The sequence below is a fragment of the Schistocerca gregaria genome, chromosome 4 (genome assembly GCF_023897955.1).
Source record: "Schistocerca gregaria isolate iqSchGreg1 chromosome 4, iqSchGreg1.2, whole genome shotgun sequence".
NCBI lineage: Eukaryota > Metazoa > Arthropoda > Insecta > Orthoptera > Acrididae > Schistocerca > Schistocerca gregaria.
In genome coordinates this window covers 4,073,141-4,145,229 of record NC_064923.1, presented here as the reverse complement: position 1 = coordinate 4,145,229, position 72,089 = coordinate 4,073,141, and positions in this window count along the sequence as shown.

The window sequence follows — 72,089 nt, the reverse complement described above, 5'->3', positions numbered from 1 at the left end:
AAACTACTACTGGCCTTCCAGGGAACGATCAAAGCGTAGACTGTTTGAGACATTACTTTTATGGAGGAATGTGCTCATGGTGATTGTTGTATTCAATCCCGATGCAATTTCTATGTTTCATCAACACTCTGATAGTCCACAGATTACAGAATGCCTCCAAATGTGCATCGGAAACTACTACTGGTCTTCCAGGGAACGATCAAAGCGTAGACTGTTTGAGACATTACTCCCATGGAGGAAAGTGCGCATCGTGACTGTTGTATTCAATCCCGATGCAATTTGTGTCTTTCATCAACAGTCTGATAGTCCACAGATTACAGAATGCCTCCAGATGTTAATCGGAATCTACTACTGGTCTTCCCGGGAACGATCAAAGCGTAGACTGTTTCAGACATTACTCCCCTGGAGGAAAGTGCGGATGGTGACTGTTTTATTCAATCCCGATACAATTTCTGTGTTTCATCATCTCTCTAATACTCCACAGATTACAGAATGCCTCCAGATGTGCATTGGAAACTTCTACTGGTCTTCCAGGGAACGATCAAATTGTAGACTGTTTGAGACATTACTCCCATGGAGTAATGTGCGCATGGTGACTGTTGTATTCAATCCCGATGCAATTTCTGTGTTTTATCAACACTCTGATACTCCACAGATTACAGAATGCCTCCAAATGTGCATCGGAAAATACTACTGGTCTTCCAGGGAACGATCAAAGCGTAGACTGTTTGAGACATTACTCCCATGGAGGAAAGTGCGCATGGTGACTGTTGTATCCAATCCCGATGCATTTTCTGTGTTTCAACAACACTCTGATAGTCCACAGATTACAGAATGCCACGAGATGTGCATCGGAAACTACTACTGGTCTTCCATGTAACGATCAAAGCGTAAACTCTTTGAGACATTACTCCCATGGAGGAAAGTGCGCATGGTGACTGTTGCATTCAATCCCGATGCATTTTCTGTGTTTCATCAACACTCTGATAGTCCACAGATTACAGAATGCCACGAGATGTGCATCGGAAACTAATACTGGTCTTCGAGGGAACGATCAAAGCATAGATTGTTTGACACATTACTTTTATGTAAGAAACAGCGCATGGTGACTGTTGTATTCAATCCCGATGCAATTTCTGTGTTTCATCAACACTCTGATAGTCCACAGATTACAGAATGCCTCCAAATGTGCATCGGAAAATACTATTGGTCTTCCAGGGAACGATCAAAGCGTTGACTGTTAGAGACATTACTCCCATGGAGGAAAGTGCGCATGGTGACTGTTGTATTCAATCCCGATGCAATTTCTGTGTTTCATCAACACTCTGATAGTCCACAGATTACAGAAAGCCTCCAGATGTTCATCGGAAACTACTACTGGTCTTCCAGGGAACGATCAAAGCGTAGATTGTTTGAGACATTACTCCCGTGGAGGAAAGTGCGCATGGTGACTGTTGTATTCAATCCCGATGCATTTTCTGTGTTTCATCAACACTCTGATAGTCCACAGATTACAGAATGTCGCAAGATGTGCATCGGGAACTACTACTGGTCTTCCAGGGAACGATCAAAACGTTGACTGTTTTTGACATTACTCCCATGGAGGAAAGTGCGCATGGTGACTGTTGTATTCAATCCCGATGCAATTTCTGTGTTTCATCAACACTCTGATAGTCCACAGGTTACAGAAAGCCTCCAGATGTTAATCGGAAACTACTACTGGTCTTCCAGGGAAAGATCAAAGCGTAGACTGTTAGAGACATTACTCCCACGGAGGAAGGTGAGCATGGTGACTGTTATATTCAATCCCGATGCAATTAATGTGTTTCATCAACACTCTGATAGTCTACACATTACAGAATGCCACCAGAGGTGCATCGGAAACTACTACTGGTCTTCGAGGGAACGATCAAAGCATAGATTGTTTGACACATTACTTTTATGTAAGAAACAGCGCATGGTGACTGTTGTATTCAATCCCGATGCAATTTCTGTGTTTCATCAACACTCTGATAGTCCACAGATTACAGAATGCCTCCAAATGTGCATCGGAAACTACTACTGGTCTTCCAGGGAACAATGAAAGCGTAAACTCTTTGAGACATTACTCCCATGGTGGAAAGTGTGCATGGTGACTGTTGTATTCAATCCAGGTGCAATTTCTGTGTTTCATCAACACTCTGATAGTCCACAGATTACAGAATGCCACGAGATGTGCATCGGAAACTACTACTGGTCTTCCAGGGAACGATCAAAGCGTAGACTGTTTGAGACATTACTTTTATGGGGGAACGTGCGCATGGTGACTGTTATATTCAATCCCGATGCAATTTCTGTGTTTCATCAACACTCTAATAGTCCACAGATTACAGAATGCCTCCAGATGTGCATCGGAAACTACTACTGGTCTTCCAGGGAACAATGAAAGCGTAAACTCTTTGAGACATTACTCCCATGGTGGAAAGTGTGCATGGTGACTGTTGTATTCAATCCCGGTGCAATTTCTGTGTTTCATCAACACTCTGATAGTCCACAGATTACAGAAAGCCTCCAGATGTTCATCGGAAACTACTACTGGTCTTCCAGGGAACGATCAAAGCGTAGAGTGTTTGAGACATTACTCCCATGGAGGAAAGTGCGCATCGTGACTTTTGTAATCAATCCCGATGCAATTTGTGTCTTTCATCAACACTCTGATAGTCCACAGATTACAGAATGCCTCCAGATGTTAATCGGAAACTTCTACTGGTCTTCCAGGGAACGATCAAATTGTATACTCTTTGAGACTTTACTCCCATGGAGGAATGTGCGCATGGTGACTGTTGTATTCAATCCCGATGCAATTTCTGTGTTTTAGCAACACTCTGATACTCCACAGATTACAGAATGCCTCCAAATGTGCATCGGAAAATACTACTGGTCTTCAAGGGAACGATCAAAGCGTAGACTGTTTGAGACATTACTCCCATGGAGGAAAGTGCGCATGGTGACTGTTGTATCCAATCCCGATGCATTTTCTGTGTTTCATCAACACTCTGATAGTCCACAGATTACAGAATGCCACGAGATGTGCATCGGAAACTACTACTGGTCTTCCAAGTAACGATCAAAGCGTAAACTCTTTGAGACATTACTCCCATGGAGGAAAGTGCGCATGGTGACTGTTGCATTCAATCCCGATGCATTTTCTGTGTTTCATCAACACTCTGATAGTCCACAGATTACAGAATGCCACGAGATGTGCATCGGAAACTACTACTGGTCTTCCCGGGAACGATCGAAGCGTAGACCGTTTGAGACATTACTCCCATGGAGGAAAGTGCGTATGGTGACTGTTGTATTCAATCCCGATGCAATTTCTGTGTTTCATCAACACTCTGATAGTCCACACATTACGGAAAGCCTCCACATGTGCGTCGGAAACTACTACTGGTCTTCCAGGGAACGATCAAAGCGTAGACTGTTAGAGACATTACTCCCATGGAGGAAAGTGCGCATGGTGACTGTTGTATTCAATCCCGATGCAATTTCTGTGTTTCATCAGCACTCTGATAGTCCACAGATTACAGAAAGCCTCCAGATGTTCATCGGAAACTACTACTGGTCTTCCAGGGAACGATCAAAGCGTAGATTGTTTGAGACATTACTCCCGTGGAGGAAAGTGCGCATGGTGACTGTTGTATTCAATCCCGATGCATTTTCTGTGTTTCATCAACACTCTGATAGTCCACAGATTACAGAATGTCGCAAGATGTGCATCGGGAACTACTACTGGTCTTCCAGGGAACGATCAAAGCGTAGACTGTTTGAGACATTACTTTTATGGAGGAATGTGCTCATGGTGATTGTTGTATTCAATCCCGATGCAATTTCTATGTTTCATCAACACTCTGATAGTACACAGATTACAGAATGCCTCCAAATGTGCATCGGAAACTACTACTGGTCTTCCAGGGAACGATCAAAGCGTAGACTGTTTGAGACATTACTCCCATGGAGAAAGTGCGCATCGTGACTGTTGTATTCAATCCCGATGCAATTTGTGTCTTTCATCAACAGTCTGATAGTCCACAGATTACAGAATGCCTCCAGATGTTAATCGGAAACTACTACTGGTCTTCCCGGGAACGATCAAAGCGTAGACTGTTTCAGACATTACTCCCCTGGAGGAAAGTGCGGATGGTGACTGTTTTATTCAATCCCGATACAATTTCTGTGTTTCATCATCTCTCTAATACTCCACAGATTACAGAATGCCTCGATATGTGCATTGGAAACTTCTACTGGTCTTCCAGGGAACGATCAAATTGTAGACTGTTTGCGACATTACTCCCATGGAGGAATGTGCGCATGGTGTCTGTTGTATCCAATCCCGATGCATTTTCTGTGTTTCATCAACACTCTGATAGTCCACAGATTACAGAATGCCACGAGATGTGCATCGGAAACTACTACTGGTCTTCCATGTAACGATCAAAGCGTAAACTCTTTGAGACATTACTCCCATGGAGGAAAGTGCGCATGGTGACTGTTGCATTCAATCCCGATGCATTTTCTGTGTTTCATCAACACTCTGATAGTCCACAGATTACAGAATGCCACGAGATGTGCATCGGAAACTACTACTGGTCTTCCCGGGAACGATCGAAGCGTAGACTGCTTGAGACATTACTCCCATGGAGGAAAGTGCGCATGGTGACTGTTGTATTCAATCCCGATGCCGTTTCTGTGTTTCATTAACACTCTGATAGTCCACAGATTACGGAAAGCCTCCAGATGTGCATCGGAAACTACTACTGGTCTTCCAGGGAACGATAAAAGCGTTGACTGTTAGATACATTACTCCCATGGAGGAAAGTGCGCATGGTGACTGTTGTATTCAATCCCGATGCAATTTCTGTGTTTCATCAACACTCTGATAGTCCACAGATTACAGAAAGCCTGCAGATGTTAATCGGAAACTACTACTGGTCTTCCAGGGAAAGATCAAAGCGTAGACTGTTAGAGACATTACTCCCACGGAGGAAGGTGAGCATGGTGACCGTTATATTCAATCCCGATGCAATTAATGTGTTTCATCAACACTCTGATAGTCTACACATTACAGAATGCCACCAGAGGTGCATCGGAAACTACTACTGGTCTTCGAGGGAACGATCAAAGCATAGATTGTTTGACACATTACTTTTATGTAAGAAACAGCGCATGGTGACTATTGTATTCAACACCGATGCATTTTCTGTGTTTCATCAACACTCTGATAGTCCACAGATTACAGAATGCCACGAGATGTGCATCGGAAACTACTACTGGTCTTCCAGGGAACGATCAAAGCGTAGACTGTTTGAGACATTACTTTTATGGAGGAATGTGCGCATGGTGACTGTTGTATTCAATCCCGATGCAATTTCTGTGTTTCATCAACACTCTAATAGTCCACAGATTACAGAATGCCTCCAGATGTGCATCGGAAACTACTACTGGTCTTCCAGGGAACAATGAAAGGGTAAACTCTTTGAGACATTACTCCCATGGAGGAAAGTGTGCATGGTGACTGTTGTATTCAATCCCGATGCATTTTCTGTGTTTCATCAACACTCTGATAGTCCACAGATTACAGAATGCCACGAGATGTGCATCGGAAACCACTACTGGTCTTGCCGGGAACGATCAAAGCGTAGACTGTTTGTGACATTACTCCCATGGAGGAAAGTGCGCATGGTGACTGTTGTATTCAATCCCGATGCAATTTCTGTGTTTCATCAACACTCTGATACTCCACAGATTACAGAATGCCTCCAAATTTGCATCGTAAACAACTACTGGTCTTCCAGGGAACGATCAAAGCGTAGACTGTTTGAGACATTACTCCCATGGAGGAAACTGCGCATGGAGAATGTTGTATTCAATCCCGATCCAATTTCTGTGCTTCATCAACACTCTGATAGTCTACACATTACAGAATGCCACCAGAGGTGCATCGGAAACTACTACTGGTCTTCCAGGGAGCGATCAAAGCGTAGATTGTTTGTGACAATACTCCCGTGGAGGAAAGTGCGCATGGTGACTGTTGTATTCAATCCCGATGCATTTTCTGTGTTTCATCAACACTCTGATAGTCCACAGATTACAGAATGCCTGCAGATGGGCATCGGAAACTACTACAGGTCTTCCAGGGAACGATCAAAGCGTAGACTGTTTGAGACATTACTCACATGGAGGAAAGTGCGCATGGTGACTGTTGTATTCAATACCGATGCAATTTCTGTGTTTCATCAACACTCTGATACTCCACAGATTACAGAATGCCTCCAAATGTGCATCGGAAAATACTATTGGTCTTCCAGGGAACGATCAAAGCGTTGACTGTTAGAGACATTACTCCCATGGAGGAAAGTGCGCATGGTGACTGTTGTATTCAATCCCGATGCAATTTCTGTGTTTCATCAACACTTTGATAGTCCACAGATTACAGAAAGCCTCCAGATGTTCATCGGAAACTACTACTGGTCTTCCAGGGAACGATCAAAGCGTAGATTGTTTGAGACATTACTCCCGTGGAGGAAAGTGCGCATGGTGACTGTTGTATTCAATCCCGATGCATTTTCTGTGTTTCATCAACACTCTGATAGTCCACAGATTACAGAATGTCGCAAGATGTGCATCGGGAACTACTACTGGTCTTCCAGGGAACGATCAAAACGTTGACTGTTTTTGACATTACTCCCATGGAGGAAAGTGCGCATGGTGACTGTTGTATTCAATCCCGATGCAATTTCTGTGTTTCATCAACACTCTGATAGTCCACAGGTTACAGAAAGCCTCCAGATGTTAATCGGAAACTACTACTGGTCTTCCAGGGAAAGATCAAAGCGTAGACTGTTAGAGACATTACTCCCACGGAGGAAGGTGAGCATGGTGACTGTTATATTCAATCCCGATGCAATTAATGTGTTTCATCAACACTCTGATAGTCTACACATTACAGAATGCCCCCAGAGGTGCATCGGAAACTACTACTGGTCTTCGAGGGAACGATCAAAGCATAGATTGTTTGACACATTACTTTTATGTAAGAAACAGCGCATGGTGACTGTTGTATTCAATCCCGATGCAATTTCTGTGTTTCATCAACACTCTGATAGTCCACAGATTACAGAATGCCTCCAAATGTGCATCGGAAAATACTATTGGTCTTCCAGGGAACGATCAAAGCGTAAACTCTTTGAGACATTACTGCCATGGAGGAAAGTGCGCATGGTGACTATTGTATTCAATACCGATGCATTTTCTGTGTTTCATCAACACTCTGATAGTCCACAGATTACAGAATGCCACGAGATGTGCATCGGAAACTACTACTGGTCTTCCAGGGAACGATCAAAGCGTAGACTGTTTGAGACATTACTTTTATGGAGGAATGTGCGCATGGTGACTGTTGTATTCAATCCCGATGCAATTTCTGTGTTTCATCAACACTCTAATAGTCCACAGATTACAGAATGCCTCCAGATGTGCATCGGAAACTACTACTGGTCTTCCAGGGAACAATGAAAGCGTAAACTCTTTGAGACATTACTCCCATGGAGGAAAGTGTGCATGGTGACTGTTGTATTCAATCCCGGTGCAATTTCTGTGTTTCATCAACACTCTGATAGTCCACAGATTACAGAAAGCCTCCAGATGTTCATCGGAAACTACTACTGGTCTTCCAGGGAACGATCAAAGCGTAGAGTGTTTGAGACATTACTCCCATGGAGGAAAGTGCGCATCGTGACTGTTGTAATCAATCCCGATGCAATTTGTGTCTTTCATCAACACTCTGATAGTCCACAGATTACAGAATGCCTCCAGATGTTAATCGGAAACTTTTACTGGTCTTCCAGGGAACGATCAAATTGTAGACTCTTTGAGACTTTACTCCCATGGAGGAATGTGCGCATGGTGACTGTTGTATTCAATCCCGATGCAATTTCTGTGTTTTAGCAACACTCTGATACTCCACAGATTACAGAATGCCTCCAAATGTGCATCGGAAAATACTACTGGTCTTAAAGGGAACGATCAAAGCGTAGACTGTTTGAGACATTACTCCCATGGAGGAAAGTGCGCATGGTGACTGTTGTATCCAATCCCGATGCATTTTCTGTGTTTCATCAACACTCTGATGGTCCACAGATTACAGAATGCCACGAGATGTGCATCGGAAACTACTACTGGTCTTCCAAGTAACGATCAAAGCGTAAACTCTTTGAGACATTACTCCCATGGAGGAAAGTGCGCATGGTGACTGTTGCATTCAATCCCGATGCATTTTCTGTGTTTCATCAACACTCTGATAGTCCACAGATTACAGAATGCCACGAGATGTGCATCGGAAACTACTACTGGTCTTCCCGGGAACGATCGAAGCGTAGACTGTTTGAGACATTACTCCCATGGAGGAAAGTGCGCATGGTGACTGTTGTATTCAATCCCGATGTAATTTCTGTGTTTCATCAACACTCTAATAGCCCACACATTACGGAAAGCCTCCACATGTGCGTCGGAAACTACTACTGGTCTTCCAGGGAACGATCAAAGCGTAGACTGTTTGAGACATTACTCCCATGGAGGAAAGTGCGCATGGTGACTGTTGTATTCAATCCCGATGCAATTTCTGTGTTTCATCAACACTCTGATAGTCCACAGATTACAGAAAGCCTCCAGATGTTTATCGGAAACTACTACTGGTCTTCCAGGGAACGATCAAAGCGTAGATTGTTTGAGACATTACTCCCGTGGAGGAAAGTGCGCATGGTGACTGTTGTATTCAATCCCGATGCATTTTCTGTGTTTCATCAACACTCTGATAGTCCACAGATTACAGAATGTCGCAAGATGTGCATCGGGAACTACTACTGGTCTTCCAGGGAACGATCAAAACGTTGACTGTTTTTGACATTACTCCCATGGAGGAAAGTGCGCATGGTGACTGTTGTATTCAATCCCGACGCAATATCTGTGTTTCATCAACACTCTGATACTCCACAGATTACAGAATGCCTCCAGATTTGCATCGGAAACTACTACTGGTCTTCCAGGGAACGATCAAAGCGTAGACTGTTTGAGACATTACTTTTATGGAGGAATGTGCTCATGGTGATTGTTGTATTCAATCCCGATGCAATTTCTATGTTTCATCAACACTCTGATAGTACACAGATTACAGAATGCCTCCAAATGTGCATCGGAAACTACTACTGGTCTTCCAGGGAACGATCAAAGCGTAGACTGTTTGAGACATTACTCCCATGGAGGAAAGTGCGCATCGTGACTGTTGTATTCAATCCCGATGCAATTTGTGTCTTTCATCAACAGTCTGATAGTCCACAGATTACAGAATGCCTCCAGATGTTAATCGGATACTACTACTGGTCTTCCCGGGAACGATCAAAGCGTAGACTGTTTCAGACATTACTCCCCTGGAGGAAAGTGCGGATGGTGACTGTTTTATTCAATCCCGATACAATTTCTGTGTTTCATCATCTCTCTAATACTCCACAGATTACAGAATGCCTCCATATGTGCATTGGAAACTTCTACTGGTCTTCCAGGGAACGATCAAATTGTAGACTGTTTGCGACATTACTCCCATGGAGGAATGTGCGCATGGAGTCTGTTGTATCCAATCCCGATGCATTTTCTGTGTTTCATCAACACTCTGATAGTCCACAGATTACAGAATGCCACGAGATGTGCATCGGAAACTACTACTGGTCTTCCATGTAACGATCAAAGCGTAAACTCTTTGAGACATTACTCCCATGGAGGAAAGTGCGCATGGTGACTGTTGCATTCAATCCCGATGCATTTTCTGTGTTTCATCAACACTCTGATAGTCCACAGATTACAGAATGCCACGAGATGTGCATCGGAAACTACTACTGGTCTTCCCGGGAACGATCGAAGCGTAGACTGCTTGAGACATTACTCCCATGGAGGAAAGTGCGCATGGTGACTGTTGTATTCAATCCCGATGCCGTTTCTGTGTTTCATTAACACTCTGATAGTCCACAGATTACGGAAAGCCTCCAGATGTGCATCGGAAACTACTACTGGTCTTCCAGGGAACGATCAAAGCGTTGACTGTTAGAGACATTACTCCCATGGAGGAAAGTGCGCATGGTGACTGTTGTATTCAATCCCGATGCAATTTCTGTGTTTCATCAACACTCTGATAGTCCACAGATTACAGAAAGCCTGCAGATGTTAATCGGAAACTACTACTGGTCTTCCAGGGAAAGATCAAAGCGTAGACTGTTAGAGACATTACTCCCACGGAGGAAGGTGAGCATGGTGACCGTTATATTCAATCCCGATGCAATTAATGTGTTTCATCAACACTCTGATAGTCTACACATTACAGAATGCCACCAGAGGTGCATCGGAAACTACTACTGGTCTTCGAGGGAACGATCAAAGCATAGATTGTTTGACACATTACTTTTATGTAAGAAACAGCGCATGGTGACTATTGTATTCAACACCGATGCATTTTCTGTGTTTCATCAACACTCTGATAGTCCACAGATTACAGAATGCCACGAGATGTGCATCGGAAACCACTACTGGTCTTGCCGGGAACGATCAAAGCGTAGACTGTTTGTGACATTACTCCCATGGAGGAAAGTGCGCATGGTGACTGTTGTATTCAATCCCGATGCAATTTCTGTGTTTCATCAACACTCTGATACTCCACAGATTACAGAATGCCTCCAAATTTGCATCGTAAACAACTACTGGTCTTCCAGGGAACGATCAAAGCGTAGACTGTTTGAGACATTACTCCCATGGAGGAAACTGCGCATGGAGAATGTTGTATTCAATCCCGATCCAATTTCTGTGTTTCATCATCTCTCTAATACTCCACAGATTACAGAATGCCTCCATATGTGCATTGGAAACTTCTACTGGTCTTCCAGGGAACGATCAAATTGTAGACTGTTTGCGACATTACTCCCATGGAGGAATGTGCGCATGGTGTCTGTTGTATCCAATCCCGATGCATTTTCTGTGTTTCATCAACACTCTGATAGTCCACAGATTACAGAATGCCACGAGATGTGCATCGGAAACTACTACTGGTCTTCCATGTAACGATCAAAGCGTAAACTCTTTGAGACATTACTCCCATGGAGGAAAGTGCGCATGGTGACTGTTGCATTCAATCCCGATGCATTTTCTGTGTTTCATCAACACTCTGATAGTCCACAGATTACAGAATGCCACGAGATGTGCATCGGAAACTACTACTGGTCTTCCCGGGAACGATCGAAGCGTAGACTGCTTGAGACATTACTCCCATGGAGGAAAGTGCGCATGGTGACTGTTGTATTCAATCCCGATGCAATTTCTGTGTTTCATCAACACTCTGATAGTCCACAGATTACAGAAAGCCTGCAGATGTTAATCGGAAACTACTACTGGTCTTCCAGGGAAAGATCAAAGCGTAGACTGTTAGAGACATTACTCCCACGGAGGAAGGTGAGCATGGTGACCGTTATATTCAATCCCGATGCAATTAATGTGTTTCATCAACACTCTGATAGTCTACACATTACAGAATGCCACCAGAGGTGCATCGGAAACTACTACTGGTCTTCGAGGGAACGATCAAAGCATAGATTGTTTGACACATTACTTTTATGTAAGAAACAGCGCATGGTGACTATTGTATTCAACACCGATGCATTTTCTGTGTTTCATCAACACTCTGATAGTCCACAGATTACAGAATGCCACGAGATGTGCATCGGAAACTACTACTGGTCTTCCAGGGAACGATCAAAGCGTAGACTGTTTGAGACATTACTTTTATGGAGGAATGTGCGCATGGTGACTGTTGTATTCAATCCCGATGCTATTTCTGTGTTTCATCAACACTCTAATAGTCCACAGATTACAGAATGCCTCCAGATGTGCATCGGAAACTACTACTGGTCTTCCAGGGAACAATGAAAGGGTAAACTCTTTGAGACATTACCCCCATGGAGGAAAGTGTGCATGGTGACTGTTGTATTCAATCCCGATGCATTTTCTGTGTTTCATCAACACTCTGATAGTCCACAGATTACAGAATGCCACGAGATGTGCATCGGAAACCACTACTGGTCTTGCCGGGAACGATCAAAGCGTAGACTGTTTGTGACATTACTCCCATGGAGGAAAGTGCGCATGGTGACTGTTGTATTCAATCCCGATGCAATTTCTGTGTTTCATCAACACTCTGATAGTCCACAGATTACAGAATGCCTGAAGATGGGCATCGGAAACTACTACAGGTCTTCCAGGGAACGATCAAAGCGTAGACTGTTTGAGACATTACTCACATGGAGGAAAGTGCGCATGGTGACTGTTGTATTCAATACCGATGCAATTTCTGTGTTTCATCAACACTCTGATACTCCACAGATTACAGAATGCCTCCAGATGTGCATCGGGAACTTCTACTGGTCTTCCAGGGAACAATCAAAGCGTAAACTCTTTGAGACATTACTCCCATTTAGGAAAGTGCGCATGGTGACTGTTGTATTCAATCCCGATGCATTTACTGTGTTTAATCAACACTCTGATAGACCACAGATTACAGAATGCCACGAGATGTGCATCGGAAACTACTACTGGTCTTCCAGGGAACGATGAAAGCGTAGACTGTTTGAGACATTACTTTTATGTAAGAAACAGCGCATGGTGACTGTTGTATTCAATCCCGATGCAATTTCTGTGTGTCATCAACACTCTGATAGTCCACAGATTACAGAATGCCTCCAGATGTTAATCGGAAACTACTACTGGTCTTCCAGGGAACGATCAAAGCGTTGACTGTTTGGGACATTACTCCCATGGAGGAAAGTGCGCATGGTGACTCTTGTATTCAATCTCGATGCAATTTCTGAGTTTCATCAACACTCTGATAGTCCACAGATTACAGAATGCCACGAGATATGCATCGGAAGCTACTACTGGTATTCCCGGGAACGATCGAAGCGTAGACTGTTTGAGACATTATTCCCATGGAGGAAAGTGCGCATGGTGACTGTTGTATTCAATCCCGATACAATTTCTGTCTTTCATCAACACTCTGATACTCCACAGATTATAGAATGCCTCCAGATGTGCATCGGGAACTACTACTGCTCTTCCAGGGAACGAGCAAAACGTAGACTGTTTTTGACATTACTCCCTTGGAGGAAAGTGCGCATGGTGACTGTTGTATTCAATCCCGATGCAATTTCTGTGTGTCATCAACACTCTGATAGTCCACAGATTACAGAATGCCTCCAGATGTTAATCGGAAACTACTACTGGTCTTCCTGGGAACGATCAAAGCGTAGACTGCTTGAGACATGACTCCCATGGAGGAAACTGCGCATGGAGAATGTTGTATTCAATCCCGATGCAATTTCTGTGTTTCATCAACACTCTGATAGTCCACAGTTTACAAAATGCCTCCAGATGTTAATCGGAAACTACTACTGGTCCTCCGGGGAACGATCAAAGCGTAGACTGTTTGGGACATTACTCCCATGAAGGAAAGTGCGCATGGTGACTGTTGTATTCAATCCCGATGCAATTTCTGTGTTTTATCAACACTCTGATACTCCACAAATTACAGAATGCCTCCAAATGTGCATCGGAAACTACTACTGGTCTTCCAGGGAACGATCAAAGCGTAAACTCTTTGAGACATTACTCCCATGGAGGAAAGTGCGCATGGTGTCTGTTGTATTCATTCCCGATGCATTTTCTGTGTTTCATCAACACTCTGATAGTCCACAGATTACAGAATGCCACGAGAAGTGCATCGGAAACTACTACTGGTCTTCCGGGGAATGATCAAAGCGTAGACTCTTTGAGACATTACACCCATGGAGGAAAGTGCTCATGGTGACTGTTGTATTCAATCCCGATGGAATTTCTGTGTTTCATCATCACTCTGATACTCAACAGATTACAGAATGCGTCCAGATGTGCAGTTGAAACTACTACTGGTCTTCCACTGAACGATCAAAGCGTAGACTGTTTGAGACATTACTCCCATGGAGGAAACTGCGCATGGAGAATGTTGTATTCAATCCCTATGCAATTGCTGTGTTTCAACAACAGTCTGATAGTCCACCGATTACAGAATGCCTCCAGATGTGCATCGGAAACTACTACTGGTCTTCCAGGAAACGATCAAAGCGTAGACTGTTTGAGACATTACTTTTATGGAGGAATGTGCGCATGGTGACTGTTGTATTCAATCCCGATGCAATTTCTGTGTTTCATCAACACTCTAATAGTCCACAGATTACAGAATGCCGCCAGCTGTGCATCGGAAACGACTACTGGTCTTCCAGGGAACGATCAAAGCGTAGATTGTTTGTGACAATACTCCCGTGGAGGAAAGTGCGCATGGTGACTGTTGTATTCAATCCCGATGCATTTTCTGTGTTTCATCAACACTCTGATAGTCCACAGATTACTGAATGCCTGCAGATGTGCATCGGAAACTACTACTGGCCTTCCAGGGAACGATCAAAGCGTAGACTGTTAGAGACATTACTCCCACGGAGGAAAGTGAGCATGGTGACTGTTTTATTCAATCCCAATGCAATTACTGTGTTTCTGCAACACTCTGATAGTCTACACATTACAGAATGCCACCAGAGGTGCATCGGAAACTACTACTGGTCTTCGAGGGAACGAACAAAGCGTAGATTGTTTGACACATTACTTTTATGTAAGAAACAGCGCATGGTGACTCTTGTATTCAATCCCGATGCAATTCCTGTGTTTCATCAACACTCTGATACTCCACAGATTACAGAATGCCTCCAAATTTGCATCGGAAACTACTACTGGTCTTCCAGGGAACGATCAAAGCGTAGACTGTTTGAGACATTATTCCCATGGAGGAAACTGCGCATGGAGAATGTTGTATTCAATCCCGATCCAATTTCTGTGTTTCATCAACACTCTGATGGTCTACACATTACAGAATGCCACCAGAGGTGCATCGGAAACTACTACTGGTCTTCCAGGGAACGATCAAAGCGTAGATTGGTTGTGACAATACTCCCGTGGAGGAAAGTGCGCATGGTGACTGTTGTATTCAATACCGATGCATTTTCTGTGTTTCATCAACACCCTAATAGTCCACAGATTACAGAATGCCTCCAGATATGCATCGGAAACTACTACTGGTCTTCCAGGCAACAATCAAAGCGTAAACTCTTTGAGACATTACTCAGATGGAGGAAAGTGCGCATGGTGACTGTTGTATTCAATCCCGATGCATTTACTGTGTTTCATCAACACTCTGATAGACCACAGATTACAGAATGCCACGAGATATGCATCGAAAACTACTACTGGTCTTCCCGGGAACGATGAAAGCGTAGACTGTTTGAGACATTACTTTTATGTAAGAAACAGCGCATGGTGACTGTTGTATTCAATCCCGATGCAATTTCTGTGTTTCATCAACACTCTGAGAGTCCACAGATCACAGAATGCCTCCACATGTGAATCGGAAACTACTACTGGACTTCCAGAAACGATCAAAGCGTAGACTGTTTGAGACATTACTTTTATGGAGGAACGTACGCATGGTGACTGTTGTATTCAATCCCGATGCAATTTCTGTGTTTCATCAACACTCTGATAGTCCACATATTACAGAATGCCTCCAGATGTTAATCTGAAACTTCTACTGGTCTTCCAGGTAACGATCAAAGCGTAGACAGTTTGGGACATTACTCCCATGGAGGAAAGTGCGCATGGTGATTGTTGTATTCGATCCCGATGCAATTTCTGAGTTTCATCAACACTCTGATACTCCACAGATTACAGAATGTCTCCAAATGTGCATCGGAAACTTCTACTGGACTTCCAGGGAACGATCAAAGCGTAAACTCTTTGAGGCATTACTCCCATGGAGGAAAGTGCGCATGGTGACTGTTGTATTCAATCCCGATGCATTTTCTGTGTTTCATCAACACTCGGATAGTCCACAGATTACAGAATGCCACGAGATGTGCATCGGAAACTACAACTGGTTTTCCCGGGAACGACCAAACGTAGACTCTTTGACACATTACTCCCATGGAGGAAAGTGCGCATGGTGACTGTTGTATTCAATCCCGATGCATTTTCAGTGTTTCATCAACACTCTGATAGACCACAGATTACAGAATGCCACGAGATGTGCATCGGAAACTACTGCTGGTCTCCAGGGAACGATGAAAGCGTAGACTGTTTGAGACATTACTTTTATGTAAGAAACAGCGCATGGTGACTGTTGTATTGAATCCCGATGCAATTTCTGTGTTTCATCAACACTCTGATAGTCCACAGATTACAGAATGCCTCCACATGTGAATCGGAAACTACTACTGGTCTTCCAGGAAACCATCAAAGCGTAGACTGTTTGAGACATTACTTTTATGGAGGTATGTGCGCATGGTGACTGTTGTATTCAATCGCGATGCAATTTCTGTGTTTCATCAACAATCCGATAGTCCACAGATTACAGAATGCCTCCAGATGTTAATCGGAAACTACTACTGGTCTTCCAGGGAACGATAAAAGCGTAGACTGTTTGAGACATTACTCCCATGGAGGAAACTGCGCATGGAGATTGTTGTAATCAATCCCGATGCAATTTCTGTGTTTCACAACACTCTGATAGTCGACAGTTTACAAAATGCCTCCAGATGTTAATCGGAAACTACTACTGGTCCTCCAGGGAACGATCAAAGCGTAGACTGTTTGGGACATTACTCCCATGGAGGAAAGTGCGCATGGTGACTGTTGTATCCATTCCCGATGCATTTTCTGTGTTTCATCAACACTCTGATAGTCCACAGACTACATTATGCCTCCACATGTGAATCGGAAACTACTACTGGTCTTCCAGGGAACGATCAAAGCGTAGACTGTTTGAGACATTACTTTTATGCAGGAATGTACGCATGGTGACTGTTGTATTCAATCCCATTGCAATTTCTGTGTTTCACCAACACTCTGATAATCCACAGATTACAGAATGCCTCCAGATGTTAATCGGAAACTACTACTGGTCTTCCAGGGAACGATCAAAGCGTAGACTGCTTGAGACATTACTCCTATGGAGGAAACTGCGCATGGAGAATGTTGTATTCAATCCCGATGCAATTTCTGTGTTTCATCAACACTCTGATAGTCCACAGTTTACAAAATGCCTCCAGATGTTAATCGGAAACTACTACTGGTCCTCTAGGGAACGATCAAAGCGTAGACTGTTTCGTACATTACACCCATGAAGGAAAGTGCGCATGGTGACTGTTGTATTCAATCCCGATGCAATTTCTGTGTTTTATCAACACTCTGATACTCCACAGATTACAGAATGCCTCCAAATGTGCATCGGAAACTACTACTGGTCTTCCAGGGAACGATCAAAGCGTAAACTCTTTGAGACATTACTCCCATGGAGGAAAGTGCGCATGGTGACTGTTGTATTCAATCCCGATGCATTTTCTGTGTTTCATCAACACTCTGATAGTCCACAGATTACAGAATGCCACGAGAAGTGCATCGGAAACTACTACTGGTCTTCCCGGGAACGAACAAAGCGTAGACTCTTTGAGACATTACTCCCATGGAGGAAAGTGCGCATGGTGACTGTTGTATTCAATCCCGATGGAATTTCTGTGTTTCATCAACACTCTGATACTCAACAGATTAGAGAATGCCTCCAGATATGCAGTTGAAACATCTAGTGGCCTTCCACTGAACGATCAAAGCGTTGACTGTTTGAGACATTACTCCTATGGAGGGAACTGCGCATGGAGAATGTTGTATTCAATTTCGATGCAATTTCTGTGATTCATCAACACTCTGATAGTCCACAGATTACAGAATGCCTCCAGATGTTAATCGGAAGCTACTACTAGTCTTCCAGTTAACGATCAAAGCGTAGGCTGTTTGTTACATTACTCCCATGGAGGAAAGGGCGCATGGTGACAGTTGTATTCAATCCCGATGCATTTACAGTGTTTCATCAACACTCTGATAGACCACAGATTACAGAGTGCCACGAGATGTGCATCGGAAACTACTACTGGTCTCCAGGGAACGATGAAAGCGTAGACAGTTTGAGACATTACTTTTATGTAAGAAACAGCGCATGGTGACTGTTGTATTGAATCCCGATGAATTTCTGTGTTTCATCAACACTCTGATAGTCCACAGATTACAGAATGCCTCCACATGTGAATCGGAAACTACTACTGGTCTTCCAGGAAACCATCAAAGCGTAGACTGTTTGAGACATTACTTTTATGGAGGAATGTACGCATGGTGACTGTTGTATTCAATCCCGATGCAATTTCTGTGTTTCATCAACAATCTGATAGTCCACAGATTACAGTATGCCCACAGATGTTAATCGGAAACTACTACTGGTCTTCCAGGGAGCGAGCAAAGCGTAGACTGTTTGAGACATTACTCCCATGGAGGAAACTGCGCATGGAGATTGTTGTATTCAATCCCGATGCAATTTCTGTGTTTCATCAACACTCTGATAGTCCACATTACAGAAAGCCTCCAGAAGTTCATCGGAAACTACTACTGGTCTTCCAGGGAACGATCAAAGCGTAGACTGTTAGAGACTTTACTCCCATGGAGGAAAGTGAGCATGGTGAGTGTTTTATTCAATCCGGATGCAATTACTGTGTTTCATCAACACTCTGATAGTCTACAGATTACAGAATGCCACCAGAGGAGCATCGGAAACTACTACTGGTATTCCAGGGAACGATCAAAGTGTAGATTGTTTGAGACATTACTCCCGTGGAGGAAAGTGCGCATGGTGACTGTTGTATTCAATCCCGATGCATTTTCTGTGTTTCATCAACACTCTGATAGTCCACAGATTACAGAATGCCTCCAGATGTTAATCGGAAACTACTACTGGTCTTCCAGTTAACGATCAAAGCGTAGGCTGTCTGTTACATTACTCCCATGGAGGAAAGGGCGCATGGTGACAGTTGTATTCAATCCCGATGCATTTTCTGTGTTTCATCAACACTCTGATAGTCCACAGATTACAGAACGCCTCCACATGTGAATCGGAAACTACTACTGGTCTTCCAGGGAACGATCAAAGCGTAGACTGTTTGAGACATTATTCCCATGGAGGAAACTGCGCATGGAGAATGTTGTATTCAATCCCGATCCAATTTCTGTGTTTCATCAACACTCTGATGGTCTACACATTACAGAATGCCACCAGAGGTGCATCGGAAACTACTACTGGTCTTCCAGGGAACGATCAAAGCGTAGATTGGTTGTGACAATACTCCCGTGGAGGAAAGTGCGCATGGTGACTGTTGTATTCAATACCGATGCATTTTCTGTGTTTCATCAACACCCTAATAGTCCACAGATTACAGAATGCCTCCAGATGTGCATCGGAAACTACTACTGGTCTTCCAGGCACCAATCAAAGCGTAAACTCTTTGAGACATTACTCAGATGGAGGAAAGTGCGCATGGTGACTGTTGTATTCAATCCCGATGCATTTACTGTGTTTCATCAACACTCTGATAGACCACAGATTACAGAATGCCACGAGATATGCATCGGAAACTACTACTGGTCTTCCCGGGAACGATGAAAGCGTAGACTGTTTGAGACATTACTTTTATGTAAGAAACAGCGCATGGTGACTGTTGTATTCAATCCCGATGCAATTTCTGTGTTTCATCAACACTCTGAGAGTCCACAGATCACAGAATGCCTCCACATGTGAATCGGAAACTACTACTGGACTTCCAGAAACGATCAAAGCGTAGACTGTTTGAGACATTACTTTTATGGAGGAACGTACGCATGGTGACTGTTGTATTCAATCCCGATGCAATTTCTGTGTTTCATCAACCCTCTGATAGTCCACATATTACAGAATGCCTCCAGATGTTAATCTGAAACTTCTACTGGTCTTCCAGGTAACGATCAAAGCGTAGACAGTTTGGGACATTACTCCCACGGAGGAAAGTGCGCATGGTGATTGTTGTATTCGATCCCGATGCAATTTCTGAGTTTCATCAACACTCTGATACTCCACAGATTACAGAATGTCTCCAAATGTGCATCGGAAACTTCTACTGGACTTCCAGGGAACGATCAAAGCGTAAACTCTTTGAGGCATTACTCCCATGGAGGAAAGTGCGCATGGTGACTGTTGTATTCAATCCCGATGCATTTTCTGTGTTTCATGAACACTCGGATAGTCCACAGATTACAGAATGCCACGAGATGTGCATCGGAAACTACAACTGGTTTTCCCGGGAACGACCAAACGTAGACACTTTGACACATTACTCCCATGGAGGAAAGTGCGCATGGTGACTGTTGTATTCAATCCCGATGCATTTTCAGTGTTTCATCAACACTCTGATAGACCACAGATTACAGAATGCCACGAGATGTGCATCGGAAACTACTGCTGGTCTCCAGGGAACGATGAAAGCGTAGACTGTTTGAGACATTACTTTTATGTAAGAAACAGCGCATGGTGACTGTTGTATTGAATCCCGATGCAATTTCTGTGTTTCATCAACACTCTGATAGTCCACAGATTACAGAATGCCTCCACATGTGAATCGGAAACTACTACTGGTCTTCCAGGAAACCATCAAAGCGTAGACTGTTTGAGACATTACTTTTATGGAGGTATGTGCGCATGGTGACTGTTGTATTCAATCGCGATGCAATTTCTGTGTTTCATCAACAATCCGATAGTCCACAGATTACAGAATGCCTCCAGATGTTAATCGGAAACTACTACTGGTCTTCCAGGGAACGATCAAAGCGTAGACTGTTTGAGACATTACTCCCATGGAGGAAACTGCGCATGGAGATTGTTGTAATCAATCCCGATGCAATTTCTGTGTTTCACAACACTCTGATAGTCGACAGTTTACAAAATGCCTCCAGATGTTAATCGGAAACTACTACTGGTCCTCCAGGGAACGATCAAAGCGTAGACTGTTTGGGACATTACTCCCATGGAGGAAAGTGCGCATGGTGACTGTTGTATCCATTCCCGATGCATTTTCTGTGTTTCATCAACACTCTGATAGTCCACAGACTACATAATGCCTCCACATGTGAATCGGAAACTACTACTGGTCTTCCAGGGAACGATCAAAGCGTAGACTGTTAGAGACTTTACTCCCATGGAGGAAAGTGAGCATGGTGAGTGTTTTATTCAATCCGGATGCAATTACTGTGTTTCATTAACACTCTGATAGTCTACAGATTACAGAATGCCACCAGAGGTGCATCGGAAACTACTACTGGTCTTCCAGGGAACGATCAAAGCGTAGATTGTTTGAGACATTACTCCCGTGGAGGAAAGTGCGCATGGTGACTGTTGTATTCAATCCCGATGCATTTTCTGTGTTTCATCAACACTCTGATAGTCCACAGATTACATAATGCCTCCACATGTGAATCGGAAACTACTACTGGTCTTCCAGGAAACCATCAAAGCGTAGACTGTTTGAGACATTACTTTTATGCAGGAATGTACGCATGGTGACTGTTGTATTCAATCCCATTGCAATTTCTGTGTTTCACCAACACTCTGATAATCCACAGATTACAGAATGCCTCCAGATGTTAATCGGAAACTACTACTGGTCTTCCAGGGAACGATCAAAGCGTAGACTGCTTGAGACATTACTCCTATGGAGGAAACTGCGCATGGAGAATGTTGTATTCAATCCCGATGCAATTTCTGTGTTTCATCAACACTCTGATAGTCCACAGTTTACAAAATGCCTCCAGATGTTAATCGGAAACTACTACTGGTCCTCTAGGGAACGATCAAAGCGTAGACTGTTTCGTACATTACACCCATGAAGGAAAGTGCGCATGGTGACTGTTGTATTCAATCCCGATGCAATTTCTGTGTTTTATCAACACTCTGATACTCCACAGATTACAGAATGCCTCCAAATGTGCATCGGAAACTACTACTGGTCTTCCAGGGAACGATCAAAGCGTAAACTCTTTGAGACATTACTCCCATGGAGGAAAGTGCGCATGGTGACTGTTGTATTCAATCCCGATGCATTTTCTGTGTTTCATCAACACTCTGATAGTCCACAGATTACAGAATGCCACGAGAAGTGCATCGGAAACTACTACTGGTCTTCCCGGGAACGAACAAAGCGTAGACTCTTTGAGACATTACTCCCATGGAGGAAAGTGCGCATGGAGATTGTTGTATTCAATCCCGATGCAATTTCTGTGTTTCATCAACACTCTGATAGTCCACATTACAGAAAGCCTCCAGAAGTTCATCGGAAACTACTACTGGTCTTCCAGGGAACGATCAAAGCGTAGACTGTTAGAGACTTTACTCCCATGGAGGAAAGTGAGCATGGTGAGTGTTTTATTCAATCCGGATGCAATTACTGTGTTTCATCAACACTCTGATAGTCTACAGATTACAGAATGCCACCAGAGGAGCATCGGAAACTACTACTGGTATTCCAGGGAACGATCAAAGTGTAGATTGTTTGAGACATTACTCCCGTGGAGGAAAGTGCGCATGGTGACTGTTGTATTCAATCCCGATGCATTTTCTGTGTTTCATCAACACTCTGATAGTCCACAGATTACAGAATGCCTCCAGATGTTAATCGGAAACTACTACTGGTCTTCCAGTTAACGATCAAAGCGTAGGCTGTCTGTTACATTACTCCCATGGAGGAAAGGGCGCATGGTGACAGTTGTATTCAATCCCGATGCATTTTCTGTGTTTCATCAACACTCTGATAGTCCACAGATTACAGAACGCCTCCACATGTGAATCGGAAACTACTACTGGTCTTCCAGGAAACCATCAAAGCGTAGACTGTTTGAGACATTACTTTTATGGAGGAATGTACGCATGGTGACTGTTGTATTCAATCCCGATGCAATTTCTGTGTTTAACCAACACTCTGATAGTCCACAGATTACAGAATGCCTCCAGATGTTAATCGGAAACTACTACTGGTCTTCCAGGGAACGATCAAAGCGTAGACTGCTTGAGACATTACTCCCATGGAGGAAACTGCGCATGGAGAATGTTGTATTCAATCCCGATGCAATTTCTGTGTTTCATCAACACTCTGATAGTCCACAGTTTAAAAAATGCCTCCAGATGTTAATCGGAAACTACTACTGGTCCTCCAGGGAACGATCAAAGCGTAGACTGTTTGGGACATTACTCCCATGAAGGAAAGTGCTCATGGTGACTGATGTATTCAATCCCGATGCATTTACAGTGTTTCATCAACACTCTGATAGACCACAGATTACAGAATGCCACGAGATGTGCATCGGAAACTACTACTGGTCTCCAGGGAACGATGAAAGCGTAGACAGTTTGAGACATTACTTTTATGTAAGAAACAGCGCATGGTGACTGTTGTATTGAATCCCGATGAATTTCTGTGTTTCATCAACACTCTGATAGTCCACAGATTACAGAATGCCTCCACATGTGAATCGGAAACTACTACTGGTCTTCCAGGAAACCATCAAAGCGTAGACTGTTTGAGACATTACTTTTATGGAGGAATGTACGCATGGTGACTGTTGTATTCAATCCCGATGCAATTTCTGTGTTTCATCAACAATCTGATAGTCCACAGATTACAGTATGCCCACAGATGTTAATCGGAAACTACTACTGGTCTTCCAGGGAGCGATCAAAGCGTAGACTGTTTGAGACATTACTCCCATGGAGGAAACTGCGCATGGAGATTGTTGTATTCAATCCCGATGCAATTTCTGTGTTTCATCAACACTCTGATAGTCCACATTACAGAAAGCCTCCAGAAGCTCATCGGAAACTACTACTGGTCTTCCAGGGAACGATCAAAGCGTAGACTGTTAGAGACTTTACTCCCATGGAGGAAAGTGAGCATGGTGAGTGTTTTATTCAATCCGGATGCAATTACTGTGTTTCATCAACACTCTGATAGTCTACAGATTACAGAATGCCACCAGAGGAGCATCGGAAACTACTACTGGTATTCCAGGGAACGATCAAAGTGTAGATTGTTTGAGACATTACTCCCGTGGAGGAAAGTGCGCATGGTGACTGTTGTATTCAATCCCGATGCATTTTCTGTGTTTCATCAACACTCTGATAGTCCACAGATTACAGAATGCCTCCAGATGTTAATCGGAAACTACTACTGGTCTTCCAGTTAACGATCAAAGCGTAGGCTGTCTGTTACATTACTCCCATGGAGGAAAGGGCGCATGGTGACAGTTGTATTCAATCCCGATGCATTTTCTGTGTTTCATCAACACTCTGATAGTCCACAGATTACAGAACGCCTCCACATGTGAATCGGAAACTACTACTGGTCTTCCAGGAAACCATCAAAGCGTAGACTGTTTGAGACATTACTTTTATGGAGGAATGTACGCATGGTGACTGTTGTATTCAATCCCGATGCAATTTCTGTGTTTCACCAACACTCTGATAGTCCACAGATTACAGAATGCCTCCAGATGTTAATCGGAAACTACTACTGGTCTTCCAGGGAACGATCAAAGCGTAGACTGCTTGAGACATTACTCCCATGGAGGAAACTGCGCATGGAGAATGTTGTATTCAATCCCGATGCAATTTCTGTGTTTCATCAACACTCTGATAGTCCACAGTTTAAAAAATGCCTCCAGATGTTAATCGGAAACTACTACTGGTCCTCCAGGGAACGATCAAAGCGTAGACTGTTTGGGACATTACTCCCATGAAGGAAAGTGCTCATGGTGACTGATGTATTCAATCCCGATGCAATTTCTGTGTTTTATCAACACTCTGATACTCCACAGATTACAGAATGCCTCCAAACGTGCATCGGAAACTACTACTGGTCTTCCAGGGAACGATCAAAGCGTAAACTCTTTGAGTCATTACTCCCATGGAGGAAAGTGCGCATGGTGACTGTTGTATTCAATCCCGAAGCATTTTCTGTGTTCCATCAACACTCTGATAGTCCACAGATTACAGAATGCCACGAGAAGTGCATCGGAAACTACTACTGGTCTTCCTGGGAACGATCAAAGCGTTGACTCTTTGAGACATTACTCCCATGGAGGAAAGTGCGCATGGTGACTGTTGTATTCAATCCCGATGGAATATCTGTGTTTCATCAACACTCTGATACTCAACAGATTACAGAATGCCTCCAGATGTGCAGTTGAATCTACTACTGGCCTTCCACTGAACGATCAAAGCGTAGACTGTTTGAGACATTACTCCTATGGAGGGAACTGCGCATGGAGAATGTTGTATTCAATCCCGATGCAATTTCTGTGTTTCATCAACACTCTGATATACCACAGATTACAGAATGCCACGAGATGTGCATCGGAAACTACTACTGGTCTCCAGGGAACGATCAAAGCGTAGACTGTTTGAGACATTACTCCCATGGAGGAAAGTGCGCATGGTGACTGTCGTACTCAATCCCGATTCAATTTCTGTGATTCATCAACACTTTGATAGTCCACAGATTACAGAAAGCCTTCAGAAGTTCATCGGAAACTACTACTGGTCTTCCAGGGAACGATCAAAGCGTAGACTGTTAGAGACTTTACTCCCATGGAGGAAAGTGAGCATGGTGAGTGATTTATTCAATCCGGATGCAATTACTGTGTTTCATCAACACTCTGATAGTCTACGGAATACAGATTGCCACCAGAGGTGCATCGGAAACTACTACTGGTCTTCCAGGGTACGATCAAAGTGTAGATTGTTTGAGACATTACTCCCGTGGAGGAAAGTGCGCATGGTGACTGTTGTATTCAATCCCGATGCATCTTCTGTGTTTCATCTACACTCTGATAGTCCACAGTTTACAAAATGCCTCCAGATGTTAATCGGAAACTACTACTGGTCTTCCAGGAAACCATCAAAGCGTAGACTGTTTGAGACATTACATTTATGGAGGAATGTAGGCATGGTGACTGCTGTATTCAATCCCGATGCAATTTCTGTGTTTCACCAACACTCTGATAGTCCACAGATTACAGAATGCCTCCAGATGTTAATCGGAAATTACTATTGGTCTTCCAGGGAACGATCAAAGCGTACACTGCTTCAGACATTACTCCCATGGAGGAAACTGCGCATGGAGAATGTTGTATTCAATCCCGATGCAATTTCTGTGTTTCATCAACACTCTGATAGTCCACAGTTTACAAAATGCCTCCAGATGTTAATCGGAAACTACTGCTGGTCCTCCAGGGAACGATCAAAGCGTAGACTGTTTGGGACATTACTCCCATGAAGGAAAGTGCGCATGCTGACTGTTGTATTCAATCCCAGTGCAATTTCTGTGTTTTATCAACACTCTGATACTCCACAGATTACAGAATGCCTCCAAATGTGCATCGGAAACTACGACTGGTCTTCCAGGGAACGATCGAAGCGTAAACTCTTTGAGACATTACTCCCATGGAGGAAAGTGCGCATGGTGACTGTTGTATTCAATCCCGATGCATTTTCTGTGTTTCATCAACACTCTGATAGTCCACAGATTACAGAACGCCTCCACATGTGAATCGGAAACTACTACTGGTCTTCCAGGAAACCATCAAAGCGTAGACTGTTTGAGACATTACTTTTATGGAGGAATGTACGCATGGTGACTGTTGTATTCAATCCCGATGCAATTTCTGTGTTTCACCAACACTCTGATAGTCCACAGATTACAGAATGCCTCCAGATGTTAATCGGAAACTACTACTGGTCTTCCAGGGAACGATAAAAGCGTAGACTGCTTGAGACATTACTCCCATGGAGGACACTGCGCATGGAGAATGTTGTATTCAATCCCGATGCAATTTCTGTGTTTCATCAACACTCTGATGGTCCACAGTTTACAAAATGCCTCCAGATGTTAATCGGAAACTACTACTGGTCCTCCAGGGAACGATCAAAGCGTAGACTGTTTGGGACATTACTCCCATGAAGGAAAGTGCTCATGGTGACTGTTGTATTCAATCCCGATGCAATTTCTGTGTTTTATCAACACTCTGATACTCCACAGATCACAGAATGCCTCCAAATGTGCATCGGAAACTACTACTGGTCTTCCAGGGAACAATCAAAGCGTTGACTCTTTGAGACATTACTCCCATGGAGGAAAGTGCGCATGGTGACTGTTGTATTCAATCCCGATGGAATATCTGTGTTTCATCAACACTCTGATACTCAACAGATTACAGAATGCCTCCAGATGTGCAGTTGGATCTACTACTGGCCTTCCACTGAACGATCAAAGCGTAGACTGTTTGAGACATTACTCCTATGGAGGGAACTGCGCATTGGGAATGTTGTATTCAATCCCGATGCAATTTCTGTGTTTCATCAACACTCTGATAGTCCACAGATTACAGAATGCCTCCAGATGTTAATCGGAAACTACTACTGGTCTTCCAGGGAACGATCAAAGCGTAGACTGTTTGAGACATTACTCCCATGGGGGAAACTGCGCATGGAGAATGTTGCATTCGATCCCGATGCAATTTCTGTGTTTCATCAACACTCTGATAGTACACAGATTACAAAATGCCTCCAGATGTTAATCGGAAACTACTACTGGTCCTCCAGGGAACGATCAAAGCGTAGACTGTTTGGGACATTACTCCCATGAAGGAAAGTGCGCATGGTGACTGTTGTATTCAATCCCGATGCAATTTTTGTGTTTCATCAACACTCTGATACTCCACAGATCACAGAATGCCTCCAAATGTGCATCGGAAACTACTACTGGTCTTCCAGGGAACGATCAAAGCGTAGATTGTTTGAGACATTACTCCCGTGGAGGAAAGTGCGCATGGTGACTGTTGTATTCAATGCCGATGTATTTTCTGTGTTACATCAACACTCTGATAGTCCGCAGATTACACAATGCCTCCAGATGTGCATCGGAAACTACTAGTGCTCTTCCAGGGAACGATCAAAGCGTAGACTTTTTGAGACATTACTCCCATGGAGGAATGTGCGCATAGTGTCTGTTGTATTCAATCCCGATGCAATTTCTATGTTTTATCAACACTCTAATACTCCACAGATTACAGAATGCCTCCAAATGTGCATCGGAAACTACTACTGGTCTTCCAGGGAACGATCAAAGCGTAAACTCTTAGAGACATTACTCCCATGGAGGAAAGTGCGCATGGTGACTGTTGTATTCAATCCCGATGCATTTTCTGTGTTTCATCAACACTCTGATAGTCCACAGATTACAGAATGCCACGAGAAGTGCATCGGAAACTACTACTGGTCCTCCCGGGAACGATCAAAGCGTAGACTCTTTGAGACATTACTCCCATGGAGGAAAGTGCGCATGGTGACTGTTGTATTCAATCCCGATGCAATTTCTGTGTTTCATCAACACTCTGATACTCAACAGATTACAGAATGCCTCCAGATGTGCAGTTGAATCTACTACTGGCCTTCCACTGAACGATCAAAGCGTAGACTGTTTGAGACATTACTCCTATGGAGGGAACTGCGCATGGAGAATGTTGTATTCAATCCCGATGCAATTTCTGTGTTTCATCAACACTCTGATAGACCACAGACTACAGAATGCCACGAGATGTGCATCGGAAACTACTACTGGTCTCCAGGGAACGATCAAAGCGTAGACTGTTTGAGACATTACTCCCATGGAGGAAGGTGCGCATGGTGACTGTCGTACTCAATCCTGATTCAATTTCTGTGATTCATCAACACTTTGATAGTCCACAGATTACAGAAAGCCTTCAGAAGTTCATCGGAAACTACTACTGGTCTTCCAGGGAACGATCAAAGCGTAGACTGTTAGAGACTTTACTCCCATGGAGGAAAGTGAGCATGGTGAGTGATTTATTCAATCCGGATGCAATTACTGTGTTTCATCAACACTCTGATAGTCTACGGAATACAGATTGCCACCAGAGGTGCATCGGAAACTACTACTGGTCTTCCAGGGTACGATCAAAGTGTAGATTGTTTGAGACATTACTCCCGTGGAGGAAAGTGCGCATGGTGACTGTTGTATTCAATCCCGATGCATCTTCTGTGTTTCATCTACACTCTGATAGTCCACAGTTTACAAAATGCCTCCAGATGTTAATCGGAAACTACTACTGGTCTTCCAGGAAACCATCAAAGCGTAGACTGTTTGAGACATTACATTTATGGAGGAATGTACGCATGGTGACTGCTGTATTCAATCCCGATGCAATTTCTGTGTTTCACCAACACTCTGATAGTCCACAGATTACAGAATGCCTCCAGATGTTAATCGGAAACTACTATTGGTCTTCCAGGGAACGATCAAAGCGTACACTGCTTGAGACATTACTCCCATGGAGGAAACTGCGCATGGAGAATGTTGTATTCAATCCCGATGCAATTTCTGTGTTTCATCAACACTCTGATAGTCCACAGTTTACAAAATGCCTCCAGATGTTAATCGGAAACTACTGCTGGTCCTCCAGGGAACGATCAAAGCGTAGACTGTTTGGGACATTACTCCCATGAATGAAAGTGCGCATGCTGACTGTTGTATTCAATCCCAGTGCAATTTCTGTGTTTTATCAACACTCTGATACTCCACAAATTACAGAATGCCTCCAAATGTGCATCGGAAACTACTACTGGTCTTCCAGGGAACGATCGAAGCGTAAACTCTTTGAGACATTACTCCCATGGAGGAAAGTGCGCATGGTGACTGTTGTATTCAATCCCGATGCATTTTCTGTGTTTCATCAACACTCTGATAGTCCACAGATTACAGAACGCCTCCACATGTGAATCGGAAACTACTACTGGTCTTCCAGGAAACCATCAAAGCGTAGACTGTTTGAGACATTACTTTTATGGAGGAATGTACGCATGGTGACTGTTGTATTCAATCCCGATGCAATTTCTGTGTTTCACCAACACTCTGATAGTCCACAGATTACAGAATGCCTCCAGATGTTAATCGGAAACTACTACTGGTCTTCCAGGGGACGATAAAAGCGTAGACTGCTTGAGACATTACTCCCATGGAGGACACTGCGCATGGAGAATGTTGTATTCAATCCCGATGCAATTTCTGTGTTTCATCAACACTCTGATAGTCCACAGTTTACAAAATGCCTCCAGATGTTAATCGGAAACTACTACTGGTCCTCCAGGGAACGATCAAAGCGTAGACTGTTTGGGACATTACTCCCATGAAGGAAAGTGCTCATGGTGACTGTTGTATTCAATCCCGATGCAATTTCTGTGTTTTATCAACACTCTGATACTCCATGGATTACAGAATGCTTCCAAACGTGCATCGGAAACTACTACTGGTCTTCCAGGGAACGATCAAAGCGTAAACTCTTTGAGTCATTACTCCCATGGAGGAAAGTGCGCATGGTGACTGTTGTATTCAATCCCGAAGCATTTTCTGTGTTTCATCAACACTCTGATAGTCCACAGATTACAGAATGTCACGAGAAGTGCATCGGAAACTACTACTGGTCTTCCTGGGAACAACCAAAGCGTTGACTCTTTGAGACATTACTCCCATGGAGGAAAGTGCGCATGGTGACTGTTGTATTCAATCCCGATGGAATATCTGTGTTTCATCAACACTCTGATACTCAACAGATTACAGAATGCCTCCAGATGTGCAGTTGAATCTACTACTGGCCTTCCACTGAACGATCAAAGCGTAGACTGTTTGAGACATTATTCCTATGGAGGGTACTGCGCATGGGGAATGTTGTATTCAATCCCGATGCAATTTCTGTGTTTCATCAACACTCTGATAGTCCACAGATTACAGAATGCCTCCAGATGTTAATCGGAAACTACTACTGGTCTTCCAGGGAACGATCAAAGCGTTGACTCTTTGAGACATTACTCCCATGGGGGAAACTGCGCATGGAGAATGTTGCATTCAATCCCGATGCAATATCTGTGTTTCATCAACACTCTGATAGTACACAGATTACAAAATGCCTCCAGATGTTAATCGGAAACTACTACTGGTCCTCCAGGGAACGATCAAAGCGTAGACTGTTTGGGACATTACTCCCATGAAGGAAAGTGCGCATGGTGACTGTTGTATTCAATCCCGATGCAATTTTTGTGTTTCATCAACACTCTGATACTCCACAGATCACAGAATGCCTCCAAATGTGCATCGGAAACTACTACTGGTCTTCCAGGGAACGATCAAAGCGTAGATTGTTTGAGACATTACTCCCGTGGAGGAAAGTGCGCATGGTGACTGTTGTATTCAATGCCGATGTATTTTCTGTGTTACATCAACACTCTGATAGTCCGCAGATTACACAATGCCTCCAGATGTGCATCGGAAACTACTAGTGCTATTTCCAGGGAACGATGAAAGCGTAGACTTTTTGAGACATTACTCCCATGGAGGAATGTGCGCATAGTGTCTGTTGTATTCAATCCCGATGCAATTTCTATGTTTTATCAACACTCTAATACTCCACAGATTACAGAATGCCTCCAAATGTGCATCGGAAACTACTACTGGTCTTCCAGGGAACGATCAAAGCGTAAACTCTTAGAGACATTACTCCCATGGAGGAAAGTGCGCATGGTGACTGTTGTATTCAATCCCGATGCATTTTCTGTGTTTCATCACCACTCTGATAGTCCACAGATTACAGAATGCCACGAGAAGTGCATCGGAAACTACTACTGGTCCTCCCGGGAACGATCAAAGCGTAGACTCTTTGAGACATTACTCCCATGGAGGAAAGTGCGCATGGTGACTGTTGTATTCAATCCCGATGCAATTTCTGTGTTTCATCAACACTCTGATACTCAACAGATTACAGAATGCCTCCAGATGCGCAGTTGAAACTACTACTGGCCTTCCACTGAACGATCAAAGCGTAGACTGTTTGAGACATTACTCCTATGGAGGGTACTGCGCATGGAGAATGTTGTATTCAATCCCGATGCAATTTCTGTGTTTCATCAACACTCTGATAGTCCACAGATTACAGAATGCCTCCAGATGTTAATCGGAAACTACTACTGGTCTTCCAGGAAACCATCAAAGCGTAGACTGTTTGAGACATTACTTTTATGGAGGAATGTACGCATGGTGACTGTTGTATTCAATCCCGATGCAATTTCTGTGTTTCACCAACACTCTGATAGTCCACAGATTACAGGATGCCTCCAGATGTTAATCGGAAACTACTACTGGTCTTCCAGGGAACGATCAAAGCGTAGACTGCTTGAGACATTACTCCCATGGAGGAAAGTGCGCATGGTGAATGTTGTATTCAATCCCGATGCATTTACAGTGTTTCATCAACACTCTGATAGACCACAGATTACAGAATGCCACGAGATGTGCATCGGAAACTACTACTGGTCTCCAGGGAACGATCAAAGCGTAGACTGTTTGAGACATTACTCCCATGGAGGAAAGTGCGCATGGTGACTGTCGTATTCAATCCCGATTCAATTTCTGTGATTCATCAACACCTTGATAGTCCACAGATTACAGAGAGCCTTCAGAAGTTCATCGGAAACTACTACTGGTCTTCCAAGGAACGATCAAAGCGTAGACTGTTAGAGACTTTACTCCCATGGAGGAAAGTGAGCATGGTGAGTGTTTTATTCAATCCGGATGCAATTACTGTGTTTCATCAACACTCTGATAGTCTACGGATTACAGAATGCCACCAGAGGTGCATCGGAAACTACTACTGGTCTTCCAGGGTACGATCAAAGTGTAGATTGTTTGAGACATTACTCCCGTGGAGGAAAGTGCGCATGGTGACTGTTGTATTCAATCCCGATGCATCTTCTGTATTTCATCTACACTCTGATAGTCCACAGTTTACAAAATGCCTCCAGATGTTAATCGGAAACTACTACTGGTCTTCCAGGAAACCATCAAAGCGTAGACTGTTTGAGACATTACATTTATGGAGGAATGTACGCATGGTGACTGCTGTATTCAATCCCGATGCAATTTCTGTGTTTCACCAACACTCTGATAGTCCACAGATTACAGAATGCCTCCAGATGTTAATCGGAAACTACTATTGGTCTTCCAGGGAACGATCAAAGCGTAGACTGCTTGAGACATTACTCCCATGGAGGAAACTGCGCATGGAGAATGTTGTATTCAATCCCGATGCAATTTCTGTGTTTCATCAACACTCTGATAGTCCACAGTTTACAAAATGCCTCCAGATGTTAATCGGAAACTACTACTGGTCCTCCAGGGAACGATCAAAGCGTAGACTGATTGGGACATTACTCCCATGAAGGAAAGTGCGCATGGTGACTGTTGTATTCAATCCCAGTGCAATTTCTGTGTTTTATCAACACTCTGATACTCCACAAATTACAGAATGCCTCCAAATGTGCATCGGAAACTACTACTGGTCTTCCAGGGAACGATCGAAGCGTAAACTCTTTGAGACATTACTCCCATGGAGGAAAGTGCGCATGGTGACTGTTGTATTCAATCCCGATGCATTTTCTGTGTTTCATCAACACTCTGATAGTTTACAGATTACAGAACGCCTCCACATGTGAATCGGAAACTACTACTGGTCTTCCAGGAAACCATCAAAGCGTAGACTGTTTGAGACATTACTTTTATGGAGGAATGTACGCATGGTGACTGTTGTATTCAATCCCGATGCAATTTCTGTGTTTCACCAACACTCTGATAGTCCACAGATTACAGAATGCCTCCAGATGTTCATCGGAAACTACTACTGGTCTTCCAGGGAACGATCAAAGCGTAGACTGCTTGAGACATTACTCCCATGGATTACACTGCGCATGGAGAATGATGTATTCAATCCCGATGCAATTTCTGTGTTTCATCAACACTCTGATAGTCCACAGTTTACAAAATGCCTCCAGATGTTAATCGGAAACTACTACTGGTCCTCCAGGGAACGATCAAAGCGTAGACTGTTTGGGACATTACTCCCATGAAGGAAAGTGCTCATGGTGACTGTTGTATTCAATCCCGATGCAATTTCTGTGTTTTATCAACACTCTGATACTCCACAGATTACAGAATGCTTCCAAACGTGCATCGGAAACTACTACTGGTCTTCCAGGGAACGATCAAAGCGTAAACTCTTTGAGTCATTACTCCCATGGAGGAAAGTGCGCATGGTGACTGTTGTATTCATTCCCGAAGCATTTTCTGTGTTTCATCAACACTCTGATAGTCCACAGATTACAGAATGCCACGAGAAGTGCATCGGAAACTACTACTGGTCTTCCTGGGAACGATCAAAGCGTTGACTCTTTGAGACATTACTCCCATGGAGGAAAGTGCGCATGGTGACTGTTGTATTCAATCCCGATGGAATATCTGTGTTTCATCAACACTCTGATACTCAACAGATTACAGAATGCCTCCAGATGTGCAGTTGAATCTACTACTGGCCTTCCACTGAACGATCAAAGCGTAGACTGTTTGAGACATTACTCCTATGGAGGGAACTGCGCATGGAGAATGTTGTATTCAATCCCGATGCAATTTCTGTGTTTCATCAACACTCTGATAGTCCACAGATTACAGAATGCCTCCAGATGTTAATCGGAAACTACTACCGGTCTTCCAGTTAACGATCAAAGCGTAGGCTGTTTGTTACATTACTCGCATGGAGGAAAGGGCGCATGGTGACAGTTGTATTCAATCCCGATGCATTTACAGTGTTTCATCAACACTCTGATAGTCCACAGATTACAGAATGCCACGAGATGTGCATCGGAAACTACTACTGGTCTTCCCGGGAACGACCAAACGTAGACTCTTTGAGACATTACTCCCATGGAGGAAAGTGCGCATGGTGACTGTTGTATTCAATCCCGATGCATTTACAGTCTTTCATCAACACTCTGATAGACCTCAGATTACAGAATGCCACGAGATGTGCGTCGGAAACTACTACTGGTCTCCAGGGAACGATCAAAGCGTAGACTGTTTGAGACATTACTCCCATGGAGGAAAGTAAGCATGGTGACTGTCGTATTCAATCCCGATTCAATTTCTGTGTTTCATCAACTCTCTGATAGTCCACAGATTACAGAAAGCCTTCAGAAGTTCATCGGAAACTACTACTGGTCTTCCAGGGAACGATGAAAGCGTAGACTGTTAGAGACTTTACTCCCATGGAGGAAAGTGAGCATGGTGAGTGTTTTATTCAATCCGGATGCAATTACTGTGTTTCATCAACACTCTGATAGTCTACGGATTACAGAATGCCACCAGAGGTGCATCGGAAACTACTACTGGTCTTCCAGGGTACGATCAAAGTGTAGATTGTTTGAGACATTACTCCCGTGGAGGGAAGTGCGCATGGTGACTTTTGTATTCAATCCCGATGCAATTTCTGTGTTTCATCAACACTCTGATAGTCCACAGTTTACAAAATGCCTCCAGATGTTAATCGGAAACTACTACTCGTCCTCCAGGGAACGATCAAAGCGTAGACTGTTTGGGACATTACTCCCATGGTGGAAAGTGCGCATGGTGACTGTTGTATCCAATCCCGATGCATTTTCTGTGTTTCATCAACACTCTGATAGTCCACAGATTACAGAATGCCACGAGATGTCTATCGGAAACTACTACTGGTCTTCCCGGGAACGATCAAAGCGTAGACTGTTTGAGACATTACTCCCATTTAGGAAAGTCCGCATGGTGACTGTCGTATTCAATCCCGATGCAATTTCTGTGTTTCATCAACACTTTGATAGTCCACAGATTACAGAAAGCCTCCAGAAGTTCATCGGAAACTACTACTGGTCTTCCAGGGAACGATCAAAGTGTAGATTGTTTGAGACATTACTCCTGTGGAGGAAAGTGCGCATGGTGACTGTTGTATTCAATCCCGATGCATTTTCTTTGTTTCATCAACACTCTGATAGTCCACAGATTACAGAATGATTACACATGTGAATCGGAAACTACTACTGGTCTTCCAGGAAACCATCAAAGCGTAGACTGTTTGAGACATTACATTTATGGAGGAATGTACGCATGGTGACTGCTGTATTCAATCCCGATGCAATTTCTGTGTTTCACCAACACTCTGATAGTCCACAGATTACAGAATGCCTCCAGATGATAATGGGAAACTACTATTGGTCTTCCAGGGAACGATCAAAGCGTAGACTGCTTGAGACATTACTCCCATGGAGGAAACTGCGCATGGAGAATGTTGTATTCAATCCCGATGCAATTTCTGTGTTTCATCAACACTCTGATAGTCCACATTTTACAAAATGCCTCCAGATGTTAATCGGAAACTACTACTGGTCCTCCAGGGAACGATCAAAGCGTAGTCTGTTTGGGACATTACTCCCATGAAGGAAAGTGCGCATGGTGACTGTTGTATTCAATCCCAGTGCAATTTCTGTGTTTTATCAACACTCTGATACTCCACAAATTACAGAATGCCTCCAAATGTGCATCGGAAACTACTACTGGTCTTCCAGGGAACGATCGAAGCGTAAACTCTTTGAGACATTACTCCCATGGAGGAATGTGCGCATGGTGACTGTTGTATTCAATCCCGATGCATTTTCTGTGTTTCATCAACACTCTGATAGTCCACAGATTACAGAATGCCACGAGAAGTGCATCGGAAACTACTACTGGTCCTCCCGGGAACGATCAAAGCGTAGACTCTATGAGACATTACTCCCATGGAGGAAAGTGCGCATGGTGACTGTTGTATTCAATCCCGATGCAATTTCTGTGTTTCATCAACACTCTGATACTCAACAGATTACAGAATGCCTCCAGACGTGCAGTTGAAACTACTACTGGCCTTCCACTGAACGATCAAAGCGTAGACTGTTTGAGACATTACTCCTATGGAGGGTAGTGCGCATGGAGAATGTTGTATTCAATCCCGATGCAATTTCTGTGTTTCATCAACACTCTGATAGTCCACAGATTACAGAATGCCTCCAGATGTTAATCGGAAACTACTACTGGTCTTCCAAGGAACGATCAAAGCGTAGACTGTTTGAGACATTACTCCCATGGGGGAAACTGCGCATGGAGAATGTTGTATTCAATCCCGATGCAATTTCTGTGTTTCATCAACACTCTGATAGTCCACTGATTACAGAATGCCTCCAGATGTTAATCGGAAACTACTACTGGTCTTCCAGTTAACGATCAAAGCGTAGGCTGTTTGTTACATTACTCCAATGGAGGAAAGGGCGCATGGTGACAGTTGTATTCAATCCTGATGCATTTACAGTTTTTCCTCAACACTCTGATAGACCACAGATTACAGAATGCCACGAGATGTGCATCGGAAACTACTACTGCTCTCCAGGGAACGATGAAAGCGTTGACTGTTTGAGACATTACTTTTATGTAAGAAACAGCGCATGATGACTGTTGTATTGAATCCCGATGAAATTTCTGTGTTTCATCAACACTCTGATAGTCCACAGATTACAGAATGCCTCCACATGTGAATCGGAAACTACTACTGGTCTTCCAGGAAACCATCAAAGCGTAGACAGACATTACTTTTATGGAGGAATGTACGCATGGTGACTGTTGTATTCAATCCCGATGCAATTTCTGTGTTTCATCAACACTCTGATAGTCCACAGATTACAGAATGCCTCCAGATGTTAATCGGAAACTACTACTGGTCTTCCAGGGAACGATCAAAGCGTAGACTGTTTGAGACATTACTCCCATGGAGGAAACTGCGCATGGAGAATGTTGTATTCAATCCCGATGCAATTTCTGTGTTTCATCAACACTCTGATAGTCCACAGATTACAAAATGCCTCCAGATGTAAATCGGAAACTACTACTGGTCCTCCAGGGAACGATCAAAGCGTAGACTGTTTGGGACATTACTCCCATGAAGGAAAGTGCGCATGGTGACTGTTGTTTTCAATCCCGATGCAATTTCTGTGTTTCATCAACACTCTGATACTCCACAGATTACAGAATGCCTCCAAATGTGCATCGGAAACTACTACTGGTCTTCCAGGGAACGATCAAAGCGTAGATTGTTTGAGACATTACTCCCGTGGAGGAAAGTGCGCATGGTGACTGTTGTATTCAATCCCGATGCATTTTCTGTGTTTCATCAACACTCTGATAGTCCACAGATTACACAATGCCTCCAGATGTGCATCGGAAACTACTAGTGCTCTTCCAGGGAACGATCAAAGCGTTGACTGTTTGAGACATTACTCCCATGGAGGAATGTGCGCATAGTAACTGTTGTATTCAATCCCAATGCAATTTCTGTGTTTCATCAACACTCTGATACTCAACAGATTACAGAATGCCTCCAGATGTGCAGTTGAAACTACTACTGGCCTTCCACTGAACGATCAAGGCGTAGACTGTTTGAGACATTACTCCTATGGGGGGAACTGCGCATGGTGACAGTTGTATTCAATCCCGATGCATTTACAGTGTTTAATCAACACTCTGATAGACCACAGATTACAGAATGCCACGAGATGTGCATCGGAAACTACTACTGGTCTCCAGGGAACGATGAAAGCGTAGACTGTTTGAGACATTACTTTTATGTAAGAAACAGCGCATGGTGACTGTTGTATTGAATCCCGATGCAATTTCTGTGTTTCATCAACACTCTGATAGTCCACAGATTACAGAATGCCTCCACATGTGAATCGGAAACTACTACTGGTCTTCCAGGAAACCATCAAAGCGTAGACTGTTTAAGTCATTACTTTTATGGAGGAATGTACGCATAGTGTCTGTTGTATTCAATCCCGATGCAATTTCTGTGTTTCATCAACTCTCTGATAGTCCACGGATTACAGAATGCCTCCAGATGTTAATCGGAAACTACTACTGGTCCCAAAGGGAACGATCAAATCGTAGACTGTTTGGGACATTACTCCCATGAAGGAAAGTGAGCATGGTGACTGTTGTATTCAATCCTGATGCAATTTCTGTGTTTCATCAACACTCTGATACTCCACAGATTACAGAATGCCTCCAAATGTGCATCGGAAACTACTACTAGTCTTCCAGGGAACGATCAAAGCGTAGACTGTTTGAGACATTACTCCCATTGAGGAAAGTGTGCATGGTGACTGTTGTATCCAATCCCGATGCATTTTCTGTGTTTCATCAACACTCTGATAGTCCACAGATTACAGAATGCCACAAGATGTGCATCGGAAACTACTACTGGTCTTCCCGGGAACGATCAAAGCGTAGACTGTTTGAGACATTACTCCCATGGAGGAAAGTGCGCATGGTGACTGTCGTATTCAATCCCGATGCAATTTCTGTGTTTCATCGACACTCTGATAGTCCACAGATTACAGAAAGCCTCCAGAAGTTCACCGGAAACTACTACTGGTCTTCCAGGGAACGATCAAAGCGTAGATTGTTTGAGACATTACTCCCGTTGAGGAAAGTGCGCATGGTGACTGTTGTATTCAATCCCGATGCATTTTCTGTGTTTCATCAACACTCTGATAGTCCACAGATTACAGAATGCCACGAGAAGTGCATCGGAAACTACTACTGGTCTTCCCGGGAACGATCAAAGCGTAGACTCTTTGAGACATTACTCCCATTGAGGAAAGTGCGCATGGTGACTGTTGTATTCAATCCCGATGCAATTTCTGTGTTTCATCAACACTCTGATACTCAACAGATTACAGAATGCCTCCAGATGTGCAGTTGAAACTACTACTGGCCTTCCACTGAACGATCAAAGCGTAGACTGTTTGAGACATTACTCCTATGGAGGGAACTGCGCATGGAGAATGTTGTATTCAATCCCGATGCAATTTCTGTGTTTCATCAACACTCTGATAGTCCACAGATTACAGAATGCCTCCAGATGTTAATCGGAAACTACTACTGGTCTTCCAGTTAACGATCAAAGCGTAGGCTGTTTGTAACATTACTCCCATGGAGGTAAGTGCGCATGGTGACTGTTGTATCCAATCCCGATGCATTTTCTGTGTTTCATCAACACTCTGATATTCCACAGATTACAGAATGCCACGAGATGTGCATCGGAAACTACTACTGGTCTTCCAGGGAACGATCAAAGCGTAGACTGTTTGAGACATTACTGCCATTGAGGAAAGTGCGCATGGTGACTGTTATATCCAATCCCGATGCATTTTCTGTGTTTCATCAACACTCTGATATTCCACAGATTACAGAATGCCACGAGATGTGCATCGGAAACTACTACTGGTCTTCCCGGGAACGATCAAATCGTAGACTGTTTGAGACATTACTCCCACGGAGGAAAGTGCGCATGGTGACTGTCGTTTTCAATCCCGATGCAATTTCTGTGTTTCATCAACACTCTGATAGTCCACAGTTTACAAAATGCCTCCAGATGTTAATCGGAAACTACTACTGGTCCTCCGGGGAACGATCAAAGCGTAGACTGTTTGGGACATTACTCCCATGAAGGAAAGTGCGCATGGTGACTGTTGTATTCAATCCCGATGCTATTTCTGTGTTTCATCAACACTCTGATACTCCACAGATTACAGAATGCCTCCAAATGTGCATAGGAAACTACTACTGGTCTTAGAGGGAACGATCAAATCGTAGGTTGTTTGAGACATTACTCCCGTGGAGGAAAGTGCGCATGGTGACTGTTGTATTCAATCCCGATGCATTTTCTGTGTTTCGTCAACACTCTGATAGTCCACAGATTACAGAATGCCTCCAGATGTGCATCGGAAACTACTACTGCTCTTCCTGGGAACGATCAAAGCGTAGACTGTTTGAGACATCACTCCCATGGAGGAATGTGCGCATAGTGACTGTTGTATTCAATCCCGATGCAATTTCTGTGTTGCATCAGCACTCTGATAGTCCACAGATTACAGAATGACTCCAGATGCTAATCGGAAACTACTACTGGTCTTCCCGGGAACGATCAAAGCGTAAACTCTTTGAGACATTACTCCCATGGAGGAAAGTGCGCATGGTGACTGTTGTATTCAATCCCGATGCAATTTCTGTGTTTCATCAACACTCTGATACTCAACAGATTACAGAATGCCTCCAGATGTGCAGTTGAAACTACTACTGGCCTTCAACTGAACGATCAAAGCGTAGACTGTTTGAGACATTACTCCAATGGAGGAAACTGCGCATGGAGAATATTGTATTCAATCCCGATGCAATTTCTGTGTTTCATCAACACTCTGATAGTCCACAGATTACAAAATGCCTCCAGATGTTAAACGGAAACTACTACTGGTCCTCCAGGGAACGATCAAAGCGTAGACTCTTTGGGACATTACTCCCATGAATGAAAGTGCGCATGGTGACTGTTGTATTCAATCCCGATGCAAATTCTGTGTTTCATCAACACTCTGATACTCCACAGATTACAGAATGCCTCCAAATGTGCATCGGAAACAACTACTGGTCTTCCAGGGAACGATCAAAGCGTAGACTATTTGAGACATTACCCCCATGGAGGAAAGTGCGCATGTTGACTGTTGTATCCAATCCCGATGCATTTTCTTTGTTTCATCAACACTCTGATAGTCCACAGATTACAGAATGTCTCCAGAAGTTCATCGGAAAGTACTACTGGTCTTCCATAGAACGATCAAAGCGTAGACTGTTAGAGACATTACTCCCATGGAGGAAAGTGAGCATGGTGAGTGTTTTATTCAATCCGGACGCAATTACTGTGTTTCATCAACACTCTGATAGTCTACAGCTTACAGAATGCCACCAGAGGTGCATCGGAAACTACTACTGGTCTTCCAGGGAACGATCAAAGCGTAGATTGTTTGAGACATTACTCCCTGGTGGAAAGTGCGCATGGTGACTGTTGTATTCAATCCCGATGCATTTTCTGTGTTTCATGAACACTCTGATAGTCCACAGATTACAGAATGCCTCCACATGTGAATCGGAAACTACTACTTTTCTTCCAGGAAACCATCAAAGCGTAGACTGTTTGAGACATTACTTTTATGGAGGAATGTACGCATGGTGACTCTTGTATTCAATCCCGATGCAATTTCTGTGTTTCATCAACACTCTGATAGTCCACAGATTACAGAATGCCTCCAGATGTTAATCGGAAACTACTACTGGTGTTCCAGGGAACGATCAAAGCGTAGACTGTTTGAGACATTACTCCCATGGAGGAAACTGCGCATGGAGAATGTTGTATTCAATCCCGATGCAATTTCTGTGTTTCATCAACACTCTGATAGTCCACAGTTTACAAAATGCCTCCAGATGTTAATCGGAAACTACTACTGGTCCTCCAGGGAACGATCAAAGCGTAGACTGTTTGGGACATTACTCCCATGAAGGAAAGTGCGCATGGTGACTGTTGTATTCAATCCCGATGCTATTTCTGTGTTTCATCAACACTCTGATACTCCACAGATTACAGAATGCCTCCAAATGTGCATAGGAAACTACTACTGGTCTTAGAGGGAACGATCAAAGCGTAGGTTGTTTGAGACATTACTCCCGTGGAGGAAAGTGCGCATGGTGACTGTTGTATTCAATCCCGATGCATTTTCTGTGTTTCGTCAACACTCTGATAGTCCACAGATTACAGAATGCCTCCAGATGTGCATCGGAAACTGCTACTGCTCTTCCAGGGAACGATCAAAGCGTAGACTGTTTGAGACATCACTCCCATGGAGGAATGTGCGCATAGTGACTGTTGTATTCAATCCCGATGCAATTTCTGTGTTGCATCAACACTCTGATAGTCCACAGATTACAGAATGACTCCAGATGCTAATCGGAAACTACTACTGGTCTTCCCGGGAACGATCAAAGCGTAAACTCTTTGAGACATTACTCCCATGGAGGAAAGTGCGCATGGTTACTGTTGTATTCAATCCCGATGCAATTTCTGTGTTTCATCAACACTCTGATACTCAACACATTACAGAATGCCTCCAGATGTGCAGTTGAAACTACTACTGGCCTTCCACTGAACGATCAAAGCGTAGACTGTTTGAGACATTACTCCAATGGAGGAAACTGCGCATGGAGAATATTGTATTCAATCCCGATGCAATGTCTGTGTTTCATCAACACTCTGATAGTCCACAGATTACAAAATGCCTCCAGATGTTAAACGGAAACTACTACTGGTCCTCCAGGGAACGATCAAAGCGTAGACTGTTTGGGACATTACTCCCATGAATGAAAGTGCGCATGGTGACTGTTGTATTCAATCCCGATGCAAATTCTGTGTTTCATCAACACTCTGATACTCCACAGATTACAGAATGCCTCCAAATGTGCATCGGAAACAACTACTGGTCTTCCAGGGAACGATCAAAGCGTAGACTATTTGAGACATTACCCCCATGGAGGAAAGTGCGCATGTTGACTGTTGTATCCAATCCCAATGCATTTTCTTTGTTTCATCAACACTCTGATAGTCCACAGATTACAGAATGCCACGAGATGTGCATCGGAAACTACTACTGGTCTTCCCGGCAACGATCAAAGCGTAGACTGTTTGAGACATTACTCCCATGGAGGAAAGTGCACATTGTGACTGTCGTATTCAATCCCGATGCAATTTCTGTGTTTCATCAACACTCTGATAGTCCACAGATTACAGAAAGCTTCCAGAAGTTCAGCGGAAAGTACAACTGGTCTTCCAGGGAACGATCAAAGCGTAGACTGTTAGAGACATTACTCCCATGGAGGAAAGTGAGCATGGTGACTGTTTTATTCAATCCGGATGCAATTACTGTGTTTCATCAACACTCTGATAGTCTCCACATTACAGAATGCCACCAGAGGTGCATCGGAAACTACTACTGGTCTTCCAGGGAACGATCAAAGCGTAGACTGTTTGAGACATTACTCCCATGGAAGAAAGTGCGCATGGTGACTGCTGTATTCAATACCGATGCAATTTCTGTGTTTCATCAACACTCTGATAGTCCACAGATTACAGAATGCCTCCAGATGTGCATCGGAAACTACTACTGGTCTTCCAGGGAACGATCAAATCGTCGACTGTTTGAGACATTACTTTTATGGAGGAATGTGCGCATGGTGACTGTTGTATTCAATACCGATGCAATTTCTGTGTTTCTTCAACACTCTAATAGTCCACAGATTACAGAATGCCTCCAGATGTGCATCGGAAATTCTTACTGGTCTTCCCGGGAACGATCAAATCGTAGACTGTTTGAGACATTACTCCCATGGAGGAAAGTGTGCATGGTGACTGTCGTATTCAATCCCGATGCAATTTCTGTGTTTCATAAACACTCTGATAGTCCACAGATTACAGAAAGCCTCCAGAAGTTCATCGGAAACTACTACTGGTCTTCCAGGGAACGATCAAAGCGTGGACTGTTAGAGACATTACTCCCATGGAGGAAAGTGAGCATGGTGAGTGTTTTATTCAATCCGGATGCAATTACTGTGTTTCATCAACACTCTGATAGTCTACAGATTACAGAATGCCACCAGAGGTGCATCGGAAACTGCTACTGGTCTTCCAGGGAACGATCAAAGCGTAGATTGTTTGAGACATTACTCCCGTGGAGGAAAGTGCGCATGGTGACTGTTGTATTCAATCCCGATGCATTTTCTGTGTTTCATCAACACTCTGATAGTCCACAGATTACAGAATGCCTCCACATGTGAATCGGAAACTACTACTGGTCTTCCAGGAAACCATCAAAGCGTAGACTGTTTGAGACATTACTTTTATGGAGGAATGTACGCATGGTGACTGTTGTATTCAATCCCGATACAATTTCTGTGTTTCATCAACACTCTGATAGACCACGGATTACAGAATACCAGCAGATGTTAATCGGAAACTACTACTGGTCTTCCAGGGAACGATCAAAGCGTATACTGTTTGAGACATTACTCCCATGGAGGAAAGTGAGCATGGTGACTGTTGTATTCAATCCCGATGCAATTTCTGTGTTTCATCAACACTCTGATACTCAACAGATTACAGAATGCCTCCAGATGTGCAGTTGAAACTACTACTGGCCTTCCACTGAACGATCAAAGCGTAGACTGTTTGAGACATTACTCCAAAGGAGGAAACTGCGCATGGAGAATATTGTATTCAATCCCGATGCAATTTCTGTGTTTCATCAACACTCTGATAGTCCACAGATTACAAAATGCCTCCAGATGTTAAACGGAAACTACCACTGGTCCTCCAGGGAACGATCAAAGCGTAGACTGTTTGGGACATTACTCCCATGAATGAAAGTGCGCATGGTGACTGTTGTATTCAATCCCGATGCAAATTCTGTGTTTCATCAACACTCTGATACTCCACAGATTACAGAATGCCTCCAAATGTGCATCGGAAACAACTACTGGTCTTCCAGGGAACGATCAAAGCGTAGACTATTTGAGACATTACCCCCATGGAGGAAAGTGAGCATGTTGACTGTTGTATCCAATCCCGATGCATTTTCTTTGTTTCATCAACACTCTGATAGTCCACAGATTACAGAATGCCACGAGATGTGCATCGGAAACTACTACTGGTCTTCCCGGCAACGATCAAAGCGTAGACTGTTTGAGACATTACTCCCATGGAGGAAAGTGCCCATTGTGACTGTCGTATTCAATCCCCATGCAATTTCTGTGTTTCATCAACACTCTGATAGTCCACAGATTACAGAAAGCTTCCAGAAGTTCAGCGGAAACTACAACTGGTCTTCCAGGGAACGATCAAAGCGTAGACTGTTAGAGACATTACTCCCATGGAGGAAAGTGAGCATGGTGACTGTTTGACTCAATCCGGATGCAATTACTGTGTTTCATCAACACTCTGATAGTCTCCACATTACAGAATGCCACCAGAGGTGCATCGGAAACTACTACTGGTCTTCCAGGGAACGATCAAAGCGTAGACTGTTTGAGACATTACTCCCATGGAAGAAAGTGCGCATGGTGACTGTTGTATTCAATACCGTTGCAATTTCTGTGTTTCATCAACACTCTGATAGTCCACAGATTACAGAATGCCTCCAGATGTGCATCGGAAACTACTACTGGTCTTCCAGGGAACGATCAAAGCGTAGACTGTTTGAGACATTACTTTTATGGAGGATTGTGCGCATGGTGACTGTTGTATTCAATCCCGATGCAATTTCTGTGTTTCATCAACACTCTAATAGTCCACAGATTACAGAATGCCTCCAGATGTGCATCGGAAATTCTTACTGGTCTTCCCGGGAACGATCAAATCGTAGACTGTTTGAGACATTACTCCCATGGAGGAATGTGTGCATGGTGACTGTCGTATTCAATCCCGATGCAATTTCTGTGTTTCATAAACACTCTGATAGTCCACAGATTACAGAAAGCCTCCAGAAGGTCATCGGAAACTACTACTGGTCTTCCAGGGAACGATCAAAGCGTGGACTGTTAGAGACATTACTCCCATGGAGGAAAGTGAGCATGGTGAGTGTTTTATTCAATCCGGATGCAATTACTGTGTTTCATCAACACTCTGATAGTCTACAGATTACAGAATGCCACCAGAGGTGCATCGGAAACTGCTACTGGTCTTCCAGGGAACGATCAAAGCGTAGATTGTTTGAGACATTACTCCCGTGGAGGAAAGTGCGCATGGTGACTGTTGTATTCAATCCCGATGCATTTTCTGTGTTTCATCAACACTCTGATAGTCCACAGATTACAGAATGCCTCCACATGTGAATCGGAAACTACTACTGGTCTTCCAGGAAACCATCAAAGCGTAGACTGTTTGAGACATTACTTTTATGGAGGAATGTACGCATGGTGACTGTTGTATTCAATCCCGATGCAATTTCTGTGTTTCATCAACACTCTGATAGTCCACAGATTACAGAATGCCTGCAGATGTTAATCGGAAACTACTACTGGTCTTCCAGGGAACGATCAAAGCGTATACTGTTTGAGACATTACTCCCATGGAGGAAACTGCGCATGGAGAATGTTGTATTCAATCCCGATGCAATTTCTGTGTTTCATCAACACTCTGATAGTCCACAGTTTACAAAATGCCTCCAGATGTTAATCGGAAACTACTACTGGTCCTCCAGGGAACGATCAAAGCGTAGACTGTTTGGGACATTACTCCCATGAAGGAAAGTGCGCATGGTGACTGTTGTATTCAATCCTGATGCAATTTCTGTGTTTCAACAACACTCTGATACTCCACAGATTACAGAATGCCTCCAAATGTGCATCGGAAACTACTACTGGTCTTCCAAGGAACGATCAAAGCGTAGATTGTTTGAGACATTACTCCCGTGGAGGAAAGTGCGCATGGTGACTGTTGTATTCAATCCCGATGCAATTTCTGTGTTTCATCAACACTCTGATAGTCCACAGATTACAGAATGCCTCCAGATGTGCATCGGAAACCTCTACTGCTCTTCCAGGGAACGATCAAAGCGTAGACTGTTTGAGACATTACTCCCATGGTAGGAAACTGCGCATGGAGAATGGTGTATTCAATCCCGATGCAATTTCTGTGTTTCATCAACACTCTGATAGTCCACAGATTACAAAATGCCACCAGATGTTAAACTGAAACTACTACTGGTCCTCCAGGGAACGATCAAAGCGTAGACTGTTTGGGACATTACTCCCATGAAGGAAAGTGCGCATGGTGACTGTTGTATTCAATCCCGATGCAATTTCTGTGTTTCATCAACACTCTGATACTCCACAGATTACAGAATGCCTCCAAATGTGCATCGGAAACTACTACTGGTCTTCCAGGGAACGATCAAAGCGTACACTGTTTGAGACATTACTCCCATGGAGGAAAGTGGGCATGGTGACTGTTGTATCCAATCCCTATGCATTTTCAGTGTTTCATCAACACTCTGATAGTCCACAGATTACAGAATGCCACCAGAGGTGCATCGGAAACTAGTACTGGTCTTCCAGGGAACGATCAAAGTGTAGATTGTTTGAGACATTACTCCCGTGGAGGAAAGTGCGCATGGTGACTGTTGTATTCAATCCCGATGCATTTTCTGTGTTTCATCAACACTCTAATAGTCCACAGATTACAGAATGCCTCCAGATGTGCATCGGAAACTACTACTGGTCTTCCAGGGAACAATCAAAGCTTAAACTCTCTGAGACATTACTCCCATGGGGGAAAGTGAGCATGGTGACTGTTTTATTCAATCCCGATGCAATTACAGTGTTTCATCAGTACTCTGATAGTCTACACATTACAGAATGCCACCAGAAGTGCATCGCAAACTACTACTGGTCTTCCAGGGAACGATCAAAGCGTAGACTGTTAGAGACATTACTCCCATGGAGGAAAGGGCGCATGGTGACTGCTGTATTCAATCCCGATGCAATTTCTGTGTTTCATCAACACTCTGATACTGCACAGATTACAGAATGCCATGAGATGTGCACCGGAAACTACTACTGGTCTTCCAGGGAACGATCAGAGCGTAGGCTGTTTGTTACATTACTCCCATGGAGGAAAGGGCGCATGGTGACTGTTGTATTCAATCCCGTTGCATTTACAGTGTTTCATCAACACTCTGATAGACCACAGATTACAGAATGCCTCCAGATGTGCATCGGAAACTACTACTGGTCTTCCAGGGAACGATCAAAGCGTAGACTGTTTAAAACATTACTTTTATGGAGGAAAGTGCGGATGATTACTGTTTTATTCAATCCCGATACAATTTCTGTGTTTCATCAACTCTCTAATACTCCACAGATTACAGAATGCCTCCAGATGTGCATCGGAAACTACTACTGGTCTCCAGGGAACGATGAAAGCGTAGACTGTTTGAGACATTACTCCTATGGAGGGAACTGCGCATGGAGAATGTTGTATTCAATCCCGATGCAATTTCTGTGTTTCATCAACACTCTGATAGTCCACAGATTACAGAATGCCTCCAGATGTTAATCGGAAACTACTACTGGTCTTCCAGTTAACGATCAAAGCGTAGGCTGTTTGTTACATTACTCCCCTGGAGGAAAGGGCGCATGGTGACAGTTGTATTCAATCCCGATGCATTTACAGTGTTTCATCAACACTCTGATAGACCACAGATTACAGAATGCCACGAGATGTGCATCGGAAACTACTACTGGTCTCCAGGGAACGATGAAAGCGTAGACTGTTTGAGACATTACTCCTATGGAGGGAACTGCGCATGGAGAATGTTGTATTCAATCCCGATGCAATTTCTGTGTTTCATCAACACTCTGATAGTCCACAGATTGCAGAATGCCTCCACATGTGAATCGGAAACTACTACTGGTCTTCCAGGAAACCATCAAAGCGTAGACTGTTTGAGACATTACTTTTATGGAGGAATGTACGCATGGTGACTGTTGTATTCAATCCCGATACAATTTCTGTGTTTCATCAACACTCTGATAGTCCACAGATTACGGAATGCCTCCAGATGTTAATCGGAAACTACTACTGGTCTTCCAGGGAACGATCAAAGCGTAGACTGTTTGAGACATTACTCCCATGGTAGGAAACTGCGCATGGAGAATGGTGTATTCAATCCCGATGCAATTTCTGTGTTTCATCAACACTCTGATAGTCCACAGATTACAAAATGCCACCAGATGTTAAACTGAAACTACTACTGGTCTTCCAGGGAACGATCAAAGCGTAGACTGTTTGAGACATTACTCCCATGGAAGAAAGTGCGCATGGTGACTGTTGTATTCAATACCGATGCAATTTCTGTGTTTCATCAACACTCTGATAGTCCACAGATTACAGAATGCCTCCAGATGTGCATCGGAAACTACTACTGGTCTTCCAGGGAACGATCAAAGCGTAGACTGTTTGAGACATTACTTTTATGGAGGATTGTGCGCATGGTGACTGTTGTATTCAATCCCGATGCAATTTCTGTGTTTCATCAACACTCTAATAGTCCACAGATTACAGAATGCCTCCAGATGTGCATCGGAAATTCTTACTGGTCTTCCCGGGAACGATCAAATCGTAGACTGTTTGAGACATTACTCCCATGGAGGAATGTGTGCATGGTGACTGTCGTATTCAATCCCGATGCAATTTCTGTGTTTCATAAACACTCTGATAGTCCACAGATTACAGAAAGCCTCCAGAAGGTCATCGGAAACTACTACTGGTCTTCCAGGGAACGATCAAAGCGTGGACTGTTAGAGACATTACTCCCATGGAGGAAAGTGAGCATGGTGAGTGTTTTATTCAATCCGGATGCAATTACTGTGTTTCATCAACACTCTGATAGTCTACAGATTACAGAATGCCACCAGAGGTGCATCGGAAACTGCTACTGGTCTTCCAGGGAACGATCAAAGCGTAGATTGTTTGAGACATTACTCCCGTGGAGGAAAGTGCGCATGGTGACTGTTGTATTCAATCCCGATGCATTTTCTGTGTTTCATCAACACTCTGATAGTCCACAGATTACAGAATGCCTCCACATGTGAATCGGAAACTACTACTGGTCTTCCAGGAAACCATCAAAGCGTAGACTGTTTGAGACATTACTTTTATGGAGGAATGTACGCATGGTGACTGTTGTATTCAATCCCGATGCAATTTCTGTGTTTCATCAACACTCTGATAGTCCACAGATTACAGAATGCCTGCAGATGTTAATCGGAAACTACTACTGGTCTTCCAGGGAACGATCAAAGCGTATACTGTTTGAGACATTACTCCCATGGAGGAAACTGCGCATGGAGAATGTTGTATTCAATCCCGATGCAATTTCTGTGTTTCATCAACACTCTGATAGTCCACAGTTTACAAAATGCCTCCAGATGTTAATCGGAAACTACTACTGGTCCTCCAGGGAACGATCAAAGCGTAGACTGTTTGGGACATTACTCCCATGAAGGAAAGTGCGCATGGTGACTGTTGTATTCAATCCTGATGCAATTTCTGTGTTTCAACAACACTCTGATACTCCACAGATTACAGAATGCCTCCAAATGTGCATCGGAAACTACTACTGGTCTTCCAAGGAACGATCAAAGCGTAGATTGTTTGAGACATTACTCCCGTGGAGGAAAGTGCGCATGGTGACTGTTGTATTCAATCCCGATGCAATTTCTGTGTTTCATCAACACTCTGATAGTCCACAGATTACAGAATGCCTCCAGATGTGCATCGGAAACCTCTACTGCTCTTCCAGGGAACGATCAAAGCGTAGACTGTTTGAGACATTACTCCCATGGTAGGAAACTGCGCATGGAGAATGGTGTATTCAATCCCGATGCAATTTCTGTGTTTCATCAACACTCTGATAGTCCACAGATTACAAAATGCCACCAGATGTTAAACTGAAACTACTACTGGTCCTCCAGGGAACGATCAAAGCGTAGACTGTTTGGGACATTACTCCCATGAAGGAAAGTGCGCATGGTGACTGTTGTATTCAATCCCGATGCAATTTCTGTGTTTCATCAACACTCTGATACTCCACAGATTACAGAATGCCTCCAAATGTGCATCGGAAACTACTACTGGTCTTCCAGGGAACGATCAAAGCGTACACTGTTTGAGACATTACTCCCATGGAGGAAAGTGGGCATGGTGACTGTTGTATCCAATCCCTATGCATTTTCAGTGTTTCATCAACACTCTGATAGTCCACAGATTACAGAATGCCACCAGAGGTGCATCGGAAACTAGTACTGGTCTTCCAGGGAACGATCAAAGTGTAGATTGTTTGAGACATTACTCCCGTGGAGGAAAGTGCGCATGGTGACTGTTGTATTCAATCCCGATGCATTTTCTGTGTTTCATCAACACTCTAATAGTCCACAGATTACAGAATGCCTCCAGATGTGCATCGGAAACTACTACTGGTCTTCCAGGGAACAATCAAAGCTTAAACTCTCTGAGACATTACTCCCATGGGGGAAAGTGAGCATGGTGACTGTTTTATTCAATCCCGATGCAATTACAGTGTTTCATCAGTACTCTGATAGTCTACACATTACAGAATGCCACCAGAAGTGCATCGCAAACTACTACTGGTCTTCCAGGGAACGATCAAAGCGTAGACTGTTAGAGACATTACTCCCATGGAGGAAAGGGCGCATGGTGACTGCTGTATTCAATCCCGATGCAATTTCTGTGTTTCATCAACACTCTGATACTGCACAGATTACAGAATGCCATGAGATGTGCACCGGAAACTACTACTGGTCTTCCAGGGAACGATCAGAGCGTAGGCTGTTTGTTACATTACTCCCATGGAGGAAAGGGCGCATGGTGACTGTTGTATTCAATCCCGTTGCATTTACAGTGTTTCATCAACACTCTGATAGACCACAGATTACAGAATGCCTCCAGATGTGCATCGGAAACTACTACTGGACTTCCAGGGAACGATCAAAGCGTAGACTGTTTAAAACATTACTTTTATGGAGGAAAGTGCGGATGATTACTGTTTTATTCAATCCCGATACAATTTCTGTGTTTCATCAACTCTCTAATACTCCACAGATTACAGAATGCCTCCAGATGTGCATCGGAAACTACTACTGGTCTCCAGGGAACGATGAAAGCGTAGACTGTTTGAGACATTACTCCTATGGAGGGAACTGCGCATGGAGAATGTTGTATTCAATCCCGATGCAATTTCTGTGTTTCATCAACACTCTGATAGTCCACAGATTACAGAATGCCTCCAGATGTTAATCGGAAACTACTACTGGTCTTCCAGTTAACGATCAAAGCGTAGGCTGTTTGTTACATTACTCCCCTGGAGGAAAGGGCGCATGGTGACAGTTGTATTCAATCCCGATGCATTTACAGTGTTTCATCAACACTCTGATAGACCACAGATTACAGAATGCCACGAGATGTGCATCGGAAACTACTACTGGTCTCCAGGGAACGATGAAAGCGTAGACTGTTTGAGACATTACTCCTATGGAGGGAACTGCGCATGGAGAATGTTGTATTCAATCCCGATGCAATTTCTGTGTTTCATCAACACTCTGATAGTCCACAGATTGCAGAATGCCTCCACATGTGAATCGGAAACTACTACTGGTCTTCCAGGAAACCATCAAAGCGTAGACTGTTTGAGACATTACTTTTATGGAGGAATGTACGCATGGTGACTGTTGTATTCAATCCCGATACAATTTCTGTGTTTCATCAACACTCTGATAGTCCACAGATTACGGAATGCCTCCAGATGTTAATCGGAAACTACTACTGGTCTTCCAGGGAACGATCAAAGCGTAGACTGTTTGAGACATTACTCCCATGGTAGGAAACTGCGCATGGAGAATGGTGTATTCAATCCCGATGCAATTTCTGTGTTTCATCAACACTCTGATAGTCCACAGATTACAAAATGCCACCAGATGTTAAACTGAAACTACTACTGGTCCTCCAGGGAACGATCAAAGCGTAGACTGTTTGGGACATTACTCCCATGAAGGAAAGTGCGCATGGTGACTGTTGTATTCAATCCCGATGCAATTTCTGTGTTTCATCAACACTCTGATACTCCACAGATTACAGAATGCCTCCAAATGTGCATCGGAAACTACTACTGGTCTTCCAGGGAACGATCAAAGCGTACACTGTTTGAGACATTACTCCCATGGAGGAAAGTGGGCATGGTGACTGTTGTATCCAATCCCTATGCATTTTCAGTGTTTCATCAACACTCTGATAGTCCACAGATTACAGAATGCCACCAGAGGTGCATCGGAAACTACTACTGGCCTTCCAGGGAACGATCAAAGTGTAGATTGTTTGAGACATTACTCCCGTGGAGGAAAGTGCTCATGGTGATTGTTGTATTCAATCCCGATGCATTTACAGTGTTTCATCAACACTCTGATAGACCACGGATTACAGAATGCCACGAGATGTGCATCGGAAACTACTACTGGTCTCCAGGTAACGATGAAAGCGTAGACTGTTTGAGACATTACTTTTATGTAAGAAACAGCGCATGGTGACTGATGTATTGAATCCCGATGCAATTTCTGTGTTTCATCAACACTCTGATAGTCCACAGATTACAGAATGCCTCCACATGTGAATCGGAAACTACTACTGGTCTTCCAGGAAACCATCAAAGCATAGACTGTTTGAGACATTACTTTTATGGAGGAATGTACGCATGGTGACTGTTGTATTCATTCCCGATGCAATTTCTGTGTTTCATCAACACTCTGATAGTCCACAGATTACAGAATGCCTCCAGATGTTAATCGGAAACTACTACTGGTCTTCCAGTTAACGATCAAAGCGTAGGCTGTTTGTTACATTACTCCCCTGGAGGAAAGGGCGCATGGTGACAGTTGTATTCAATCCCGATGCATTTACAGTGTTTCATCAACACTCTGATAGTCCACAGATTGCAGAATGCCTCCACATGTGAATCGGAAACTACTACTGGTCTTCCAGGAAACCATCAAAGCGTAGACTGTTTGAGACATTACTTTTATGGAGGAATGTACGCATGGTGACTGTTGTATTCAATCCCGATACAATTTCTGTGTTTCATCAACACTCTGATAGTCCACAGATTACGGAATGCCTCCAGATGTTAATCGGAAACTACTACTGGTCTTCCAGGGAACGATCAAAGCGTAGACTGTTTGAGACATTACTCCCATGGTAGGAAACTGCGCATGGAGAATGGTGTATTCAATCCCGATGCAATTTCTGTGTTTCATCAACACTCTGATAGTCCACAGATTACAAAATGCCACCAGATGTTAAACTGAAACTACTACTGGTCCTCCAGGGAACGATCAAAGCGTAGACTGTTTGGGACATTACTCCCATGAAGGAAAGTGCGCATGGTGACTGTTGTATTCAATCCCGATGCAATTTCTGTGTTTCATCAACACTCTGATACTCCACAGATTACAGAATGCCTCCAAATGTGCATCGGAAACTACTACTGGTCTTCCAGGGAACGATCAAAGCGTACACTGTTTGAGACATTACTCCCATGGAGGAAAGTGGGCATGGTGACTGTTGTATCCAATCCCTATGCATTTTCAGTGTTTCATCAACACTCTGATAGTCCACAGATTACAGAATGCCACCAGAGGTGCATCGGAAACTACTACTGGCCTTCCAGGGAACGATCAAAGTGTAGATTGTTTGAGACATTACTCCCGTGGAGGAAAGTGCTCATGGTGATTGTTGTATTCAATCCCGATGCATTTACAGTGTTTCATCAACACTCTGATAGACCACGGATTACAGAATGCCACGAGATGTGCATCGGAAACTACTACTGGTCTCCAGGTAACGATGAAAGCGTAGACTGTTTGAGACATTACTTTTATGTAAGAAACAGCGCATGGTGACTGATGTATTGAATCCCGATGCAATTTCTGTGTTTCATCAACACTCTGATAGTCCACAGATTACAGAATGCCTCCACATGTGAATCGGAAACTACTACTGGTCTTCCAGGAAACCATCAAAGCGTAGACTGTTTGAGACATTACTTTTATGGAGGAATGTACGCATGGTGACTGTTGTATTCAATCCCGATGCAATTTCTGTGTTTCATCAACACTCTGATAGTCCACAGATTACAGAATGCCACCAGATGTTAATCGGAAACTACTACTGGTCTTCCAGGGAACGATCAAAGCGTAGATTGTTTGAGACATTACTCCCATGGAGGAAACTGCGCATGGAGAATGTTGTATTCAATCCCGATGCAATTTCTGTGTTTCATCAACACTCTGATAGTCCACAAATTACAAAATGCCTCCAGATGTTAATCGGAAACTACTACTGGTCCTCCAGGGAACGATCAAAGCGTAGACTGTTTGGGACATTACTCCCATGAACTAAAGTGCGCATGGTGACTGTTGTATTCAATCCCGATGCAATTTCTGTGTTTCATCAACACTCTGATACTCCACAGATTACAGAATGCCTCCAAATGTGCATCGGAAACTACTACTGGTCTTCCAGGGAACGATCAAAGCGTAGACAGTTTGAGACATTACTCCCATGGAGGAAAGTGCGCATGGTGACTGTTGTATTAAATCCCGATGCATTTTCTGTGTTTCATCAACACTCTGATAGTCCACAGATTACAGAATGCCACGAGATGTGCATCGGAAACTACTACTGGTCTTCTGGGGAACGATCAAAGCGTTGACTGTTTGAGACATTACTCCCATGGAGGAAAGTGCGCATGGTGATTGTCGTATTCAATTACAAAGCAATTTCTGTATTTCTTCAACACTCTGATAGTCCACAGATTACAGAAAGCCTCCAGAAGTTAAGCGGAAACTACAACTGGTCTTCCAGGGAACGATCAAAGCGTAGACTGTTAGAGACATTACTCCCATGGAGGAAAGTGAGCATGGTGACTGTTTTATTCAATCCGGATGCAATTACTGTGTTTCATCAACACTCTGATAGTGTACACATTACAGAATGCCACCAGAGGTGCATCGGAAACTACTACTGGTCTTCCAGGGAACGATCAAAGTGTAGATTATTTGAGACATTACTCCCGTGGAGGAAAGTGCGCATGGTGACTGTTGTATTCAATCCCGATGCATTTTCTGTGTTTCATCAACAGTCTGATAGTCCACAGATTACAGAATGCCTCCAGATGTGCATCGGAAACTACTACTGCTCTTCCAGGGACCGATCAAAGCGTAGACTGTTTGAGACATTACTCCCATGGAGGAAAGTGCGCATGGTGACTGTTGTATTCAATACCGATGCAATTGCTGTGTTACATCAACACTCTGATAGTCCACAGATTACAGAATGCCTCCAGATGTGCATCGGAACTACTACTGGTCTTCCAGGGGACGATCAAAGCGTAGACTGTTTGAGACATTACTTTTATGGAGGAATGTGCGCATGGTGACTGTTGTATTCAATCCCGATGCAATTTCTGTGTTTCATCAACACTCTAATAGTCCACAGACTACAGAATGCCTCCAGATGTGCATCGGAAACTACTGCTGGTCTTCCAGGGAACGATCAAAGCATAGACTGTTTGAGACATTACTTTTATGGAGGAATGTGCGCATGGTGACTGTTGTATTCAATCCTGATGCAATTTCTGTGTTTCATCAACACTTTAATAGTCCACAGATTACAGAATGCCTCCAGATGTGCATCGGAAACTACTACTGGTCTTCCAGGGAACAATCAAAGCTTAAACTCTTTGAGACATTACTCCCATGGGGGAAAGTGAGCATGGTGACTGTTTTATTCAATCCCGATGCAATTACTGTGTTTCATCAGTACTCTGATAGTCTACACATTACAGAATGCCACCAGAAGTGCATCGGAAACTACTAGTGGTCTTCCAGGGAACGATCAAAACGTAGACTGTTTTTGACATTACTCCCATGGAGGAAAGTGCGCATGGTGACTGTTGTATTCAATCCCGATGCAATTTCTGTGTTTCATCAACACTCTGATAGTCCACAGATTACAGAATGCCTCAAGATGTTAATCGGAAACTATTACTGGTCTTCCCGGGAACGATCAAAGCGTAGACTGTTTCAGACATTACTCCCATGGAGGAAAGTGCGGATGGTGACTGTTTTATTCAATCCCGATACAATTTCTGTGTTTCATCAACTCTCTAATACTCCACAGATTACAGAATGCCTCCAGTTGTGGTTCGGAAACTTCTACTGGTCTTCCAGGGAACGATCAAATTGTAGACTGTTTCAGACATTACTCCCATGGAGGAAAGTGCGGATGATGACTCTTTTATTCAATCCCGATACAATTTCTGTGTTTCATCAACTGTCTAATACTCCACAGATTACAGAATGCCTCCAGATGTGCATCGGAAACTTCTACTGGCCTTCCTGGGAACGATCAAATTATAGACTGTTTGAGACATTACTCCCATGGAGGAATGTGCGCATGGTGACTGTTGTATTCAATCCCGATGCAATTTCTGTGTTTCATCAACACTCTGATAGTCCACAGATTACAGAATACCAAGAGATGTGCATCGGAAACTACTACTGGTCTTCCAGGGAACGATCAAAGCGTAGGCTGTTTGTTACATTACTCCCATGGAGGAAAGGGCGCATGGTGACTGTTGTATTCAATCCCGATGCATTTACAGTGTTTCATCAACACTCTGATAGACCACAGATTACAGAATGCCACGAGATGTGCATCGGAAACTACTACTGGTCTCCAGGGAACGATGAAAGCGTAGATTGTTTGAGACATTACTTTTATGTAAGAAACAGCGCATGGTGACTGTTGTATTGAATCCCGATGCAATTTCTGTGTTTCATCAACACTCTGATAGTGCACAGATTACAGAATGCCTCCACATGTGAATCGGAAACTACTACTGGTCTTCCCGGGAACGATCAAAGCGTAGACTGTTTCAGACATTACTCCCATGGAGGAAAGTGCGGATGGTGACTGTTTTATTCAATCCCGATACAATTTCTGTGTTTCATCAACTCTCTAATACTCCACAGATTACAGAATGCCTCCGGATGAGCATCGGAAACTTCTACCGGTCTTCCAGGGAACGATCAAATTGTAGACTGTTTGAGACATTACTCCCATGGAGGAATGTGCGCATGGTGACTGTTGTATTCAATCCCGATGCAATTTCTGTGTTTTATCAACACTCTGATACTCCACAGATTACAGAATGCCTCCAAATGTGCATCGGAAACTACTACTGGTCTTCCATGTAACGATCAAACCGTAAACTCTTTGAGACATTACTCCCATGGAGGAAAGTGCGCATGGTGACTGTTGCATTCAATCCCGATGCATTTTCTGTGTTTCATCAACACTCTGATAGTAAACAGATTACAGAATGCCACGAGATGTGCATCGGAAACTACTACTGGTCTTCCCGGGAACGATCGAAGCGTAGACTGTTTGAGACATTACTCCCATGGAGGAAAGTGCGCATGGTGACTGTTGCATTCAATCCCGATGCAATTTCTGTGTTTCATCAACACTCTGATACTCCACAGATTACAGAATGCCTCCAGATGTGCAGTTGAAAATACTATTGGTCTTTTACTGAACGATCAAAGCGTTGACTGTTTGAGACATTACTCCCAAGGAGGAAACTGCGCATGGAGAATGTTGTATTCAATCCCGATGCAATTTCTGTGTTTCATCAACACTCTGATAGTCCACAGATTACAGAAAGCCTCCAGATGTTCATCGGAAGCTACTACTGGTCTTCCAGGGAACGATCAGAGCGTAGACTGTTAGAGACATTACTCCCACGGAGGAAAGTGAGCATGGTGACTGTTTTATTCAATCCCGATGCATTTACAGTGTTTCATTAACAATCTGATAGTCTACACATTACAGAATGGCACCAGAGGTGCATCGGAAACTACAACTGGTCTTCGAGGGAACGATCAATGCATAGATTGTTTGACACATTACTTTTATATAAGAAACAGCGCATGGTGACTGTTGTATTCAATCCCGATGCAATTTCTGTGTTTCATCAACATTCTAATAGTCCACAGATTACAGAATGCCTCCAGATGTGCATCGGAAACTACTACTGGTCTTCCAGCTAACAATCAAAGCGTAAACTCTTTGAGACATTACTCCCATGGAGGAAAGTGCGCATGGTGACTGTTGTATTCAATCCCGATGCATTTTCTGTGTTTCATCAACACTCCGATAGTCCACAGATTACAGAATGCCACGAGATGTGCAACAGAAACTACTACTGGTCTTCCAGGGAACGTTCAAAGCGTAGACTGTTTGAGACATTACTTTTATGAAGGAATGTGCGCATGGTAACTGTTGTTTTCAATCCCGATGCAATTTCTGTGTTTCATCAACATTCTAATAGTCCACAGATTACAGAATGCCTCCAGATGTGCATCGGAAACTACTACTGGTCTTCCAGCTTACAATAAAAGCGTAAACTCTTTGAGACATTACTCCCATGGAGGTAAGTGCGCATGGTGACTGTTGTATTCAATCCCGATGCATTTTCTGTGTTTCATCAACACTCCGATAGTCCACAGATTACAGAATGCCACGAGATGTGCATCGGAAACTACTACTGGTCTTCCCGGGAACAATCAAAAACGTAGACTGTTTGTGACATTACTCCCATGGAGGAAAGTGCGCATGGTGACTGTTGTATTCAATCCCGATGCAATTTCTGTGTTTCATCAACACTCTGATACTCCACAGATTACAGAATGCCTCCAGATGTGCATCGGAAACTTCTACTGGTCTTCCTGGGAACGATCAAATTGTAGACTGATGAGACATTACTCCCATGGAGGAATGTGCGCATGGTGACTGTTATATTCAATCCCGATGCAATTTCTGTGTTTCATCAACACTCTGATAGTCCACAGATTACAAAATGCCAAGAGATGTGCATCGGAAACTACTACTGGTCTTCCAGGGAACGATCAAAGCGTAGGCTGTTTGTTACATTACTCCCATGGAGGAAAGTGCGCATGGTGACTGTTGTATTCAATCCCGATGCATTTACAGTGTTTCATCAACACTATGATGGACCACAGATTACAGAATGCCACGAGATGTGCATCGGAAACTACTACTGGTCTCCAGGGAACGATGAAAGCGTAGACTGAGACATTACTTTTATGTAAGAAACAGCGCATGGTGACTGTTGTATTGAATCCCGATGCAATTTCTGTGTTTCATCAACACTCTGATAGTCCACAGATTACATAATGCCTCCAAATGTGAATCGAAAACTACTACTGGTCTTCCCGGGAACGATCAAAGCGTAGACTGTTTCAGACATTACTCCCATGGAGGAAAGTGCGGATGGTGACTGTTTTATTCAATCCCGATACAATTTCTGTGTTTCATCAACTCTCTAATACTCCACAGATTACAGAATGCCTCCAGATGAGCATCGGAAACTTCTACCGGTCTTACAGGGAACGATCAAATTGTAGAATGTTTGAGACATTACTCCCATGGAGGAATGTGCGCATGGTGACTGTTGTATTCAATCCCGATGCAATTTCTGTGTTTTATCAACACTCTGATACTCCACAGATTACAGAATGCCTCCAAATTTGCATCGGAAACTACTACTGGTCTTCCATGTAACGATCAAACCGTAAACTCTTTGAGACATTACTCCCATGGAGGAAAGTGCGCATGGTGACTGTTGCATTCAATCCCGATGCAATTTCTGTGTTTCATCAACACTCTGATACTCCACAGATTACAGAATGCCTCCAAAGGTGCATAGGAAACTACTACTGGTCTTCCAGGGAACGATCAAAGCGTAAACTCTTTGAGACATTACTCCCATGGAGGAAATTGCGCATGGTGACTGTTGTATTCAATCCCGATGCACTTTCTGTGTTTCATCAACACTCTGATAGTCCACAGATTACAGAATGCCACGAGATGTGCATCGGAAACTACTACTGGTCTTCCCGGGAACGATCAAAGCGTAGACTGTTTGAGACATTACTCCCATGGAGGAATGTGCGCATAGTGACTGTTGTATTCAATCCCGATGCAATTTCTGTGTTTTATCAACACTCTGATACTAAACAGATTACAGAATGCCTCCAAATGTGCATCGGAAACTACTACTGGTCTTCCAGGGAACGATCAAAGCATAGACTGTTAGAGACATTACTCCCACGGAGGAAAGTGAGCATGGTGACTGTTTTATTCAATCCCGATGCATTTACAGTGTTTCATTAACACTCTGATAGTCTACACATTACAGAATGGCACCAGAGGTGCATCGGAAACTACTACTGGTCTTCGAGGGAACGATCAATACATAGATTGTTTGACACATTACTTTTATATAAGAAACAGCGCAAGGTGACTGTTGTATTCAATCCCGATGCAATTTCTGTGTTTCATCAACACTCTGATAGTCCACAGATTACAGAATGCCTCCAAATGTGCATCGGAAACTACTACTGGTCTTCCAGGGAACGATCAAAGCGTAAACTCTTTGAGACATTACTCCCATGGAGGAAAGTGCGCATGGTGACTATTGTATTCAATCCCGATGCATTCTCTGTGTTTCATCAACACTCTGATAGTCCACAGATTACAGAATGCCACGAGATGTGCATCAGAAACTACTACTGGTCTTCCAGGGAACGTTCAAAGCGTAGACTGTTTGAGACATTACTTTTATGAAGGAATGTGCGCATGGTGACTGTTGTTTTCAATCCCGATGCAATTTCTGTGTTTCATCAACACTCTAATAGTCCACAGATTACAGAATGCCTCGAGATGTGCATCGGAAACTACTACTGGTCTTCCAGGGAACAATCAAAGCGTAAACTCTTTGAGACATTACTCCCATGGAGGAAAGTGCGCATGGTGACTGTTGTATTCAATCCCGATGCATTTTCTGTGTTTCATCAACACTCCGATAGTCCACAGATTACAGATTGCCACGAGATGTGCATCGGAAACTACAACTGGTCTTCCCGGGAACGATCAAAAACGTAGACTGTTTGTGACATTACTCCCATGGAGGAAAGTGCGCATGGTGACTGTTGTATTCAATCCCGATGCAATTTCTGTGTTTCATCAACACTCTGATACTCCACAGATTACAGAAAGCCTCCAAATTTGCATCGGAAACTACTACTGGTCTTCCAGGGAACGATCAAAGCGTAGATTGTTTGTGACAATACTCCCGTGGAGGAAAGTGCGCATGGTGACTGTTGTATTCAATCCCGATGCATTCTCTGTGTTTCATCAACACTCTGATAGTCCACAGATTACAGAATGCCACGAGATGTGCATCGGAAACTACTACTGGTCTTCCAGGGAACGATCAAAGCGTAGACTGTTTGAGACATTACTTTTATGAAGGAATGTGCACATGGTGACTGTTGTTTTCAATCCCGATGCAATTTCTGTGTTTCATCAACACTCTAATAGTCCACAGATTACAGAATCCCTCCAGAGGTGCATCGGAAACTACTACTGGTCTTCCAGGGAACGATCAAAGCGTAGATTGTTTGTGACAATACTCCCGAGGAGGAAAGTGCTCATGGTGACTGTTGTATTCAATCCCGATGCATTTTCTGTGTTTCATCAACACTCTGATAGTCCACAGATAACAGAATGCCAGCAGATATGCATCGGAAACTACTACTGGTCTTCCAGGGAACGAGCAAAGCGTAGACTGTTTGAGACATTACTCACATGGAGGAAAGTGCGGATGGTGACTGTTGTATACAATCCCGATGCATTTTCTGTGTTTCATCAACACTCTGATAGTCCACAGATAACAGAATGCCAGCAGATATGCATCGGAAACTACTACTGGTCTTCCAGGGAACGATCAAAGCGTAAACTCTTTGAGACATTACTCCCATGGAGGAAAGTGCGCATGGTGACTGTTGTATACAATCCCGATGCATTTTCTGTGTTTCATCAACACTCTGATAGTCCACAGATTACAGAATGCCACGAGATGTGCATCGGAAACTACTACTGGTCTTCCGGGGAACGATCAAAGCGTAGACTGCATGAGACATTACTCCCATGGAGGAAAGTGCGCATGGTGACTGTTGTATTCAATCCCGATGCAATTTCTGCGTTTCATCAACACTCTGATTGTCCTCAGATTACAGAATGCCTCCAGATGTGCAATTGAAACTACTACTGGTATTCCAGGGAACGATCAAAGCGTAGACTGTTTGAGACATTACTTCCATGGAGGAAAGTGAGCATGGTGACTGTTTTATTCAATCCCGATGCAATTACTGGGTTTCATCAACACTCTGATAGTCGACACAATACAGAATGCCACCAGAAGTGCATGGGAAACTACTACTGGTCTTCCAGGGAACGATCAAAGCGTAGATTGTTTGAGACATTACTCCCGTGCAGGAAAGTGCGCATGGTGACTGTTGTATTCTATCCCGATACATTTTCCGTGTTTCATCAACACTCTGATAGTCCACAGATTACAGGATGCCTCCAGATGTGCTTCGGAAACTACTACTGGTCTTGCAGGGAACAATCAAAGCGTAGACTATTAGAGACATTACTCCCATGGAGGAAAGTGCGCATGGTGACTGTTGTATTCAATCCCGATGCAATTTCTGTGTTTCATCAACACTCTGATAGTCCACAGATTCCAGAATGCCTCCAGATGTGCTTCGGAAACTACTACTGGGTTTGCAGGGAACAATCAAAGCGTAGACTGCTTCAGACAATACTCCCATGGAGGAAAGTGCGGATAGTAACTGTTGTATTCAATCCCTATGCAATTTCTGTGTTTCATCAACACTCTGATAGTCATGAGATTACAGAATGCCACCAGATGTGATTCGGAAACTACTACTGGTCTTCCACGGAACGATCAAAGCGTAGACTGTTTGAGACATTACTCCCATGGAGGAAAGTGCGCACGGTGACTGTTGTATTCAATCCCGAAGCAATTTCTGTGTTTCATCAACACTCTGATAGTCTACAGATTACAGAATGCCACCAGATGTGCATCGGAATCGACTACTAGTGTTCCAGGGAACGATCAAAGCGTAGACTGTTTGAGACATTACTCCCGTGGAGGAAAGTGCGCATGGTGACTTGTATTCAATCCCGATGCAATTTCTGTGTTTCATCAACACTCTGATAGTCCACAGATAACAGAATGCCAGCAGATATGCATCGGAAACTACTACTGGTCTTCCAGGGAACGATCAAAGCGTAGACTGTTTGAGACATTACTCACATGGAGGAAAGTGCGCATGGTGACTGTTGTATTCAATACCGATGCAATTTCTGTGTTTCATCAACACTCTGATACTCCACAGATTACAGAATGCCTCCAGATGTGCATCGGAAACTACTACTGGTCTTCCAGGGAACGATGAAAGCGTAGACTGTTTGAGACATTACTTTTATATAAGAAACAGCGCATGGTGGCTGTTGTATTCAATCCCGATGCAATTTCTGTGTTTCATCAACACTCTGATAGTCCACAGATTACAGAATGCCTCCAGATGTTAATCGGAAACTACTACTGGTCTTCCAGGGAACGATCAAAGCGTAGACTGTTCGGGACATTACTCCCTTGGAGGAAATTGCGCATGGTGACTGTTGTATTCAATCCCGATGCAATTTCTGAGTTTCATCAACACTCTGATACTCCACAGATTACAGAATGCCTCCAAATGTGCATCGGAAACTACTACTGGTCTTCCAGGGAACGATCAAAGCGTAAACTCTTTGAGACATTACTCCCATGGAGGAAAGTGCGCATGGTGACTGTTGTATACAATCCCGATGCATTTTCTGTGTTTCATCAACACTCTGATAGTCCACAGATTACAGAATGCCACGAGATGTGCATCGGAAACTACTACTGGTCTTCCGGGGAACGATCAAAGCGTAGACTGCATGAGACATTACTCCCATGGAGGAAAGTGCGCATGGTGACTGTTGTATTCAATCCCGATGCAATTTCTGCGTTTCTTCAACACTCTGATTGTCCTCGGATTACAGAATGCCTCCAGATGTGCAATTGAAACTACTACTGGTATTCCAGGGAACGATCAAAGCGTAGACTGTTTGAGACATTACTTCCATGGAGGAAAGTGAGCATGGTGACTGTTTTATTCAATCCCGATGCAATTACTGGGTTTCATCAACACTCTGATAGTCGACACAATACAGAATGCCACCAGAAGTGCATGGGAAACTACTACTGGTCTTCCAGGGAACGATCAAAGCGTAGATTGTTTGAGACATTACTCCCGTGCAGGAAAGTGCGCATGGTGACTGTTGTATTCTATCCCGATACATTTTCTGTGTTTCATCAACACTCTGATAGTCCACAGATTACAGGATGCCTCCAGATGTGCTTCGGAAACTACTACTGGTCTTGCAGGGAACAATCAAAGCGTAGACTATTAGAGACATTACTCCCATGGAGGAAAGTGCGCATGGTGACTGTTGTATTCAATCCCGATGCAATTTCTGTGTTTCATCAACACTCTGATAGTCCACAGATTCCAGAATGCCTCCAGATGTGCTTCGGAAACTACTACTGGGTTTGCAGGGAACAATCAAAGCGTAGACTGCTTCAGACAATACTCCCATGGAGGAAAGTGCGGATAGTAACTGTTGTATTCAATCCCAATGCAATTTCAGTGTTTCATCAACACTCTGATAGTCATGAGATTACAGAATGCCACCAGATGTGATTCGGAAACTACTACTGGTCTTCCACGGAACGATCAAAGCGTAGACTGTTTGAGACATTACTCCCATGGAGGAAAGTGCGCACGGTGACTGTTGTATTCAATCCCGAAGCAATTTCTGTGTTTCATCAACACTCTGATAGTCTACAGATTACAGAATGCCACCAGATGTGCATCGGAATCTACTACTAGTGTTCCAGGGAACGATCAAAGCGTAGACTGTTTGAGACATTACTCCCGTGGAGGAAAGTGCGCATGGTGACTTGTATTCAATCCCGATGCAATTTCTGTGTTTCATCAACACTCTGATAGCCCACAGATTACAGAATGCCTCCAGATGTTCATCGGAAACTACTACCGGTCTTCCAGGGAACGAGCAAAGCGTAGACCGTTTGAGACATTACTTTTATGGAGGAATGTGCGCATGGTGACTGTTGTATTCAATCCCGATGCAATTTCTGTGTTTCATCAACAATCTGATAGCCCACAGATTACAGAATGCCTCCAGATGTGCATCGGAAACTACTACTGGTCTTCCAGGGAACGATCAAGGCTTACACTGTTTGAGACATACCTCCCGTGGAGGAAAGTGCGCATGGTGAATGTTGTATTCAATCCCGTTGCAATTTCTGTATTTCATCAACACTCTGATAGTCCACAGATTACAGAATGCCACCAGGTGGTCTTCCAGGGAACGATCAAGGCGAAGACTGTTAGACACATTACTCCCATGGGGGAAAGTGCGCATGGTGACTGTTGTATTCAATCCCAATGCAATTTCTGTGTTTCATCAACACTCTGATAGTCCACAGATTACAGAATGCCTCCAGATGTGCACTTGAAACTACTACTGGTCTTCAGGGAACGATCAAAGCATATACTGTTTGAGTATTACTCCCATGGAGGAAAGTGCGCATGGTGAATGTTGTATTCAATCCCGATGCAATTTCTGTGTTTCATCAACACTCTGATAGTCCACAGATTACGGAAAGCCTCCAGATGTGCATCGGAAGCTACTACTGGGCTTCCAGGGAACGATCAAAGCGTAGACTGTTAGAGACATTACTCCCATGGAGGAAAGTGCGCATGGTGACTGTTGTATTCAATCCCGATGCAATTTCTGTGTTTCATCAAAACTCTGATAGTCCACAGATTACAGAATGCCTCCAGATGTGCACCGGAAACTACTACTGGTCTTTCAGGGAACGATCAAAGCGTAGACTGTTTGAGACATTACTTTCATAGAGGAATGTGCTCATGGTGACTGTTGTTTTCAATCCCGATGCAATTTCTGTGTTTCATCAACACTCTGATAGTCCACAGATTACGGAAAGCCTCCAGATGTGCATCGGAAACCACTACTGGGCTTCCAGGGAACGATCAAAGCGTAGACTGTTAGAGACATTACTCCCATGGAGGAAAGTGCGCATGGTGACTGTTGTATTCAATCCCGATGCAATTTCTGTGTTTCATCAAAACTCTGATAGTCCACAGATTACAGAAGGCCTCCAGATGTGCACCGGAAACTACTACTGGTCTTTCAGGAAACGATCAAAGCGTAGACTGTTTGAGACATTACTTTCATGGAGGAATGTGCTCATGAGGCCTGTTTTGTTATCAATCCCGATATATTTTCTGTGTTTCATCAACACTCTGATAGTCCACAGATTACAGAAAGCCTCCAGATGTTCATCAGAAACTACTACTGGTCTTCCAGGGAACGATCAAAGCGTAGACTGTTGGAGATATTACTCCCATGGAAAAAAGTGAGCATGGTGACTGTTTTATTCAATCCCGATGCAATTACTGTGTTTCATCAACACTCTGATAGTCTACACATTACAGAATGCCACCAGAAGTGCATCGGAAACTACTACTAGTCTTCCAGGGTACGATCAAAGCGTAGATTGTCTGAGACTTTACTCCCGTGTAGGAAAGTGCGCATGGTGACTGTTGTATTAAATCCCGATGCATTTTCTGTGTTTCATCAACACTCTGATAGTCCACAGATTACAGAATGCCTCATGATGTGCATCGGAAACTATTACTGGTCTTCCAGGGAACAATCAAAGCGTAGACTCTTTGAGACATTACTCCCATGGAGGAAAGTGCGCATGGTGACTGTTGTATTCAATCCCGATGCAATTTCTGTGTTTCATCAAAACTCTGATAGTCCACAGATTACAGAAGGCCTCCAGATGTGCACCGGAAACTACTACTGGTCTTTCAGGGAACGATCAAAGCGTAGACTGTTTGAGACATTACTTTCATGGAGGAATGTGCTCATGAGGCCTGTTTTGTTATCAATCCCGATATATTTTCTGTGTTTCATCAACACTCTGATAGTCCACAGATTACAGAAAGCCTCCAGATGTTCATCAGAAACTACTACTGGTCTTCCAGGGAACGATCAAAGCGTAGACTGTTGGAGATATTACTCCCATGGAAAAAAGTGAGCATGGTGACTGTTTTATTCAATCCCGATGCAATTACTGTGTTTCATCAACACTCTGATAGTCTACACATTACAGAATGCCACCAGAAGTGCATCGGAAACTACTACTAGTCTTCCAGGGTACGATCAAAGCGTAGATTGTCTGAGACTTTACTCCCGTGTAGGAAAGTGCGCATGGTGACTGTTGTATTAAATCCCGATGCATTTTCTGTGTTTCATCAACACTCTGATAGTCCACAGATTACAGAATGCCTCATGATGTGCATCGGAAACTATTACTGGTCTTCCAGGGAACAATCAAAGCGTAGACTCTTTGAGACATTACTCCCATGGAGGAAAGGGCGCATGGTGACTGTTGTATTCAATCCCGATGCAATTTCTGTATTTCATCAACACTCTGATAGTCCACAGATTACAGAACGATTCCAGTTGTGCATCGGAAACTACTACTGGTCTTCCAGGAAACGATCAAAGAGTACACTGTTTGAGACATTACTTTTATGGAGGAATGTGCGCATGGTGACTGTTGTATTCAATCCCGATGCGATTTCTGTGTTTCATCAACACTATAATAGTCCACAGATTACAGAATGCCCCCAGATGTGCATCGGAAACTACTACTGGTCTTCCAGGGAACAATCAAAGCGTAAACTCTTTGAGACTTTACTCCCATGGAGGAAAGTGCGCATGGTGACTGTTGTATTCAATCCCGATGCATTTTCTGTGTTTCATCAACACTCTGATAGACCACAGATTACAGAATGCCACGAGATGTGCATCGGAAACTACTACTGGTCTTCCAGGGAACGATCAAAGCGTAGACTGTTTCAGACATTACTCCCATGGTGGAAAGTGCTGATAGTAACTGTTGTATTCAATCCTGATGCAATTTCTGTGTTTCATCAACACTCTGATAGTCCACAGATTACAGAATGCCACCAGATGTGCATCGGAAACTACTACTGGTCTTCCAGGGAACGATCAAAGCGTAGACTGTTGGAGATATTACTCCCATGGAAAAAAGTGAGCATGGTGACTGTTTTATTCAATCCCGATGCAATTACTGTGTTTCATCAACACTCTGATAGTCTACACATTACAGAATGCCACCAGATGTGCATCGGAATCTACTACTAGTGTTCCAGGGAACGATCAAAGCGTAGACTGTTTGAGACATTACTCCCGTGGAGGAAAGTGCGCATGGTGACTTGTATTCAATCCCGATGCAATTTCTGTGTTTCATCAACACTCTGATAGCCCACAGATTACAGAATGCCTCCAGATGTTCATCGGAAACTACTACCGGTCTTCCAGGGAACGAGCAAAGCGTAGACCGTTTGAGACATTACTTTTATGGAGGAATGTGCGCATGGTGACTGTTGTATTCAATCCCGATGCAAATTCTGTGTTTCATCAACAATCTGATAGCCCACAGATTACAGAATGCCTCCAGATGTGCATCGGAAACTACTACTGGTCTTCCAGGGAACGATCAAGGCTTAGTCTGTTTGAGACATACCTCCCGTGGAGGAAAGTGCGCATGGTGAATGTTGTATTCAATCCCGTTGCAATTTCTGTATTTCATCAACACTCTGATAGACCACAGATTACAGAATGCCACCAGGTGGTCTTCCAGGGAACGATCAAAGCGAAGACTGTTAGACACATTACTCCCATGGGGGAAAGTGCGCATGGTGACTGTTGTATTCAATCCCAATGCAATTTCTGTGTTTCATCAACACTCTGATAGTCCACAGATTACAGAATGCCTCCAGATGTGCAATTGAAACTACTACTGGTCTTCAGGGAACGATCAAAGCATATACTGTTTGAGTATTACTCCCATGGAGGAAAGTGCGCATGGTGAATGTTGTTTTCAATCCCGAGGCAATTTCTGTGTTTCATCAACACTCTGATAGTCCACAGATTACAGAAAGCCTCCAGATGTGCATCGGAAACTACTACTGGTCTTCAAGGGAACGATCAAAGCGTAGACTATTTGAGACATACCTCCCGTGGAGGAAAGTGCGCTTGGTGAATGTTGTATTCAATTCCGTTGCAAATTCTGTATTTCATCAACACTCTGATAGTCCACAGATTACGGAATGCCACCAGGTGGTCCTCCAGGGAACGATCAAAGCAAAGACTGTTAGACACATTACTCCCATGGAGGATAGTGCTCATGGTGACTGTTGTATTCAATCCCGATGCAATTTCTGTGTTTCATCAACACTCTGATGGTCCACAGATAACAGAATGCCTCCAGATGTTAATCGGAAACTACAACTTTTCTTCCAGGGAACGATCACAGCGTAGACTGTTTGAGACATTACTCCCATGGAGGAAAGTGCGCATGGTGACTGTTGTATTCAATCCCGATGCAATTTCTGTGTTTCATCAACACTCTGATAGTCCACAGATTACGGAAAGCCTCCAGATGTGCATCGGAAGCTACTACTGGGCTTCCAGGGAACGATCAAAGCGTAGACTGTTAGAGACATTACTCCCATGGAGGAAAGTGCGCATGATGACTGTTGTATTCAATCCCGATGCAATTTCTGTGTTTCATCAAAACTCTGATAGTCCACAGATTACAGAATGCCTCAAGATGTGCACCGGAAACTACTACTGGTCTTTCAGGGAACGATCAAAGCGTAGACTGTTTGAGACATTACTTTCATAGAGGAATGTGCTCATGGTGACTGTTGTTTTCAATCCCGATGCAATTTCTGTGTTTCATCAACACTCTGATAGTCCACAGATTACGGAAAGCCTCCAGATGTGCATCGGAAACTACTACTGGGTTTCCAGGGAACGATCAAAGCGTAGACTGTTAGAGACATTACTCCCATGGAGGAAAGTGCGCATGGTGACTGTTGTATTCAATCCCGATGCAATTTCTGTGTTTCATCAAAACTCTGATAGTCCACAGATTACAGAAGGCCTCCAGATGTGCACCGGAAACCACTACTGGTCTTTCAGGGAACGATCAAAGCGTAGACTATTTGAGACATACCTCCCGTGGAGGAAAGTGCGCTTGGTGAATGTTGTATTCAATTCCGTTGCAAATTCTGTATTTCATCAACACTCTGATAGTCCACAGATTACGGAATGCCACCAGGTGGTCCTCCAGGGAACGATCAAAGCAAAGACTGTTAGACACATTACTCCCATGGAGGATAGTGCTCATGGTGACTGTTGTATTCAATCCCGATGCAATTTCTGTGTTTCATCAACACTCTGATGGTCCACAGATAACAGAATGCCTCCAGATGTTAATCGGAAACTACAACTTTTCTTCCAGGGAACGATCACAGCGTAGACTGTTTGAGACA